Source organism: Hemiscyllium ocellatum, chromosome 44, assembly GCF_020745735.1.
Source record: "Hemiscyllium ocellatum isolate sHemOce1 chromosome 44, sHemOce1.pat.X.cur, whole genome shotgun sequence".
Lineage (NCBI taxonomy): Eukaryota > Metazoa > Chordata > Chondrichthyes > Orectolobiformes > Hemiscylliidae > Hemiscyllium > Hemiscyllium ocellatum.
In genome coordinates, this window is record NC_083444.1 from 32,352,558 (window position 1) to 32,424,646 (window position 72,089).

General features: G+C 46.0%; 1 pseudogene; it reads right to left on the reverse strand.

Annotated features, from left to right (window-relative positions):
- Positions 1-31,936: 31,936 nt before the first annotated feature.
- On the reverse strand, positions 31,937-47,212 carry LOC132835330 (beta-1,3-galactosyl-O-glycosyl-glycoprotein beta-1,6-N-acetylglucosaminyltransferase 3-like; annotated as a pseudogene).
- Positions 47,213-72,089: the final 24,877 nt, after the last annotated feature.

Here is a 72,089-nt window from a genome sequence, read left to right on the forward strand (position 1 = left end):
TTCCCACACTGCAGACCATGTATTACTGTAGACCATACAAATGTGCACTCTGCTATCTGTCCACATGCTATTGTCACACACTGTAGACAGCATATCGCTGTTGGAAGTTCACACTTTGCACACTACAGAGTGTCCGTATATTAGTTATCAAATATTATAGATGTTGCATTACTATAGATATTGTATTACTGTAGACAGTACATACATTGCACACTGTGGACTGTCCATACATCAGTTATCTCACACTGTAGACATTATATTCCACACCAGCACTGTAGCAGTACAGGCACACCTTTATTAGATACGTGACAATTTTTAGAGACTGATGTTGTCAGGATGCACAACCTTTGCAGTATCCAGTACGACCAGTCAGGTGATGGCAGCTTAGTTGAACAGGGAGGGTTGAACCTAGACTAAGTGTGGCATATCCAATGATCAGGACCCAGCCTGTGCCATCCCCACATCCACACACCAACGTCTCTCTCTGTCAGACTGGCTTGTTAGAAGCAGCCGAGATTGCTGCAGATCTGTTCCAGGCCCAGAGTTACAGCTTCTTGATGCTGTTCAGACTGAGCTGGAGGGAAAGGAATTGCTGGACCCTTCCCTATTCCAGCAATTATTTCACACAATTCCCACGGGATCAACACAAGGTATGAATGAGACTGACATGAACCTGTAAAGTCAGCAAGTTTTTTTTAATTGAGTTTCCGAGGGTAAACATCAATCCTTTTCAGATTTGTCGGACAAGTTTGTTAATTGTACAAATGACCAGGAGATTCAGCTCTTCCTTTACCTCAGTGTCCCTTAGCTTGGTGTCATGCCAATGGTTCTGCAACATTATACAATATTAGGGTGAAGATATAGCCACAACTACTCCTCTGTTTTCATTGATTTGGTTCCAGTTTCTTCCATCTGTGGGAGAGTTGGCATGGTGGCTCAGTGGTTAGCATGACTGCTTCACAGTGTCAGGGACCTGGGTTCTATTCCACTCCGGGCTGTGTAGAGTTTGCATGTTCTCCCTGTGTCCATATGGGTTTCCTCGTTCAGTCCAAAGGTGTAGAAGTAAGGTGGATTCACTATGCTGTAGTGTCCAGTGGTGTGCAATGCTAGGTGAATTGACCATGTTAAACTGGGATTACAGTGGTAGGGGGATGCACTGAGTTTAGGTGGTATGCTGTTTGAAGGGTTAAGGCAGACCCAATGGTCCAAATCACCACCTTCTACATTGTACGGATTCTATGATTTAGACAGATTGGGCAAAGAGAATGAATGAGCAATTGACTTCCGAAATAGGCTACATGAGGATAATAACAGAACACAATTTCACACAAAATTACCACCATCATCTGAAACAGTTTAAGAGAAAAGAAAAAAAATAGAAAATTCAGTCTCATCACTTCAGGGACTGATTCTGAGCTGGCTCCCAACAGCCAGTGTACTGTGCAAATATAGATAAAAGGTGACCTGATAATGGGATACCAGCTCTGTGCAGTTTTTTCCGAATCACAATTATTTTACCCTCTACAACACAACCTGCATCCCCCTACACACCATTCCCCAGCAGCATCTCATTCATCCACTCACAAAATCAGCCACTAGAGATATGTAAATGTCAAGTTAAGATATTAATAAACCTTCCATGCTTTGGAAACACTAGGATCTGCATTTGGACACTCAATGCTGTTCTATTTGTTGATTACAATGCTGATTTATGTAAAAGAACATTTCACTGCTTTCTTTATCTAGTGCCTGAATTTGGACTGTGTTGCCCCACAAATAAATGCATTTGTGCAACCACTTAAATTCACCAAAATAACTCCGAGTTGTTCAAATAAGTGTAAAGAATGATTTCCATCGATGGGATCAGTTCAAGGAATAGTATTGTAAATGAAATTTATCGCATATGTGGAACACAAAGTAACAAAGCTACCAGAAATGGTAGAGAGTAAAATTGTAGACCTCCTTCTGCTCTCCATCTCTGGAGCACCGTGATTCTCTTCTTTGTTCTGACCCGTCAGTCCCTTACGGACTCGACTGGCTACTATAATGTGTCTGACTGTCAGAGCGTTGAGCAGCAGAATTAGATCAAATGGCAACAATGGATTAAGAACTGTAAGGAACCATTTAAATCCCACCCAGCTGGGATTCACTATAATAGCTCAGCTTTGAAATACAAAACTCTGGTGGATTGTTGTTAGAATTACAACAGCATTTCTCATTGTGCAATATTTAGTTTTTCATTTTCTGGAAGCAAATAGTGACAAATCGATCAAAGCTGAAAGTGACAATGAACCAAACAGAGCAAGAAGTGGCTGTTATTGACAGGACATGTTTCACACAGGAGTTTTATCCAAGAAAGATAAAGGGAAATAATAAACATTGATCTGCCTCGGTATGACCTCAGTGATAACAACCATCAGGTCAGATGCTGCCATGGCCACCAGGTAGCAAGTGGTGCAGGAAGACAGGCCACACTTTCCAGAGACAAAATATTAAGTGCCACTAAATTAACTGTTGTTAGGGAGTTAAGGAAAATAGACTAAAATAGTTTGAATCAAACATACTACTCGAGTCCAGGCTATCATATCTGTATTTTGACACAAAAAGACATGGACTTTGAATTAAGCAAATGGTTAAACATCACAACTGTGATCTCATTTAATCTCAGATATGCCTATTCCAATGTTTAATACACAGAGTTTATGGGATAAACCTTAGTCCACTTCCTGAAAGCTGATTTACACCTTTGTAAGTTTCAATGAGATTTTTGAACCTTGATTTAACTGACTTTGCAGTTTGAGCATTTCCCAGCCTGGTGTGGGAAATCAGGAAGCTGAAGTGAGGCAAACCCAGAATCAGTGAAAATGTAAGAACACTTCTTATCAGGCTGGACAAATGGGAATGGTTTTCTTTGACTTAGCTCACCTATTTTAGAGTCACGAGAAGCTAAAGTTCCACAATGTTGAAGATAGGATCCAATTACGGTTGTATCTTCAGATCGTACTGGGATTTGGTCAATTTAAGTTTGGTCAGACATTCCTAATTTTAGACATTACCTCGACCAGAATTCCACTCCAGATTCCACCACGTTACCCCGTTTCCTATCACACATCTGGATGATGAGTTGAGTGGCCTCTTGCAGAGGAGTAACAGAAGGTCCAAATACGAGGATGAAGCCCTGTATGGAAGAGTTGTCTTCTGACCAAAGTTTAGACAGGTTGCCAAAAATTCATATCATGAGCAGTGACCTCAGTCACCAAAGTGGATCAAATGCAGCTGGACCTCAGTTTGTTCTGGATTCCCCATTTGGGTTGGGGTGGGAGCAGCAGAGCAAGATGAGCTGGAACGATGAAGCAAATAGAAACAAAACCAAAGCTTTCTGAACAGATTCAATTCTGTATAAGGGTCACCAGGCTCAAAACTTTGACTTTGCTTTCTCTCCACTGATGCTGCAAGACCTGCAGAGTTTCTCAAGAAATTTCTGTTTCTGATTCGATAATATTAATTTTTCTTTTGCAGGCATCGCTGGTTTAGATATCATTGTACTAAACAGTCATGCCAACTACAATCAGAACCTCACTTGGATCCGAGGCAGTGAATCAAAACTCCAGAGTTAATTGATACCAACCGACCAGTTTGAAAATATATGATAAAAGTGACCTGGTATCTGCAGAAAGACAGTCAGCAGTGCCAGTCCCACAGTAAAACAAGCACATTTACACAGTTTGTGCACAAACCCACTTACCCGGAATACCAGTGATGGCCAGGATCATGTCATATATTTTGTTGACATTGCGAATAATTCTGTGCATTTTCTGACTGCATTACTCTGCCTCAAACAACCCGACTGAATTAAACTTGGAGTCAATGAAGCCAAACATCTATATTCTCTGCAAATCTCCACAGGGGCATTCAGATTGCAGCATTTTCAAAGATTTTGTGTACAGTTTGGGTAAACAAATTCTGGCATAACCTGAAGATCATGACACCTCAGACAAAGGGAAAGGTTGAGAAGGAGAGTCCTTCTTGGCAACCTCAGCCAGGGTGCCATTTGAACTTCTTTTATTAGTATTACAAGCCAGTTGCCCTGCCAACTGAGCTAAACCAATGGCTCATAGTGTTCAGGGCTGTGCAGGTTAGGTGCATTAGACTGGGGTAAATGTAGAGTAGTAGGGTAGGGGAATGGGTCTGGGTGGGTTACTGTTCAGAGGCTCAGTGTGGAATTGTTGGGCCGAAGGGCCAGTTTCCAAATTGTTAGAATTCTGGAAAAAAAGGCAATTTGTGATTGTTGGGCCTTATTTCAAGGAGCTTGGAGTATAAGAGTAGGGAAGTCTTCCTGTAACTGTACAAGGTGCTGGTGAGACTACATCTGGAGTACGGTGAACAGTTTCAGCCCCTTTATTTAAGGAAAGGCATCATTCCACTGCAGGCAGTTCAGTGAAGAATAACTCGGATGGTCCCGAGAATGGATGGATTGTCTTATGAACAAACATTAAATAGTGTGGGACTATACTCACTGGGATTCAGAAGAATGAGCCGTGATCTCATTGAAACATAGGCTTTGACAGGGAAAATGCAGGGAGGATGTTTCCTCTCATGTGAGGCTTGGTCAGTTCACAGAACCTGCACATCTTTGGAATGTGGGAGGAAACTGGAGCATCCTGAAGAAACCCACACAGACACAAGGAGAACGTGCAAATTCCACACAAACAGTTACCAGTTTGTTGATAGCATTTGGAGGTGGCAGAAATGGGGCTTATGCAGTGTAGAGATACCTAACTCAATTCTGGTTTTCTTCCATTGACCAGTCCCTTCCTACTTACATCTATAATTTCTCTGACACTTTACGTCAGTTTCAGAAATTCCAGTTTGCAGGTTGCAGCCACCTCCCCTTTACTGTGGACAAGCAATCCTTTCCCCATCCATCCCATCAGGGTGGTCTGAGGGCTGTCTGCGTCTTCCTGGAAAAATGGTCTGATGGGCCCTACCACCACCACCCTCGTCCACCTGGCTGAGCTTATCCTCACCTGAACAGCTTCTCTTAATGGCGCTCACCTTCTTCAAGTCAGAGAGGTGGCCATGGATACCCACATAGAGCCCAGTCATGTTGTCTCTTTGTGGAGTATGTGGACAAGGGAAGAAAAGCAGAATTGAGTTAGGTCTCTCTACACTCCATAAGCCCCATTTCTGCCACCTCCAAATGTCATCAACAAATATGTCGTCCCATCTCCTCTCCTCCCGTGTCAGCCTTCTGCAAGGACCATTCCCTCTGGGAGACTCTGGTGCATTCTTCCTTCATTCTGCAATCCCAGCAGGTGGAATATCTGTCCATTTACTTCCTCCATCATCAATATCTCAGCGGCTAAGCACACCTTCTAGATGAAATCATGCTTAATCTATACTTAACTCTATTTAGTTTACTACAATCCCTGCTCAAAATGTGGTCTCTACTACACTGGGGAAACAAAGCATAGACTGGGTGACTGCTTTACAGAACATCCATGTTCTGTGTGCAAACAAATGTCCCTGAGCTTCCAGTTGCTTGAAACTTCAGCATCCCATCTTGCCCTCTGGCCTACATCACTGTATCAGGCTTGCGGCATTGTTCCAGAACAGTGCATCATTTTCTATTTGAGAGCTCTAGAGCCTTCTAAGACTCTGAGTTCAACAATTTTAGAACTTGAAACACCTTCTTCCATTCCTTACCCCAACCTCAAGCCTTGTCCTTGCATGGTCTGCTATTACATACAACCCACTATTAGCCATTTATTTATCTCCCTATTAGCTATTTGATTTCCCAGGCTGCTCCACTTCTCTGTCTGCCCAACTGTTTATCTCTCTCTCTGGGCTCCATCTCCACCTTACTCCTTCCCTCCCTCACCCCAACCCACTCTACCTTCTGCATAAAAAAAACAATGCTTTCCGAATGACGAGCAGCTCTGTGGAAGAGTCACTGGACCCAAAATGTTAAATCTTGATTTCTCTCCACAGCCACTGCCAGACTTGTTAAAGTCTTCCAGCAAATTCTGTTTTTGTTGGTGATATTAGACTAGATTACTTACCGTGTGGGAACAGGCCCTTCAGCCCAACAAGTCCACACTGACCCACAACCCACCCGGACCCATTCCCCCCCTACACCTAACACTACAGGCAATTTAGCATGGCCAGTTCACCTAACCTGCATATTTTTGGACTGTGGGAGGAAACCAGAGCACCCGGAGGAAACCCACGCAGACACAGGGAGAATGTGCAAACTCCACAGACAGTCACCTGAGGCGGGAATTGAACCTGGGTCTCAGGCACTGTGATGCAACAATGCTAACCACTGTGCCACCGTGCCACCCAGATTTGTTAAAGTCTTCCAGCAAATTCTGGTTTCGTTGGTGATATGTTGTGATTTGTTTAATTAAATATTGATTGGTCTGGAACAGCAGCAGCTTCAAATCATGTGATGCTGAGTGACCGTGGGGCATCGCGATTTGCTGAAACGCTGGGGTTTCCCGAAGTCCCAATGGAAGCTTTGATTACAGAACGTTTAGGGGATCGATGGCAGCGAAAGCTCCAAACAGTTTTCACCCCAGTGGATTCGCAAATGGAAGTGTATTTAATTCTATCTTATTTTGTTCATTAAACTATACCTCTTACAGAACCTCGTACAATGATTTTTATTGACCTCAGTATCATTATAGTTATGGGGTTTTAGTGTGGGCTCATTTGATATAATTAGCATTTCTTTCAATATAGTACTTGTTTGAATCAAGTTGCCTGTTACCTTCCCTGTTTTACTGTAGTGTTAGATGTGGAGCTGGAGTTGAGCAGGATTTTCTGAATTCTAATTCTGATATCTGCAGAATCTGAGCCAAAATGTAAAATGAAGCACGACCCTGGGTTATGGCCAGAGCTACTTTTACACTTGGATGTTGTTCATTCACCCTCCATTTGCCTAAAATAGTCACATTCGCAATAGTGTTTATCACATTGTACACAGATCCTCAGAACACGGTCACCGGGCATGTGATATCAGAATTAATCACTTATACTTGCAGTAACCAGCATTTCCTTCTGCTATGTTAACGTTTTAGGTGAAAGTGAGGACTGCAGCTGCTGGAGATCAGAGTCAAGATTAGAGTGGTGCTGGAAAAGCACAGCAGGTCATGCAGCATCTGAGGAGCAGAAAAATCGTTGTTTCAGGTAGGACCCATTCATGAGGAATGAGGCTGGGAGCCTCCGGGATGGAGAGATAAATGGGAGGGGTGTGGGGATGGGGAGAAGGTGGCTAAGTGTGCAATAGGTCAGAGAGGAGGGTGGAGTGGAAAGGCGGGAAGGAAGATTGGCAGATGGGACAGGTCATGAGGAAGGTGCTGAGCTGGAAGGTCGGAACTGGGGTCAGGTGGGGGGAGGGGAAATAAGGAAATGGTGAAGCCTGCATTGATGCCCTGGGATTGAAGTGTTCCGAGACGGAAGATGAGGCATTCTTCCTCCAGGCGTCGGGGGGTGAGGGAGTGGCAGTGGAGGAGGCCCAGGACCTGCATGACCTTGTCAGAGTGGGAGGGGAGTTCAATTTCTGCTGTCACTCATACTAGATTTTATCTTTGTGACTAAAGCTGTGCAGGAACGTGAGCATAACTTCAGCACACCATGCACTAACTTCATATCCCGAGGTTTGACTATCTGCGAACAAAATTATGTCATTGTTGGAGCATTATTACTTGCTTCAGTTCAAGTGGACATGTAGACGTCATTTAAACCTAATTGCTGTGCTTAATTGGTTAAAGCAATTTAATACTGAAGGGCTGTACACTGATATATATAAAGTATTATTTCCAATTTTTTAAGCTTCATTTTTGGCTAGCATAGTGACCATGTGCTATTGCATTAGACAGTTTTGGAAATGTGGCCTGTGCCACTTCCACTGTAGGCCTAACTAACACCTTGGTCGGTCGGACTGGTGATAGCCCCTGCATAAGTAAGCTATTCCTCTTGTTGCTTGCATGGTATTCCTAACTTACCTGTTTTTGCATGCTCTATCCATGCAGTCACAGAGCAAGAGAAACCAACTTCCATTCACTGAGAGTGGAGTAAAGGGGAAGATGGAGGGCTTGAGGGAGACTGGGGGAGATGTGGAGGTCAAGGAACTATAGGAAACTGGGGAAATGGAAGGATTGGTGAATGGGGCTGAATTCTGCCTGGAGAAAAGATAAATGGAGATGGAGAAGAGGAATACTTGGAGGGAATCCCATGATGAACCAAACCACCTTTTGTCAACTATCATTCCTCAATCAAATATATCCACTGGCCACTCATCCTGCTGTCAGTGGAGCCTGTTTCTTTTTCTATAAATCGTTTCAAGCAAATCTTCCCTTCACCTACTCTGCTGTCAGAAGAATATTCCTAGCTTCTCTTGGTTCCAACTATTCTTGCTATCATTATTTATCCTCAATACCATTTCAGTGAATCCCCTTTTTGTGCATTGCCATTCATCCTATATTATGTTACCCAGTATTGAGCACTCTGATTGGGACTTAACCAATGATTTTTCAAAATTGGAGGAAAATCTTTTGTTTTATCTTTGCATCTATTTGCTCCTTCATAACGTCAGAGGTGAGAATATTTGCTGATGACTGTGCAATGTTAAGCACCATGTTCAGCTCCTGTCCTTACTGTATCCTGGAGCCACTTGTCAAGCGGTTGCTTCCAATTCTAGAATCTCCATCATTGAAAAAGATTAACTTGGCAGATGCATTCACATTCGTGTCATACCTTAATTTGGAACTAGATTGGTATTCCTGCATTGTCACTGAATCAAAGTCATGGAATTCCCAGCCGAACATCAGTATAGATGCATTTTCACCGGATAGACCAGTTGTTCAAGTCGGCAACTCACCAGCACTGTCTCAGTGGAAGTGAATGACAAGCCTTGCTAGTGTTGGCCCTGTTACTAAACTGTAAGTTAGAAACAAGATTGGTGGAAAATCATGTATCCATAACCTCTCAACACAAATGGAGCTCCATTTCAGGTGCATTGTTTGTAGATATGTTCTATGTTCCAAGTTATTATACATCTCTGGAGCAGGTGGGATTTGATCCCAGGCCTCCTTGACAAGACACATGGACTTTACCATAAGAGACCTTCAAATTATGGATTTATCAGGTGCAATTTTGGATTGATTGTCTAATCTATGTTATAACTCGGTCTGTAGATGTGCTATTTAGTTCCTGTAGAGGGAAGTAAACGTTTTGCCTTGGGAGCAGAGCATGATAATTGGAGCGGTTCTGGGAACGTCCTTGAAACAGGTAAACATCTTACAGCTCCGACAACCTTTCATAACACACAACAGGTTTTAAAGATAAATTGGTTGGTCAGCTTGTCTGAAACATCCTACGAAAGCAATAAAAATCATACTAATATGAAACCTTTCTGCCTTCTCCCCATGCTCAATAATTGGACTGCATTTTGCAGCTGAGGATGATGTAAAAATGCCGAAAATGTGTTGCTGGAAAAGCGCAGCAGGTCAGGCAGCATCCAAGGAGCAGGAGAATTGACATTTTGGGCATGAGCCCTTCTTCATTCCTGACGAAGAGCTCATGCCCGAAACGACTATTCTCGTGCTCTTTGGATGCTGCCTGACCTGCTGCGCTTTTCCAGCTCTGATCTCCAGCATCTGCAGTACTCACTTTCTCCTAGATGATGTAAAATGTCCTGTACTAAAAACTTTTAAAATTGATTAATGGTTTTGCTGCTTTTAGTTTCGAATTCTCCAGACACCTCAACGTCAGCAGCGCTTCCACTGACTGCCTGATTTTACAATATCATCTCAAAGGTCTCTTCTGTTTTGAGCAACTGACTATGCAAACATTGGGGAAAAAATAATGTTTTGCAGTGCCCTTCCTGAGTGACTTCTGGATTCTCACCAGAAATGAAATTCACTTTGAGTATATTCTGTCTTCATTTAGATTTCCATCTAACGTGCATCTTTATGTCCAAGGCCTTTTCAAATGCTCGTTCCTTTCAAAAAACTTTGAGTAAGGAGAATTTTAACTACTTCAAGTTAAAGTACCAGTAGTGAAATATGGTTTATATTTTGAAATACTTCCATTGGAAGCTTTGACGAAAGGAAGAGTAACAGGGATTTTAATGCTTGGCTTTTGTTTTTAAAACTGAAGACAATTCTTTGAGAAATCGAATCTAATCTAAAAATAAAGTGAAAGTTGATTGATGAGGGAAGGGCTGTAGATGTCATACTCATGGACTTCAGTAAGGCATTTGATAAGGTTCCCCATGGTAGGCTGATGGAGAAAGTGAAGTTGCTGGGGCTCCAGGGTGTATTAGTTAGATGGATGGAGATCTGGCTGGGCAACAGGAAACAGAGAGTAGCAGTGAAGGGAGTTTCTCAAAATGTAGAACTGTGACCAGTGGTGTTCCACAGGAATCCGTGTTGAGACCACTGTTGTTTGTTGTATACATCAATGATCTGGAGTGATGTATAGGTGGTCTGATTTGCAGATGACATTGAGATTGGTGGGTAAGCAGATGATGAAGGAGACTGTCAGAGAATGCAGCAGAATATAAATAGATTGGAGAGTCGGGGAAAGAAATGGCAGATATAGTTCAATCCGGGCAAATGTGAGATGATGCATTTTGGAAGATCCAATTTGAGAGCGAACTACACAGTAAATGGAAATGCTCTTGGGAAAGTTTGCCTAGAGTGTTCAGGCCCTGAAGGTGGCAATGCAGGTCGACCGAGTGATCAAGAAGGTGTACGGCACGCTTTCCTTCATTGGACGTTGTTGAAGAAAATCTCAGATGCAGACCTTGGGAATTGATCAAGCTTATTACATCTCATAATATGTCATGGGTAGCAGCCAGACCATAAAACAAATGGATCACGACTGCGTCGAAAAGCTTCAGTTCAGTGGGGATTTATAAATGGCCCAAAGGCAATTTGCTTAAATAGACTCAGTGACACAAATTAGCCACTAGATGGGTGACTTGCACTTGCATGCAGCAGAGTTGAGACCTTGCCAAGTGTGGGGTATTAATGGTACATTGTTCTCAGGGCTTGTGTCAATACTCTGTATTCAAATGCTGATTAGAGACAGTCTCCAGATAAGTTCATGAGTCATGCGAGAAAGCACACTATCTCATAGATAAGGCAAGTCTATTTCTAGAGCGAATTATACAATGATGGAAGAGAAAGTTAAAAATCAGACAGCACCAGGTTATATTCGAAGAGGTTTATTTGGAAGTACTAGCTTTCGGAGCACTGCTCCTTCATCAGATGGTTGTGGAGTATAAGATTATAAGACATCGGTCTTTTTCACTTTATCATTTCAGTTACATCACACTGTAAACTTTTGCTATAAATTCTGTGTCTTACGATCTTATATTCCATAACCATCTAAAGCACTGCGAAGGCTCGTGCTTATAAATAAACCTGTTGGACTATAACCTGGTGCTGTGTGATTTTTAACTTGGAAACGAATACAATATTCTAAGTATGGCTGAACCAACACAATATGAAGTGCAAAATAACATCCTGACTCTTGAATTCAATGTCCTGACCAATACTGGAAATACAACACACACCTTCTTAACACCTTACCTACATGCGTGGCCACTTTCAGGGAGCTACAAACTTGAACCCTAATATCCCGCTGTACATCGATATGTTCAGGGTTCTGCCCTTAACTGTATACTTTTCCTTAACATTTGATCTCCTAAAGAGTAGCATCTCACACTGAGACAGTTTAAACACTATCTGCTATTTTTCTGCCCATATCTGCAACTTATCTATGCATTCTCTCAGAACCTTCGACAATATCCACAACTTTACTGATCTTTGCATCATCTTCAAACTTACTAACCCACCCATCTACAACTTCATCCAAGTCATTTATGTCTGTTACAAACAGTAGAGGTCCCAGTATGATTCCCTGCAGAACACCACTAGTCACCATTCTCCAGCCAGAAAAAACACCCTACCACAACTACTATGGGCCTTCTATGGGCAAACCAATTCTGAATCTATGCGGCCAAGTTACTGTGGATCCCATGCATTATACTCTTCTGGATGAGCCTACCATGAGGGACCTGTCAAAAACCTTACTAAAATCCATGCAGATAATATCCACCCGCTCTGCCCTCATCGATAAACCAAGTTAGTATGACACGACCTACCCTACACAAAGCCATGCTCACTGCCCCTAATTAGGCAGTGCTTTACCAAATGTGCTTTAATCCGATCCCAGAGAATTCTGTCAATAGATTCCCAACGACTGATGAAGGACTCACCAGTTTATCATTTCCTGGATTATCCCTAATTGCAGTATTGAACAGAGGAACAACATTAGCTGCTTGCCAGTCTTCCAGTACCTCTCCAGTGGCTAGTGTTGTGGTCAAGGTCCCAGTAATCTCCTCTTTTACCTCACTCAAAAACGTGGCGTAGGTAGCATCAAGCCCTTATGACTTATCAACCTTAGTGCTCTTCAAAAAAAAACCCAATAACACTTCTTTCTCGATCTCAAAATGCCTCTGCATATTAGTGTGCTGCACACTAATCTCGCTATCCTCTAAATCCTTCCTCTGGATCAATACTGACACAAAGTACTCGTTTAGGATTTCGCAAGCCCCCAAGCACAAGTTCCTCCTTTATTCTCAAATGGTCCGACCTTCTCCCTCGTTATCCTCTTGTTTTTTTTTTAAATGTATGCCTAGAATGTCTTGGAATTCTCTTTAAACCTATTTGTCAAGTTGATGGTCCCTTATTGCTCTACTAATTCCTTGCTTAAATGCTTTCCTGCTTTCTTTATATTCTTCACATTCCTTGCCCAATTTTAGCTTCCTAAACCTTCCATTTGTTTTTTTCCTTTTTGAGTAAATTCACAACCTCCCTCTTTATCCAAGGTGCCCTTACCTTGTTATCCTTATCCTTTCTCCTCACTGGAACATGCCAGTCCCAATATTGACCCATTGGGAACTCCACTCCAAATCTTCCTCTAGCCAGAAAAATATCCACTAACCATTGACCCTCTTTCCTATCACTCAGTTAATGTTGTATCCATGTTACTCATGCCTCTTGTATCATCACTTATAATCTTCCGCACAATCTGTTGAATGCTATCTTTTGGAAATCCATGTTAAACACATCAGTAACAATGCCCTCATCGTCCCTTTCTGTTAAGTCATCAGAACACTTCAGCATGATAGTTTTACACAATTTCCCCTTGATATTTTTTAAACAACCCAACTTTATCCATGTGATTATCAGTTTTATCACAGTAGTTGCTTCCAGAATCTATCCCAACACCAGTGTTAAACTGACAAGGCTGTCAATTCCAGATTAATTTACAAATCTTCACAGAACAAGGTCATAATGTTGATAACCCTCCAGTCTCCTGACACTTCCTCTCAGTCCAGAGGAGACTGTAATGTTATGACTTGTGTCCCTCTCACTTCAATCAGAATCCTTGGATGTATCTCATCCTGATCTGGTGTCCTGTTCACCCCGAGTGCCAACATCATTCGGACAGGTAATTGGATAGGAAAAGTTTACTCCTCAGCGTACCCGCACATTAACAGTTTACTGATTAGTATCATAGCTGTTTTCTTACCCTTACTGAAAAGACTTAAAAATAAACTCTTATTTCTCTCCAGCACGAGGCCCCAGTCCGCGAGCTCGCGCAGACTCGGTTAAACTGCCGCGGCCTCGAGACCCCGCGTGACAACTCAGGGCGGGCCTTTACTCTCATTCAGCTCTGATTGGTCAGAACATCTGTCAATCCCGTGCGTATAGCCAATAGAAGTGCGGTCCCGCGTTGGGAACGTCATCTGGAAGTGAATGTGGATGAAAAGAGAAATTGCTGGAGAAACTCGGCAGGTTTGGCAGCTTCTGTGGAGTTAAAACAAAGGTAACGTTTCAGATTCAGTGACCCTTCATCAGTACTGAAAGTAGCTCGGAAAAAAGTGCAGTTAGTGGCTCTCACTCCTGCAATAGGTGGAGATGGAGCCCAGAAAGAGAGAGAAGAGACGCAGATAAAGGGGATGGATAATTGTGAGGCAGGGAGAAATAAAAGCTGATACAGGGGAAAACGTAGGAGCAGATTACTGCAGATGCTGGAATATATAGAAAACAAGTCACATTACTGATGAAAGGCTTATTTCCGAAATGTGGACGGCACAGCATTTCTGCGTTTTGGGGGTTTCGCTTGAGGGAAGGATAGGATTGATAAATCAATGGCTGAAAAGGTGGTTCAATGAGCAGGGATTCCGTTTCTTGGATCGTTGCGATCTCTTCTGGGACATAAAAGATCTGTCAAAAAGGATGGGTTTCACCTGAACTGGAAAGGGACCAATATCCGACTGGGCAGATTTGCTAGTTCTAGTTTCAGATCCTCGGGTAAAAAAAATGAGGTCTGCAGATGCTGGAGATCACAGTTGAAGATGCGTTGCTGGTTAAAGCACAGCAGGTCAGGCAGCATCCAAGGAACAGGAAATTCGATGCACGAAACGTCGAATTTCCTATTCCTTGGATGCTGCCTGACCTGCTGTGCTTTAACCAGCAACACATTTTCAACTAGTTTCAGACCCTGTCAACATTTTTAGAGTGGTGATGTGGGAGCTTCTAAGTAACAGCGTATAGACAGAAATATGACGATGGTTCTGAATCAGAAAAGAGCAAGTTAATTCGAAAAGACAGACATGAGCGGTCAGAGAAGGATTTAACTCTCACGTAAGGCTGATAAGCTCAGCACATGTATGGGAATGTGGGTTTGGGATGACAAAGTTACTACAGGAGCTTGGCTGAGGAATTGACAAGAGAGGCAGCTCAACATTTCAGGCTTTAGGTGTTATAGGAGGGATAGTAAGAGAGGAGAGGGAATGGCATATTTAATTAAGGAATACATGACTACTGCAATCAGAATAGGTATTTCTGAGGGACTGTCGTAATGTTAAAGTTTTGGTTGGTGAAGAATTTGTTAAATGTGTTCAAGAAAATTTTATTTATCAATATATAAATGTTCCTGTAGAGAATGAGCAAAACTTGAATATCTTTTGCAAAATAAGACTGAGCAAGTGACTGGAACTAGTGATTGTAATGCTTTTAGTTTTAAAGTAGCTATGGAAAAGGATAAATCTTCCAAAAAAGTTAAAGCTCTTAATTGGAATAAGGCAAAATTTAGGGGAATGATGCAATAACTTTCAAAAGTTGATTAGAGCAGAATATTTACAGGTAAAATATGACTGACAAGTGGGAGTCTTTAAAAGTGTGATAATGAGAGTTCAGAAGCATATGGCCCTGTTGGTTGAAGGGTATAAAGAGGGTAGAAACATGATTAAAAAGCAAATCAGAAAGGCAAAAATGGAAAATTAGATAGCCTTGGCAAGTATGGTTTAAGATAACTCAAAAAAGATTCTATAAATACTTCAAGAACAGGAGAGCAATGAGAGAGAGAGAGAGTAGAACCCTTTAAAGATCAACAATGTTGCCTTTGTATTGAACCTCAGGAGGTGGGAGAGATGCTAACTGAATATTTCACATCAATTTTTACTGTTGAATAAAATGCGGGCTAGAAAACTCAGGGAAATAAATATTGATATTTTGAAAACAGTTCACATGACAGAAGAGGAAGAACTGGAGGTCTTAGAAAAGATAAAGATAGATAACCCTCCAGTACCTGATTATATGTGTCCCAGGATGTTGTGGGAAGTTGGATAGGAAATTGTGGGGCACCTAGTAGAAATATTTGTTGGGGAAATGTTAACATTATTTGCCCAGAAGCCATTTTCCTGGTTCGGTTGAGGGTTCCGTTTTATGTCCCCAGCCAGAACTTTGCTGGCTATGCATTCCTTACTTTGAGGTAATGTGAAAGGTTGTCCTTATGTTCCTTCTCAAGATAGTGTCTCCTCCCTTTGCTGAAGGATCGGCGCAGGCTGTAGAACCAGTCAAGTTGACATAGACTTTCCAATTCGTCCCCCTTCCTTCTCTAGTTATTGCTTCTTCATGGCCATTCAGCCAATTAGGGGGATCTCTGCTTAGTGTTATCTGAAGCATGTGGTGATATCATTTCATGTGTCCACTTGTAAAATGCATCATATTGCTTTAGTTTTGAACTTAATGACTAACCTCTAATTTAGTACCAACTTGTAAGCATGCCAAATTGTGTAATTAACGATCAGCTCCTTTCTCTCTATTATCCTGATGTACTTCGGAATAACACAGAGCCACAGTTAGAATGGTGAATTCCCATGATATGTCGTGTAATAAACTAATTAGTTTGCAAGGTCCGAATCTCGAGAGTTTTCTTCAACACTATGAGCATGGGTGAAGAACCAAAGAACTAGAATTTGGCTAATGTTGTGCTATTGTTTAAGAAAGGATGTGAGGAGAAGCCTGGGAACTATAGACCTCTGGGTCTAACTTCAGTGGTGGGTAAATTGTTGGCAATGATTCTGAAAGATAGGCTTTAGATCTTTTAGAGAGGGAAGGATTGAGTAGAGATAGCATGGATTTTTTGCAAGGGACATCGTACCTCACAGACCTGCTTGAGTTTTTTGAGGAAGTAAACAAAAACATTGAGGGCAGAAGAAGTAGTTTACTTGGATTTTAGTGCAGCCAGTGACAAGGTTCTGCATGGTTGACTCGTTAGTAAAGTTAGATCACACGGAGGATTCAGGGTGAGTTTGCCAATTTGTTACAAAATTGGCTTTGGAATAGAAGACAGGATGGTGGTGGAGGTTTGTTTATCGGACTGGAGGCCTCTGACCAGCGGTGCTCCACAGAATTTGGTGCTAGGTCCACTACCTTTTATCATTTTACATAAATGATTTGGATGTAAATATAGAAGGTATGATTAGTAAGTTTGCAATAAATTTGCTTAAGATGGCAGCACCATATGGCAGAACGGCTCTTGTGCCAGAACTCATTTGCTCCGATCCTTTTCTTTTTCTTTCTTTTGCTTCTCTGTTTTTTATTTCTTTTCTTGACTTTGTCCTGAGCTTGGACAGTATCATGGCAGCAAGCGTCCAACACAGGGAAGAGTGGGTCCTGGGCTCACCTCGAGTGAGCTGCTACTTACTTTTCCAGAGCATGCACAGGAACTAAAATCAGTGTCTGTCATATCGGTGGAGACGACATCAGCAAGATCAACCCAGAGGCAAAAGATCGTGCCTGAGGTTTGGCAACTTTATTGTTGGTTGGGTCCAGAACTAGCGCCAGTCAAGCAGTGGTGGAAAGGCACGATGACAGCATCGATGAGGTGGGTCTACCAGTGAGAAATACAGCTCTGATGTTGGTTGGTTTGCCACATAATTGGCTCGCAATAGTCGAGCAGTACATGTCTATGGATCAGCAACTTCAATGTTGGTTGGGTCCACTGCATACGGTGGTGAAGTGGCGATGGAAAAAGGATTATGGCATAGGCATTGATTACCGTGTTTCGCTGGCTCATCTTCAGCCATCTCTTTCCATTTTTCCTTATTCTTAAATTATTCAAAATAGTGCTGTATCATGGTGACAAATGAAATGTTTTCACTGTATTTTATTGTATGTTTTATGTAAATGCATGTGACAATAAAATAATAATCAAATCACACCAAAATTGGTGGTGTATTGGACAGTACAGATGGTTATGTCAGAGTACAATGGAATCGTCATCATATGAGCCAATGTGCCAAGGAGTGGCAGATGGAGTTTAATTCAGATAAGTATGTGGTGTTGCATTTTGATAAGGCAAATCAGGAAAGGACCAATACACTTAATGGGAAGTGCTGTCAAATAAAGAGACCTTGGTGTGCAGGTTCATTGTTCCATGAAAGTGAAGTCGCAGTTGGACAGGGTAGTGAAGTAGGCTTTTGGTGTGCTTGCCTTTATTGTTCAGTGTGTTGAGTATGACAGTAAGAAAGTCCTTTTGCAGATATACAGGACTTTGGTTAGAACTTTTGGAATGCTGTGCGCAATTCTGGTCTCCATGTTGTAGGAAAGACGTTGTTAAACTCGAAAGGTTTCAGGAAAGATTTACGAGGTTGTTGCCAGGGTTGGAAGGTTTGAGCTGTATGGGGAAATTGAATAGGATGAGGCTATTTTTTCTGGAGTGTTGGAGGCCGAGGGGTGACCTTCTAGAGGTTAATAAAATCATGAGGGGCATGGATAGGGTGAATCACCAAGGTCTTTTTCCAAGGGGAGAGGAGTGCAAAACTAGGTGGTATAGGTTTAGGAGACAGAGTTGGAGAATCAGAAGGACTTTGAGAAGGAATTCAGAAGTTTAGACAACGCAGCGACTCAGGATTGTTCACAATTGTCAAAGTTACTGTTGTTTCTGGCATTCTTACCTGCATTTCATTTCACTTAATTCTATAAAATTTGTCGTTTCTTTCATGATCACACCAGTTGGTAACATTTATATCACAACAGAACAGCTAGCACTTTCATAGAGATTTTGTAAAATGTAATTCACACCTCTCCAAGAAAGCAAATAAATTAATGATGAAAATGGAACATTTTGAATACAGGTAAACAGGTGAGAATGTAAATTCGAGAATTTAGAGGACAACATCCTCCATTATTAAGATTAAATCACATACTTTTTAAAAATCTGTCTTTTGACTGCAAATGTATTTTCAGCAATACTTTACTTGATCTGTTTCCATTCAGTTCATCCTGGCCTGATGCTGATGTACCCACTTTTATCATGACAAATTAAATGAAGTTAATTTTGACCCATCAAGCATGCAGGTACAGCAGGCAGTGAAGAAAGCTATTAGCTTTCTGGCCTCCATAACAAGAGGAATTGAGTATAGAAGCAAAGAGGTTCTTCTGCAGCTGTACAGGGCCCTGGTGAGACCGCACCTGGAATATTGTGTGCTGTTTTGGTCTCCAAATTTGTGGAAGGACATTCTGGCTATTGAGGGAGTGCTGCGTATGTTCACGAAGTCAATTCCTGGAATGGCGGGACTATCTTACGTTAAAAGATTGGAGCGGCTGGGCTTGTATACCCTTGAGTTTAGAAAGCTGAGAGAGGATCTGATTGAAATGTATAAGATTATCAAAGGATTGGACACTCTGAAGTCAGGATGCATGTTTCCATTGATGGGTGAGTCCCGAACCAGAGGACACAGTTTAAAAATAAGGGGAAGGTCATTTAGAACAGAGTTGAGGAGAAAAGTCTTCACCCAGAGAGTGGTAGGTGTGTGGAATGCTCTGCCCCAGAAGGCTCTGGGGGCCAAGTCTCTGGAAACCTTCAAGAAAGAGTTGGATAGAGCTCTTAAGGATAGTGGAATCAAAGGTTTTGGGGATAAGGTAGGAACAGGATGCTGATTGAGGATAATCAGCCATGATCATAATGAATGGTGGTGCTGGCTCGAAGGGCAGAATGGCCTCCTCCTGCACCTATTGTCTATACTATGTCAGATGACAATAACTTATTCAAAGACATGAATTTTAAATGGTATCTTAAACAGGAGAAGAACCTGTTTACTCGGAATTATGATACTGGCCGATGGAAAGTGCAGCCTCTCAACCTGCACCAGCCGTTACCTCATGGCTGTGGTGACAGCAGACCTATTTATTACAATCACAGAGGTTATTCTGTGGCAGATTAAATGTTATCAATTTCCCCTGTCTTTCCTGGATCTCACCACTATGTGTAGTGTTCACAATGTTCCGATTCATTCAGCCAAGCACTGTTCTGTCTGGTTGATAGTTACCTCCTCCTTTGATCGATGTAATTGTCATCTATTTCCAGAACGTGAATACACAGTATTGCACCAAGAAAAATGCAGCTGTTGTCCTCTAAATACCATGCATTCTGGTCTATTTTTAAAAACATCCCCTTCTACTATAGATATGAACCGACAGAGGTAATTACCAATTGTTTCTGTTCTCCAAAGCAGAATTATTTTTCTGGGCCGGTTGGGTGGGATTTGACTGTTTTGATTGGGTTTTAATGCCCTTGGTTCCATACACTTTCATTCTGTCGCTCAGTACTGAGACATATATTTTTATGACAATTGGGCCCATCAGAGACTGAGGGGCCATAGCAAAGGAGAGAATCCAAGTGACCCAGAGATGGAAAGCAGAAGAAAGACTGTGATTTTACTTTTGCCGTTATCCGACACTTTCATCTTTCTGTGGTCGGTACAAGAATTATAGAATTCATTTATTATAACATTTGAGGTACATACCTGAGACATTACAACAGTTCAGAATTTATATTTGAAATGATTGGCGTTTCACTGGTGAATTTAAATTGCTGCATAAACACTCAGTTCAAATTCAGTCTGAAGTCAAAGAAATGATGAAGTATCCTGTCATATTAATTATCCAATTAATAAATAAGCAAAATATCTGACAGTAGTCTAGATAACCCAATATATACACCGCATGAATGAAAGAAAAAATCACGAAGGCTATTACGAATAACTAGAACCCAACCATTGATCCTTATACTACCCAGTGTCATTACCTTCCATTCCAAACATTACACGTTCTGTTTGCTATGAATTCTCAATTCAAGTCAGTCTATTATCTTGATCCCATTTGCTTTGATGTTGCAAACTAACTTTTTATGTGTGACTTTGTCAAAAGATTTCTGAAAATCCAAATACCCACATCCACTAGATCTCCCTTATCTATTCTCTGAGATAATACCAACTTAACAGAATTATTTGAGGAAGTGACAAAGTTGATTGATGAGAGAAAGGCTGTAGATGTCATATACGTTGACTTCAATAAGGTGTTTGATAAGGCTCCCCAAGGCAGGCTGATGGAGAAAGTGAAGTTGCATTGGATCCAGGGTTTATTAGCTAGATGGATAGAGAATTGGCTGAACAACAGAAGGCTGTGAGTACTAGTGAAACGGAGTTTCTCAAAATGAAGAACTGTGGCCAGTGATGGAGTAGCAGTTAGTGATGGGGACTGTCAGAGGATGCAGCAGAATATGGATAGATTGGAGAGTTGGGCAGAGAAATGGCAGATGGAGTTCAGTCCAGGCAAATGCAAGGTGATGTATTTTGGAAGACCCAGTTCTCAAGCAAACTATACAGTAAATTAGAATCCCTACAGTGTGGAAACAGGCTATTTCGCCCAACAAGTCCACACCAACCCAGTCCCCTACACCAATTACCCTAGACTTGCCCTATCTAATGCACCTTGCTTACATATTCCCGAACACGATGGGCAATTTAGCAAGGTCAATTCACCTAATCTGCACATCATTGGACTTCAGCTCTGGGAAATTTGACATACAGAGAGATCTGCGTGTTCAAGCCCCATATTTCCCTGAAGGTGGCAATGCCACCTCCAAAAAGAACTCACCACCAGGGATATATTTCCCTCCCCAACCCTTTGCGCCTTCTGCAAAGACCGTTCCCTCCGTACCTGGTCAGGTCCACGCCCCCCTACGACCCACCCTCCCATCCTGGCACTTGCCCCTGCCACCGCATGAACTGTAAAACCTGTGCCCACACCTCCTCCCTCACCTCTATCCAAGGCCCTAAAGGAGCCTTCCACATCCATCAAAGTTTTACCTGCACATCCACTAATATCATTTATTGTATCTGTTGCTCCCGATGTGGTCCCCTCTACATTGGGGAGACTGGGCGCCTCCTAGCAGATCATTTTAGGGAACATCTACGAGACACCCGCACCAATTAACCACACCGCCCCGTGGCCCATCATTTCAACTCCCCCTCCCACTCTGCCGAGGACATGGGGGTCCTGGGCCTCCCTCACCGCCGCTCCCTCACCACCAGACGCCTGGAGGAAGAACACCTCATTTTCCACCTCGGAACACTTCAACGCCAGGGCATCAATGTGGACTTCAACAGTTTCCTCATTTCCCCTTCCCCCACCTCATCCTAGTTTCAAACTTCCAGTTCAGCACTGTCCCCATGACTTGTCCGGACTTGTCCGACCTGCCTAGCTCCTTTTCCACCTATCCACTCCACTCTCTCCTCCCTGACCTATCACCTTCATCTCCTCCCCCACTCGCCCATTATACTCTATGCTACTCTCTCTCCAGCCCCACCTTCCTCCAGCTTATCTCTCCATGCTTCCAGCTCACTGCCTTTATTCCTGATGAAGGGCTTTTGCCCAAAACGTCGATTACGCTGCTCATTGGATGCTGCCTGAACTGCTGTGCTCTTCCAGCACCACTGATCCAGAATCTGGTTTCCAGCATCTGCAGTCATTGTTTTTACCAGAGTGGTCAAGAAAGCATACAGCATGCTGTCCGACATCGGATGGGGTATTTAGTACAGGATTTGCCAGGTCATGTTACAGTTGTATAGGGCTTTGGTTCGGCCACATTTGGAATACAGCATACAATTTTGGTTACTACATTACCAGATGGATGTGGATGCTTTGGAGACGGTGCAGAGGATATTCACCAGGATGTTGCCTGGTATGGAGGGTGCTAGCTCTTTCGAGAGGTTGAGTAGAATAAGATTATTTTCATTAAAAAGATGGAGTTTGAGGGGGCGATCCTGACTGGGGTCGACAAAATCATGAGAGGTATAGACAGGGTGGATAGCAAGAAGCTTTTTTTTCGGGGTGGGGGACTTGATTACTAGGGGTCACAAGCTCAAGGTGACATGGGAAAGGGTTAAGATATATATGCGTGGAAAGTTCTTTATGCAGAGAAGAGGTAGAGATGGACGTGATAGCGTCGTTTAAGATGTATCTAGACAGCTACATGAATGGCCAGGGGACAGAGGGATACAGATACCTGGAAAATAGGCGAAGTGTTTTAATCGAGGATCCGGATCAGCAGAGGCTTGGAGGGCTGAGGATCTGTTCCTGTGCTGTAATTTTCTTTGTTCTTTTCTGTTAGCGTGGTTTTGTCAGAGGGACAAAATTCATCACAAATGTGGTGACATTTTTCGAGGAAGTGACCAGGTCTTCAGATGAGAGTAGGGCAATTGATGCAGTTTATATGGATTTTAGCAAAGCCTTTGACAATATTATATTCAATTCCCTACAGTATGGAAACAGGCCATGCAGGCCAACAAGTCCACATTAATCTTCCAAAGGTTAACCCACCCAGACCCATTCCCCTACCTTTACCTCTACCTAATGCATCTACCTCTATGGGCAATTTAGTATGGCCAATTCACCTAACGTGCATACCTTTGGACTGTGGGAGGAAAACAAGCACCCAGAGGAGACCTGCACAGACACTGGGAGAATGTGTAAACTCCACACAGACAGTCACCCAAGTCTGGAAGTGAACCCAGGGCCCTGGTGCTGTGAGGCAGCAGACCTAAGCACTGAGTCACTGAACTGTCCCAAAGCCACCCATAGGCGATTGACAACTAAAGTAAAAACACATGGAATCCAGAATAAATTAGCAAATCGACTCAGACAGAGGAAGCTGAGGCAAAGCTGAAAGAAGGCTGTTAGTGTAATTGGAGACTGGTATCCAGTGGGATTAATTTTGGATCTTTTATTGTTTGTGATATTCTTAAATGATGATAAAGAGTGTGTGTGTGTGTGTACTGTATTTGAGTGAGTGTGTGTATGTCCAGCTCCGCAGGCCTTGCCCCGAATGGCATTTTTACTCCCCTACCTGGGGAGACCGCTCTTCCACCCTGTCTCATACTCTGCCTCTTTGTCTTTTCACTCCTCCGTCTCTCTCTCTCTCTCCTACAACAGTCCCTTCCCCCCTCAAGCCCCATGAAACACTCCCCCTCTCCCTGGCTCTCTCTCACCAACTCCTTGCTTCCCATTCCTCCGCTCAAGAATTCAGGGGCATGGCTACTCCGCCTCCTCTCACAGACTCACAACCCCTGGGCTGATGGACCTGGTGAGTATGTTCAGAGACTAAATGGTCTTTTGACTGACTGCCGTAATGCACAGCAAGATTCCAATCTGCAGCCAACCGATCATACACTCAATGAGGAAGGTACTTTATGCCCCTTCCACTCATCCCTCCACCCCCTGGCCCGGTTTGGACAACATGAGGGTAAAACCCAGGAGAGACAGGGGAAATGTGTATCCTACTGCATTAACTGTACAGCAACTTGTGGCACTAAGCCCTAATCTTCCCAAACTCTCTTCTCTGCCACTGAGACAGTGCAGAGGGGCCAGGGAGAAAGAGGGAAAGAAAATGCATTGAGAGAAAAAGAGAAGAACCAACAGACAGAGAATGAGATAGTGACAGTCAGAGGGAGGGAATGAGAGAAAGAGAGTTCAAGGGAGGAGGAGATCGGAAGTGAAAATCCCAAGGACAGAAACAAGATGTCAGGCTAATAAAAGCAAGTATATTATCTCCATTCTTTATCTACCTTCAGAGACTGGATGCACATTCACCCCAAATCAATTGTCAATGCTTCCCAGGGTCCTGTTGTTCATCGTGTATTTCCTTGCCTTGTTTGTCCTGCCCATGTGCATCACATCTCCTTACCTCACCTCATTACTGCTGTTTCCTCAACATCAAGGATTACTTTGTGTTTCGAGACTTATTGTTAAGTTTCACTATTTTAACATGAAATTCAGTGGCATTGCTATTACTGAGTCCCCTTTATCCATATTCTCTGGGAGTGAGGGACAACTGGGGAGGCGGAAGGGGGGGGGGGGGAGGCGAGGCGGGGGTATATGGGCCAACACAGGCAAATGGGACTATTTAACAGTGAAAACTGAGTGGCATCGGCAAAGTGGGCCGAAAAGCCTGATGCCATGCTGTAGACCTCTAGGACTCTATAAAATCTTCACAATCACAGCTCCATCTCCCTCTGCTTGACAGTGACTATCACCCACACCCCAACGCTCACCAGCTGCTACTGAAATTTTCCACTGAATCTTGTTGAAACAAGGAAGACTCCACATCACTCCCATTTTATTTCAGAATTCCAGGAATTGCTTTTCTTGAGTCAACGTAATGTCTCATGTGTTTTGCTTTATCCTTTATAGAGGTGAGAGAAATACACCACACTGTAATATCGAGTCCAAATAGTTGGCAACTTCTTGATCCTTTTATCACACAAATACTCAGACACCAGCCCTGCATTGTCTCAGTGATCAGAGCTACCTCTTTCCATCTGAAATGAACCGATTAATCCATAATCGAAGAATGAAATAAATGATTAATAACCAACCAATTAATAAAGTTAATGTTACAGAATCATTTGTCATTTTCCAACTGAAATGCACACATTTTGAAATCAAACTGTAGCAGCTACACAGTAACACATGGGTGTAAGTGGTGGGGGAGAGAGAATCAAATGAGCTGCTGCACGCACAGACAGTGCTGTAGGAAACTAAGGTGTTGATAGTTGGGGAATAATGAAAATTGTGATGTAGTTGGACTGGGGGAACCTCACTGGACTTGTAATGCAGTGACCCAGGATACAAATACCAGCAATTGGCAGAATTCAATCTCAAATAATTAATCCATCTGGAATTGAAAGTTAGTTTCATAGTCCCATTGCAGAACCTAACACCAATTGGTGTAAATACACATTTGCTTCACTCATGTCCTTCACCAAAGGGAATCTGGGAATCTTACCTGGTCTGGCCCAGAAGTGGTTTCAGAAGACATTAAATAGTTCTGACTGATATATAATGCATGGTTAAAAATGTACGTTTCAGACATGAGTGAGGAACGAAAACAGGAATGCTATTCGGTTTCAGCTTCGACATTGAAATTGGCAACACACACAATGAACACAGTAAAGTACTTCTTCCTAACAATTGGTAGCAAGACAGACATGGTCAAGGTTGTTTTTGCTGATTATTACATCACTTCACTTCTAAGTGTTGATTGCCCTTTAAACACCATCTCAAAGATGTGCTTCAAATGGCAAGGACGGAGAACAGATTCTGACTGGGGAGCATCAGATTCGCAGTAGCAGCACGAGGGACCAAATTCGTCAATTCATGAGGAGATGGTCAACCAAACTAGACCTGAAACTCGCATGAAAGGAACCAGTAAGAGAGACCAGCTTACTTGGGTCCCACCCCTCCAATAGATGGAGCCCAGAAAGAGAGAGAGAAGAGCAGTCTGGCAGACAACAGGATGAATAATGGTGAGGCAGGGAGAAAGACAAGCTGATCATGGAGCTACAGGTGAAAATGGAGTTGGCTGTGCCTGAAGCAGCCCATGTCATCACCAGGGCCTGGGTTGTGGAGGGTCAATGCAAACTCAATGGGCCAAATGGTCTCTTTCTGCAGTGTTAAGGATTCTGTGATCTTTGACAAGTTGAGATGATGATCACGGATAAGTACCTAATGCTATTAATCATTAAAGCAAACATTAAAAATTAGAGCTACATAAACCCTGTCAATTGAGATAAACGTTGAACTGGGAACCGAACTGAACTGCATTGCCAAAGAATTCATCAATCTTGGAGAATTGGCACCGGAAGATTACCAGGAGAGCACCAGAGCTGGAGAACTTTATTTAAATTTGTTCACAAATGGGAACATCATTGTTTGGGCCGACATTATTTTCCATCCCCAACTGCCTAGAGGGTAGTTAAAGGTCAAGCACATTGCTGTGGGTCTGGAGTCATATGTAAGCCAGACCAGGTCAAATGGCAAATTTCCTTACCTAAAGCTCATGAGTGTATCAGACGGGTTTTCACAACAATGTTTTAATGGGGAAGACTCCTTCCTTTTCCCTTGAAATTGAATTCAATTCCCACCATCTGCCACGGTAGGATTCAAACTCATGTCCCCAGAACATTGACTCGATTTTTTTTCTGCCCTTGCCCAGTCCCTTCCCACTTCCATCTGTGATTCCTCTGACGTCTTACTTGGGTTCTGGATGCTGCCAGGTTTATAGTGTTATCAATCACAGCGAGTCTGTTTCCTAAACACATTCAACTTCCACGACAGAATAATCATCTCAATCCTTGTGCTCCTCATGTTGTGTCTCAGACTGGGAACACTTCACAATTCCCATCTTCATATCTCGCAGTTCGACCTACACTGCTGTCCCACAGGGACAAATCACCTTTGGGTGTAGAAGGATGGACTGGGCAAGGAATGGGAATTTTAATCAGTCACTAAGTTAGCTTGGAAATATCTGCTGCACATTATATTCCATCTGCTAATTCCTTTCTCACTCAGTGAAGTTGCCCATATCTTCGGTCGTCCTCAGAGCTTTCTCTCCCACCCACTTTTCAGCGCACCTGGAAACATTTAATTTGTTCCCTTCAGCTACTCATTGCTATCAATTGTAAGTGCCTGCGTCTTCATGCAGCCCCACTTGGTACTAACTCGGAGAAAGTGAGGACTGCAGATGCTGGAGACCAGTGTTGAGAAGTGTGGCACTGGAAAAACGCAGCAGGCCAGGCAGCATCTGAGGAGCAGAAGAACCGAAGTTTCGGGGATAAGCCCTTGCTCAGGAATGAGGCTGGTGTGCCAAGTGGGCTCAGATAAAAGGTGGGATGGAATTTGGGGGAGGGGCGCTGGGAATACGATAGGTGGAAGGAGGTGAGGGTGAGGGTGATAGGCCGGATAGGGGGGTCGGATCGAGAGGTCGGGAAGAAGATTGCAGGTCAAGAGGGCGGTGCTGAATCCGGGGGTTGGGACTGAGATAAGGTGCGGGGAAGGAAATGAAGCTGGAGAAATCTACATTCATTCCGTGTGGTTGGAGGTTTCCTAGGCGGAAGATGAGGCGCTCTTCCTCCAGGCGTCGCCAAGGTCTGGCGATGGAGGAGGCCAAGGACCTGCATGTCCTTCGCGGAGTGGGAGGGGGAGTTAAAGTGTTCAGACACGTGGTGGTTGGGTTGTTTGTTGCAGGTGTCCCAGAGGTGTTTCATGAAACATTCTGCAAGTCGGCGGCCTGTCTACCAAATGTAGAGGAGACCACATTGGGTGCAGCAGATACAGTAAATGATGTGTGTGGAGATGCAGGTGAATTTGCAACGGATATGGAAGGATCCATTGGGGCCTTAGAGGGAGGTGAGGGGGGAAGAGTGGGCACAAGGTTTGCACTTCTTTTGGTTGCAGGGGAAGGTCCGGGAGTGGAGGTTGGCCTGGTGGGGGGTGTGGACCTGACGAGGGAGTCGCTGAAGGAGTGGTCTCTGCGGAACGCTGATAGGGGTCGGGAGGGAAATACATCCCTGGTGGTGGGGTCTGTTTGGAGGTGGCGGAAATAATGAAGGATGATACGATGTATCCCGAGGTTGGTAAGGTGGAAGGTGAGGACCAATGGGGTTCTGTCCTGGTGGCAATTGGAGGGGCAGGATTCAAGGGCGGAGGTGCAGGAAATGGAGGAGATGCGGTGGAGAGCATCATCGACCACGTCGGAGGGGAAATTGCGGTCTTTGAAGAAGGAGGCCATTTGAGCTGTTCGATAGTGGAATTGGTCCTCCTGGGATCCGATGCAGCAGAGACAAAGGAATTGGGAATATGGGATGGGGTTTTTACAGGAGGCAGGGTGGGAGGAGGTGTAATCTAGGTAGCTGTGGGAGTTGGTTGGTTTGTAGTAAATGTCTGTGTTGAGTCGGTCGCCTGACATAGAAATAGAGAAGTCGAGGAAGGGGAGGGCGGAGTCGGAGATGGTCCAGGTAAATTTGAGGCTGGGGTGGTACTAGCTCACCAAGCTGGAAATGACCGTGTTTACTGCCCACCAGCTAGTCCTCCAACCGCCAGGGCACATCAAACACCTTGACATTCATGGTATACTCTCTCTTAACATTGCAATGGTGTCACAAACCCACAGAAAACCCACAGAAAGCAGAGATGAGGGAGGGTGGCAGAAAACTGAAAGGCAAAGAGAGAAAGAGAGAGCGAGAGAGAGAGAGAGAGACAGGGAGAGAAATAAGTAGACAGAAGAGGAGAGACAGACACAATGTCGATGCCAATGAGGGAGAGAGAGCTGTGAGGGCGCACTGGGCTGAATACATCCCAAAATGATGAAACAAAATTCAGAGACAGATCTATAGTCAATGACAGTGTGGGGAGGGCATTTCAAATCCATGGCCAAAGGAACAATGATGGGAAAAATGTCGAGGTGAGTTCTTCCTCTGTACCTAACACCATTCTGTCCCTGTCCTGGGAGTATTTGATGAGAGTGGAGTGGAGGGAGATTTACTCTTATCAATCCCAGGATTGTTAGTGCCCTGGATGTATACAGATGGCATTACATGTGGCGTTACAGAGGCAACATTTTTCTTTGTACAGCTTCTGCTGTCGTTGCCCTGTCAGTTTTGGTGGGAGACGGATAAAATGAAGATGTCTGAGTCCTTGAAGTATGAAGCAAGCTCCATTAAACGATCCCTGGATGTTAGACTAACACGGGACATTCACACACATAGGTCAGCTTCCATCATTTGTACAGAAACTACCCTGAACTCCTCGATTAGATTCCAGTCTGAAACTCACTACTGCATATCTGTTATTCTTTTATACAAACCACCCCAAGACCCTCAATTAGAAGTGGACATCATTGCAGTGTTCTGATTTCTGTTCATTAAACAGCCATAATCATTCTCACTCAGTCCCATTTAGTTCCCATTTCTACAAGTAGATTCTATCTCATTTGTTTTCTTTTTGACTGCTTTCATTTCTATCTGCATCCAAATGATATCCAGCGTCACTATTTCCGGTGTTAGTGTCTACAGTTAAAACGTATGACATCGCAATGTCCAGCATTACACTGTCCAGTGTCACAATCTGATCTCACAATATCTCGTGATAGTGTCCAGAGGGACAGTGTTGTAACCGGAGTGACAGTGTCAAGCGTTGGAGTGTCCGGACTGACAGTGTCATACATGGAGTGAGAGTGTCCAGAGTTATTGTGCCCGGAGGTAAGGTGTGTCCGGAGTGACAGTATCATACAGGGACTGACAATGTCCAGCCTTATTGTGCCTGGAGGTATGGTGTCCGGAGTGACAGTATCATACAGGGACTGACAATGTCCAGAGTTATTGTGCCTGGAGGTACGATGTCCGGAGTGACATAGGAAAATGAAGCTCAACCAAAACCAGCCTTCCGATCACTGCATTTGCAACACAGTGACGTTCAACCATTCAATGACCCTCAAAATCGTACAATTGTTCCTAACCGGAATTTACAAATAACAGATCTTGGATATCAAGTTTATAACTTAATAAATTGTTAATTTCTGTTTATGTCACTTTAGCAGAACACAAATGATCATAAACCCATGCACCCCCCTCCCCCAATTCGCACACTAGCAGACAGTTACGAGATAAACTTGTTTAAAATTTTAATTTGCCAGTTGATAACAGTTTTAATGATAAATATTAGGTCATCATGAAATCCTTTGATGCTGGGTTGTATTACAGGCACAAGAACTGTACACCATGTTTGAACCTAAAGTCACCAGTCAATGCGAACAAATTCTGAAGACCTGTGGAGACTAATACTCATTTCTGAAGACTCACATTCTCATCTCAGACCTTTTAACAAGTTAACAACTGGGGAAATAACTAGACAAAGTCAAACCAAAAAAGAAGACCAGACCAGTCCAACAACTTCCAAAGAAGAACTTCCTCCAAGCCCAAAGTCCAGTCAGAGCGAGGTCACTCATGGTTTTCACTTTCTTTCTCACCATTCTCTGTGGTTACCTGCTTGGCAGCATTCCTCTTACTGACTGACCCATTCGATATCCATCCAGCTGTCAGTCCCTGAGCAGAACTACATCTCGGTGCTGAAACGTGTGCTGTGTTCAGAGAGCAGTAATTCACTTGCATTATCTTTCCTGGCTAGATTCTAACAGCAAACATCAGTCTTTTGTCTCTCCATTTTTTTTAAAGAAGAACTAGCCACTGTTCAAAGTTCAATTCTCAATTTGGACTCATATTTTTCTCATTTTGGTTTGGAACTAAAAAAAAAAGTGATGGTCAAAACAGTGGTCTTGCAGTGTCCAGCTGTACAGTGCCCACTCGGGCAGTGTTCCAGTAATGCAGTGCCCACTAGTGCAGTGTTCCTGTAATGCAGTGTTTACTCGTGCACTGTTCCAGTAATTTAGTGCTCACGAGTGCAGTATTCCAGTAATGGAGTGTTCCAGTAATGCAGTGACCACTAGTGCAGTGTTCCAGTAATGCAGTGTTCCAGTAATGTAGTGCCCACTAGTGCAATGTTCCAGTAATGCAGTGCCCACTAGTGCAGTGTTCCAGTCATGCAGTGTCCACTCGTGCAGTGTTCCAGTAATGCAGTGCCCACTTGTGCAGTGTTGAGTATTATTGGTGAATGTGTCCCTGTGAGAGTGGGCACAAATAACCCCATTGACCTGTGGCTAACCACTTCAACTCCCTTTCCCACTCCACAATGACACTTCCTACCTCACCAAATCCAAGCTATCTGACAACTGGAGGAAGAACACCTCATCTTCTGCCTTGGGACCCTCAACCATTTGACATCAACATTGACGTCACTAGTTTCCAAATCTCTCCTCTACCCCCACCTCATCAAAGATACAACCCTCCAAGTCGGCTCTCCCCTCTTGACCTGTCCATCTTCCTTCCTAACTATATGTCCGACCTTCCCCACCGACCAATCACAATCACTCATCCAGCTGGATTTTCCGAGCACCTTCCCAGCTACCATCCCCAAAAGCCCCACCCTCACTCTATTTATCTCTCAACACCCTTATTCCCCCACATTCCTGATGAAGGTCTTATACCTGAAACATTGATTCACCCGTTCCTTGGATGCTGCCGTGCTTTTCCAGCACCACACATTTTTACTCTCACAGTAACTAATGTTACAGTGCTCAGTCTCACAGTGCCCAGTGTTACAGTGGATAGTATTAAGGTATCCAATCTCCACAGTGCCCAACACTATAGTGCCTAGCCTCACATTGCCTCGTGCTACAGTAGCCATGTTACAGCATGCAGTTTCACAGTGCCTGGCCTCCACAACAGCCAATGTTATAGTATACGGTCTCATTTTGCCCAGTTTCACAGTGCCCAGTCTCTCAGCGTTTCTGATGTCTCACCCACCACCCCTACCACCATCACCAAGGTTTACTCTGTCCCAACCTTCAACCCAGCCCCAGTTTTAACAAGTGTCCTGTTTCGGAGATATTCCTCCATGCACTGTACTGCCGTGTTGTCATTGTTGGGGTCAAACTTATTTGCAAAGTAACATCTCTGACGAACCAACCACTGTAGATCTCCTGCCCCATACACACAAACCAAGTGGCGATACCTTCCCGTGCAGGGAGGTTATAGGGCACCCCTTGCAACGTCACCAGCCTCGAAGGACCACTTTACTGCCCGGCCAAGTGTCCTGATGGCTCCTTGGGTGTACGGGATAGAGGCGGGAACATTGGGCATTCTGTGCAGAGTAGCCCACACATGCTCGTCCGGGCTGTAGGTGTCCGCCGACCACTTGAGAAAGACTGGATCTCGGCACTGTCAAACACATGGCCGACAAACTCTCTGGTGGCCATGAAGTAGGCACTGCCCACGAAGATGGAGGTGCTGATGTTCGGCTGGTCTTTCTGTTGCGCCGTCAAGATTATTTGGTAGATGGTATCGTGGTGGTATTGTTAATGTTTCTAAAAGGCAAGCGCAAGTCAGAGAGACGAGAAAGTAGAAATGATAGCTTTCCAACTTTGCCTATGGCTTTTCCCCTCCCCAGCTCCTCTGCAATCTCCTTGTCCCCAGCACCAGCAAGATCCATGCACACTCCTTCTCTCACCTTACAGTGGAGAACAAGGCCATTCAGCCCCTCAGTCCTTTCTCACTCCTATTGCCCAGTGCCAGTCACCTGCCTAATTCCCCATATCCCTGCCTCCCAAACCATCTCCCAATGCTCATTCGCTGAGCAAATATAAAACTCATCCACAAACTCTCCCAGTGGATATGGCTCCAAAAATACACTTCAACCTGTGCTCTCTGGTCTTAAAGGTTGAGAGCACCAGAAAGATAGATCCTTCAGCCCATCGTGTCTGCGCTGGTAAAACAGGCTCCTTGCTACTCCACTCTCATTTTCCAGCACTGGGAACATCGCCTTCCATGCCTCACCAGTGCAATGGAGATACTTTCCTGTGGTCATCAACTCCTGGAGTGGGACTTGAACACAGAGCTTTTGCCTTAGAGAGAAGGACATGGTGTGCAGGGATCTAGTTCTTTGAAAGTTGCATTGCAGATAGACAGGGTGGTGAAGTATGTGTTTGATACCTTTACCTTCATTGGTCATTGCATTGAGCATAGGAGTTGGGATGTAATGTTGCAGCTGTAACAGGGATGGATAGAGCTCTGAAAGTTAGTGGAATCAAGGGGTATGGGGATAAGGCAGGAACAGGATACTGATTGTGGATGATCAGCCATGATTATAATGAATGGTGGTGCTGGCTCGAAGGGCCGAATGGCCTACTCCTGCACCTATTGTCCATAAGAAGGAGTGTCTTTGACTATCTCTGATATGCCTTTGCCATTACCAAGTGTGATCTATTGTCTGTAGAGGACATTGGTGAGACTACTTTTAAAATACTGCATACAATTCTGGTCGCCCTTCGAAAGAAAGGATATTGTTAAACTTGAGAGAGTGCAGAAAAGATTCACCAGGATGTTGTCGAGGTTGGAGAGTTTGAGCTACAGTAAGAGGTCGAATAGGTTGGGGCTACTTTCCCTGGAGTGTCGGATACTGAGGGGTATTCTTACAGAAGTTCAAAAAATCAGGAGGAGCATGGATAGATGTTGAAATAATCAGCCAGATGATAGTATACACCTCACACAGCCTCCTGTATCACATACATGCAAGAAGACTCAACCAGCCGGGTCAAAGCCCACCCTTGCCTGGAGAGTCTGCAAGAGGCAGTTGCAATCACACTTTTACACACAAATCAGCGTTCCCTTTTCATGAATTACATTTTGATTTCAAGCCTTAGCAACACAACTGATCAATCAGATCCTGATCTAGGTACATGACGTTTAGCATTAGATCATTGACCTTAAACTTCTACAAAAGCTGTTGAGTGTTGTTTCGGTATTCTTGCCTTCACACTTAGCTGGAGCCAGTTTCAGTACGCTCGCTAGATTACATACATGCTTGGCTGCACTTTTCTGTTGCTGCTCAGAAGTGTTTAGCTGATCTCCTTTTCTGTTCTTGCCCCATTTTGATTCCTTCCACGTCGGCTGAGTATAGCTAACGGTCTTTTCCCAAGAGTGGGGGAGTCCAAAACTAGAACCATAGGTTTCAGGTGAGAGGGGAAAGACCTAAGGGGTTAGTTTTTCACGCAGTGGGTGATGTGTGCCTGGAATGAGCAACCAAGAGGTGGTGGAGGCGGCTGGTACAATGACAATATTTAAAAGGCATCTAGATGTGGACATGAATAGGAATAGGTTAGAGAGATATGTGCCAAAGGCTGGCAAATGGGACAAGTTCAGCGCAGACAGGTTGAACTGAAGGGTCTGTTCCATACTGTATGATGCTATAACTTCGTGCTCTCTGGTTATTGAGGTTTAGAGCACCAAAAGAAGAAGTTGCTCTTCAGCCCATCGTGTTTGCACTGGTGAAAAAGACAAGCTCCGAGCTATTCTCATCCCATTTTGCAGCACTTGGCCCATACCCTTGAGTGTGTCACAACAGCAATGAAGGCACATTCCTATGGCCATCAGCTCCTGCAGTAAGACTTGAATCCAAAGCTCCTCCCTCAGAGTGAAGGACACCACACATTAGATTCTCTACAGTATGGAAACAGGCCATTTGGCCCAACAAGTCCACACCAATCCTCTGAAGAGCAACCCCATCCACACTCATTACCCTACCCAATATTTGCCCCTGACTAATGCACCCGAATACTATGGGCAATTTAGCACGACAAATCTACCTGGCCTGCACATCTTTGTGGATTGTGGCAAGAAATCAGAGCACCTGGAGGAAATCCTTGCAGACATGGGGAGAACGTGCAAACTCTACACAGACAGTCACCCAAGACTGGAATCGAGCCCAGGTCCTTGGCACTATGAGGCAACAGTGCTAACCACTGAGACACCGTACCACCCCTTCCGCAAGACACAAGACGCTTTATTCACATTGTGTCAAAGAGTATCTTTTATCCTTGGTCCTTGTGGCATCATGCATAGGAGATATGGATCCTTGGTTACCAAGGGGAGGATAGATTATCGATGGTATGCAGGAATGTGGACGGTGGAACAGAATCAAAAGGGCCAATGGCCTACTCTTGTTCCTTGTATGTATGGGAGGAGATCTCTTTTTTTCTCTAACTTACATCGGAACTCGTCATCATCTCATACCAATGTAGATAGGCTTCATTTACGTTTCAATTCCTCAGATCCCCCCCACCATGCCTCTAACCCAAAATCTTACATCTGCATTCCAATGCACTTGTACAATCGGTGAACAACGAAGTATATTTCCTTGACTTCATTACCGAGTGCTAACCCTGTACATATTCAATAAACCTCACCTCACTCTCCTTTGTTCCAATGGGAGCATCGTTGACCTTTCCAACTGAGCCATCCAACTTAATCCCTAGCACCATTCTGCGAAATCTCCTCTTCTTCCTGTACTGAGGGCCCTCACATCATTTTATAGTCACCGGAAATGTCCACAACAATCCAACTGGGGCTAAAACAATTCGACATGCAGCATAACTCAAGCATTTTTTGGCATCAATGCCTCTATTTATGAATCCTTCTGCTTTTCTACCCTCTTATGGCCTTCTCCATCTTCTAATGTTGATGAATGTTTATCACCAGGTCCCTCTAATCCTGTGCACTCTTTATGATTGTGCCATTACATTTCTATTAGCTCTCCACATCCTTCTCCCAAAACATATCACCTTACACTCTTCTGTATTCACCTCTGACTGGATGCTGTCTGTTCATTGTGGTGACTCTGGACAATTTACATCGTCCTCACCATTTGCTAATCCTCCAGGTTTATCATTGCCCCAATATGGGCATTTTGCCACATACTCCAAATTGATATCACTGACGTATTGAATAAAAGCAGTTGTCTATTTAGGGCTGAGATGCGGAAACATTTCTTAACTTACAGGATAGTGAAGTTATGGAATTCTGTACCACAGAAAGCTTTGGAGTTTGAATCATAGAATATATCCAAGAATGTGACTAACAAATGTTTAGGTTTCAAAAGCATCAAAGGCACGGGGAGAAAGTGGTAGTATGGCATTGGGATAGAGGATTAGCCATGATCATATAATATGGTGGGCCACATGTAAGGCCAAATCATCTTCTCCTGCTCCGGGTCGTGATGTTTATATGTCCCAGCTGTGTGGATCATTCCCACCTACCAACCTACCAACCTGTCCTCCAAAACAAGATCCATGAATCAGGGATTGTATTGTCAATTTTGTTGTCCAGCCATTTTTATCTAGTGCCGAGTGAAACACTTAATTGAATCCAGTTCAGACAACATTCTCTGCATTCAAATTCGCAGCTGCTTCATCAATGCATGATGCGAGGTTGGAGATTTACCTTTTGAAAACCTGCAGTGGCTTCACTTCATTAATTTGATCTAAGGCAGGTTGGTGCGAATTGCAGCCATACCTATCAGCATCAAGTGCATGATATAAAGTAAACTAGGATCCATGCGGTGTGAGCCTCGGAGACCCGGGTTCAAGTCGCTTCTGCTCCAGAGTTGTGCGATAACATCTTTGAACAGTTTCATCAGTAAATGTAAGACCATTAACAAGTCGGGACAGGAGTCAGCCATTTGATCACTCAAGCCAGCTCCACTCGGATCATGGCTGATTCAACATTCCTCATATCCATGTTCTTGCCCTCTCCCCGTAATCTTTAATTCCCCACTGACCAAGAATCTATCCATCTAAGCCGTAAATATATACAAGGACAGCTCTATGTGGAAAGGAATTCCAAAGATTCACAACCTTCAGAGAGAGGAAATTCCATCTCGTCTCAGTCATAAACTGGTGTCCCTTTATTCTGAGTCAATACCACCCCCCCCCCCCCCCCCCCCCCCCCCCCGCTTCTGGACTCTCCCATGAGGAGAAACATCCTATCAGCATTTATCCTGTCAAGCCCCTTAATCCTGTCACCTCTCATTCTTCTAAACTCCAGTGAGTAGAATCCTGTTTAGCCTTTTGTTTTTAAGACAATCTCTCCATAATGGGGCCATCCCACTGAACATTCTCTTAACTTCTTACACTGAAACAACATGTATTCTTAAATAAGGTGACCAGAAGTGCTCACAGTACTCCGGTTGTGCTCTCACAAGCACCTTGCACAGTTGTAGTAAGACTTCCTGGCTTTTATACTCCTACCCCCTTCAAATAAGGGCAAACATTCCACTTCAGTTCTGGAGAAAGGTCACCAGACTCAAAACATTGACTCTGTTTTCTCTCCACGAATGCTACCCGTCCTGCTGAGTCTCTCCAGAAATTTCTGTTTTCATCCAATATTCCATTAGTCTTGCCAATTACCTGCTGCCCCCGTGTGCAATTTTTCCATGTTTCATTCACTAGTTCCCCCAAGTCCCTTTGTTGCACCTTTCTGAAGCTTTCTCCATATAAATAATATTCTATTCTTTTGATTTCCCTTCGAAATGAACAACTTCACATTTTCTCACATTGTATTCCATTTGCCAACATTTTTGCCTATTTAATCTATCAATATCTGTCTGTAAAGCAACATTTTTTACTGTAACTCGACATACATGACAGTAATATATCAGCAAGGTTTGAGAAGGTTTGTAGTTCAGGTTGAGGCTCGAGATGTAGGTTTGCTCGCTGAGTTGGAAGGTCCACTGAAGATGTTGCCTAGTATGGTGATGAAACATCTGAAAATGAACCTTCCAGCTCAACGAGCAAACCTACATCCAGAGTAATGTTTCCAGTCAACCTTAGAGTACAACGGGGTCTTGAGCAGATGGGCTAATAGGCCAAGGAGTGCCAGATGGAGTTTAATGTTGATAAATGTGAGGTGCTCCATTTTGGAAAGGCAAATCAGGGCAGGAATAATACACGTCATGGTAATATCTGGGGAGTGATGATGAAACAAGAGATCTTGGAGTGCAGATTCATAGTTTCTTGAAAATGGAGTCGCAGATAGACAGGGTGGTAAAGAAGATGTTTGCTACGCTTGCCGTTATTGGTCAGTGCATTGTGTGTAGGAGTTGGGAGGTCATGCTGTGGCTCAACAGGACATTGGTTTGGCAATTTCTGGAATACAGCATGCAATTCTGGTCTCTCTGCTATAGGAAGGATGTTGTGAAACTTGAAAAGGTTCAGAAAAGTTTTACAAGGATGTTGCCAGAGTTGAGTGTGGAAATGCAGGAGATTGGTACTAGATGTGGAAAAATTACAGACACGATGGGCTGAATAACATCCTTCCACAAGAATTATTTAATTCTGTGACTGGCACAGAGGAAGATTAACTTCAAGGTTCATGTTATCAGGAGGGACACTAAAGCCCTTTCCTCAGCTGAGTGGTCAGAAAACTCCCTACTCTTTACTTGAACTAAGGCATAACCTGACTCCACCAGTATCATAGCAAAAATCAGCCCTTCAAGTATGCTCCACCATTCAAGAAGGTCACTGCTCTTCTGGTTGCAATTTCAATTCCACATTTCTATCGGTTGCCCTGGGGTCCTTATCTTCTTTTTAAAAAAAGGTCAGCTTGCTCACCCTTTCATAACTTCATCAACGCAGCCTTCACAACTTCGTACAGAAGAGATTTAAACAGTGCACCAGCCCTCTCAGGGGAAAATAATTCTGCAAGGCATTGGTGGGGCCACTTTTGGAGTACTGGGTAAATTTGTGATCGCTCTGCTATTGGAAGGGTGTTGTTAAACTGCAAAGGATGCAGGATAGATTTACAAAGATGTTGCCAGGACTGCAGGGTTTTAGTTATAAGGACAGGCGAGATAGGCGAGGACTTTTCTCACTGGAGTATTGGAGGTTTATAAAATTGTGTGGGAAATCAATAAAAGTGAATAGCCCCAGGATGGGGGAGTCCAATACCAGAGGGCATAGGTTTAAGGTGAGATCTGAGGGTGGAGCAAATACGGAGCAAGTTGCCAAAAAGAATTGTTGTAGTGTGTACAATTACAAGATTTAACAGACGACATAAATAGGACAAGTTTAGAGGGATATGGACCAAACACAGGATAATGGGATTAGTTCCAATTAGGATACCTGGTTGGCATGGATGAGTTGGACGAAAGGGTATGTTTCAGTGCTGTAGGACTCTGACGATATCTTATTCTACAGAACATCTTGTCAAACCTACAAGAGAAAGCAATGTCCCATCAACCATCTTATCATGTTACCTCAGAAAAAATTATACATTTCAAAAATATTTCTCAGATTTTCAAACTTAAATGTGTTAAGGCCAATTTGTTCAACCTTCCTTCACAAGATAAAACCTTCATCCCAGGGAAAAGGCAGGTGAAACTTGCTGTCAACGTAATTATTTTATGTTTTAAATGAGAGAAAAATGTACAGACTGATTCTGATGTGATCTCATCAAGGCCTTGTATGGCACTCTCTCCACCCCTCAGACCTGGAAATGGACTCTATATTTTGAAGAGAAATGTCTGTACTAATGGACTCTGGACTAGAAAGGACTCTGTTTGTTGGTAATTAACTGTCATATGGTTTGTTGGGCTTATCACCTGCACTGTCTTGCAAGTCCTTGGGCCTGGCAGGTCTTACTGTGAGCTGGGAGGCTCATGGGTCATCCTGAAAGCTGTCACCCCGAGAGCCGGAGGGTGGGTACGCCATCCTGATGCCAGTTGCCCCTAGAGCTAGTAAGTGGGTATGCCCCTCTGAGTGCTGTCATCCTGAGAAGGGGTAATCTGGATGGGCTGCCCTAGAGTTGGTCGGAAGGTGTCTCAGACCAGCCAAAAAACAGAAGGCGCATTGGGGCAGGCTGAGATCCAGAAGGCTTGTGGGTTACCCTGCACGCTGTCGTCCCTGGGAAGGGGACGCCTGTCCTAGAGGCGCGGGAAGGTGTGTCGGGGTAGTCCACTGGTCGGACGGTGCATTGGGGTGATGAGAGCCCAATGGTAAGTAAGGGCAGACAGAGAGCCAGAAGCCGTCCACAACGCTGTCGCCCCGGGCGCGTAATGGGGCAGGCTGTCCTAGAGGTTGTCGAGCGGTGTGTCAGAGCAGACCAAGAGCCGGAAGGTGCATAGGGGGAGGCTGCCTTAGAGCGACCAGAAGGTGGGAGGGATTGGGGTGGGTGGGGGAGAGGCTTGCTGTTTTTTTTTGGGAGCTTGTATTGAATGCGCTCTTTCTCACACAAGCGGACTGTCTTATATGTATGAATGTCATTGTTACTGTTTGTAATGATTGAAACTGGTATTTTAGGTTTGTCCTCATTTCCCTGAACACCAGTTGATTATCAGGGTTTGGGGCTTGGCTTTGTCATTCCCCTCCCTTGTAAAATTGCTGTTTCTCTGTATACAGCTGTAAATGTAATTGTTTGTATAAACTGTGAATTGTTTAATAAAATATAAATAAACAGGACTATCTATTTCCTTTCTTCCTGGTGATGGAATATAAATTGTGAGGAGCAATTAGAAATGTTGTCTGCGAAAATCACAAAGCTGAATCACGAAAGAGGAAGGGGAGTGTAGGTTAAGCTAGATATGCTTGTATAAACAGTTATAAGCATCTGTTTCCCGCTTCTGCAAAAAGCAAAAACACAATCGAGGTCATAAGGCTCAATGTGGACGAAGAATGAGAGGAAATGTTGCTTTAGCAAGCGAGGAAGCAGATGGCAGTGAAGGAGGATATGTGCTAACAATAGTACACAGAGGGATGTGGAAATGGCCAAGCAAAACCAGTACTGATACGCACAAGACCAGATAAGGCAAGAGATAAACAATAGGAATGGATGCTGGGTTTAGAGTAGTGGGAGGAGGGAAAGAGAAATGATTTGTACTCGGTGTGCTTATCTTATAGACACCACTCTTGCAAGAGTATATCAGACGATACTGCTGCTTCAGATCTTGTCTTGGACTGAAATTATTGAAGTGAGTGGGTTCTATTTCCCACATAAATTAAGATTTACACACTTGTTGTTTTTCATGCATCTGAGACCTGCACACATGACCTGGGTACAAGGGATAAATAAGCATGACTGCTGTTGGATGGTAGTGGAAGAAAAATAAACAGGCAAGTCAAGGGATCATCTCACTCAGAGCGGGCTCTAGGGGAGCTGGACCTGCATATGAAGGATTCTTCAATCCTCTTGAGTAGAGGAGACTGACTTCGAAACAGCCTCAGTATGTATCATGTGCTGCTGTTGGCGTCTTCCTACTGAGGAGGAGTTTATTTTTAACTTTTATTTTCATAGTTTATTGTGATTGCATTCTGGGGTTTCTTTCTGCTTATTTCTGTTAATTTGAAGCTGTGTTCAGCTGCACAGGCAGCTACTACCACCAGTGCTGCTATAGTCTGGGCCTGCTCCTGCTACTGAAGCCTGGACCTCGCCTGCACCCCTGCTGCTGCTGCCTGACCTTCCTAAGCCTGGGGACGATTTCGACTGCTACTCCTGAGGCTGCTTCCGGAAAAAAATAAACAAGACGATCAGATGTTCTGTTCACTTTCAGCTGGCTCTGAGGAAGCTGGATCCATGTCAAGGACTCTCCATGTGTAAACAAAAGGGTGAGTTGGTGACTGGATAATGACCTCTGTGAAGTTATTCCTGATGTTGGGGTTTCCTGCTCCTAGGATGCTGCCTGACCTGCTGTGTGTTTCCAACACTACTCTAATCTTGACTATAATCGCCAGCATCTGCAGTACCCAATTAAGTCATAGAGATGTACAGCATGGAAACAGATCCTTCGGTTTAACCTGTCCATGCCGACCAGATATCCCGATTCAATCTAGTTCCACCTGTCAGCACCCGGCCCATATCTCTCTAAACCCTTCCTATTCATACACCCATCCAAATGCCTCTTAAATGTTGTAATTATACCAGCCTCCACCACATCCTCTGGCAGCTCATTCCATACACGTACCACACTCTCCATGAAAATGTTGCCCCTCAGGTCTCTTTTATATCTTTTCCCTCTCACCCGAAACCTATGCCCTCTCGTTCTGGACTCCCTGACTCCAGGGAAAAGACTTTGTCTACTTATTCTATCCATGCCCCTCATAATTTTGTAAACCTCTATGAGGTCACCCCTCAGACTCCAACGCTCCAGGGAAAACTGCCTCAGCTTGTTCAGCATCTCCCAAAAGCTCAAATCCTCCAACCCTGGCAACATCCTTGTAAATCATTTTGGAATCCTTTCAAGATTCACAACATCTTTCCAATAGGAAGGAGACCAGAATTGCACGCAATATTACAACAGTGGCCTAACCAATGTCCCGTACAGCCGCAACATAACCTCCCAACTCCTGTACTCAATACTCTGATCAATAAAGGAGCATATACCAAATGCTGCCTTCACTGTCCTATCTACCTGCGACTCCGCTTTCAAGGAGCTATGAACCTGCACTCCAAGGTCTCTTTGTTCAGCAACACTCCCGAGGACCTTATCATTAAGCGTATAAGTGCTGCTAAGATTTGCTTTCCCAAAATGCAGCACCTCGCATTTACCTGAATCAAACTACATCTGCCACTTTTCAGCCCATTGCCCCATCTGGTCCAGATCCTGTTGTAATCTGAGGAAACCCTCTTCGCTGTCCAATTTTGGTGTCATCAAAAAACTTAGTAACTGTACCTCTTATGCTCACATTCAAATCATTTATGTAGATGACAAAAAGTAGAGGACCCAGCACTGATCCTTGTGACACTCCAGTGGTCACAGGCCTCCAGTCTGAAAAGCAACCCTCCACCACCACTCTCTGCTTTCTAACTTTTGAGCCAGTTCTGTATCCAAATGGTTAGGTCTCCCTGTATTCCATGAGATCTAACCTTGCGAATCAGTCTCCCATGGGGAAGCTTGTTGAATTCCTTACTGAAGTCCATATAGATCACATCTACCGCTCTGCCCTCTGCAATCTCAGACCCATAGTATCACTACCAGGGACACCAGCATACAAACTGGCCAAAGAACTACAACAAAAACTGAAGCACCTAGTCAGCGGATCCAAACACTCCATACAATCAACACAGGAATTCTTGGACATCATCAGGAATACACACATAGACAAAGAAGAAACCATGGTATCATTCCACGTGACGGCACTGTTCACATCGATTGACAAAATCCTAACCAGAGAAACAATAGCCAACCTACTGGGCATACATAACAGAACACAGGAGGCCGAACCTATCAACAAGGACGGCATACTTAAACTACTAGACCTGTGCCTCACCACACACTTTACATTCAACAATCAGATATACGAACAAATCAACGGAACACCCATGGGATCACCAATCTCGGGACTCATAGCAGAGGCAGTTATGCAAAGGTTAGAACATACAGCCCTACAACAAATCCAACCCAAACTCTGGATCAGATACGTCGATGACACCTTTGTAATCATCAAAAACACAGAAATAGAAAAAACACACCGAATCATCAACGCCACACTCACAGGAATACGATTCACGAGAGAAGAGGAAAAGGATAGCCAACTCCCATTCCTAGACGTGTGAGTAGAGAGAACACCCAACGGAGAATTCACCACAAGGGTACACAGGAAACCAACACACAGACCAAGTCCTAAACTATGAAAGTAACCACCCCAACACACACAAACGAAGCTGCATCAGGACACTATTCAAAAGAGCCACAACACACTGTAGTACACCAGAACTGCGAAAAGAGGAAGAGAAACACCTATACAAGGTATTCGCCAAAAACGGATACCCACGCAACTTTATCACCAGATGCCTAAGAGATAGACCACAGAACGAGGACATGCCACAACCAAAAGGACTAGCCACACTACCATACGTCAGGAGTGTCTCAGAACTGACAGCCAGACTACTGTGACTCTTAGGACTCATAACAGCACACAAACCAACTTCCACACTCAGACAACAACTCACTAGAACAAAGGACCCAATAGCCAGCACGAGCCAAACTAACGTAGTTTACAAAATACCATGCAAGGACTGCACAACACACTATATAGGACAAACAGGAAGACAGCTAACAATCCGCATCCATGAACATCAGCTAGCCACAAAACGACACGACCAGCTATCCCTAGTAGCCATACACTCAGACAACCAGCAACATGAATTTGACTGGGAAAACACTACCATCATAGGACAAGCCAGACAGAGAACAGCCAGGGAATTCCTAGAGGCATGGCATTCATCCACAAACTCCATTAACAGACACATGGACCTGGACCCCATATACAAACCACTACAGCTGAAACTGACACCCGGAAGCGGCAAGAACATCCATCAACAGACACATCGACCTGGACCCCACGTACAAACTACTACAGCTGAAACTGACACCCGGAAGCGGCAAGAACAAACCACTATAAATACCGGAAGAAACATCAAAGCAGCGCTTCACAGGAGGCTCCAATAGCACTGATGATGTTCCCTAGCCAGGGAACGAAACGTTTGCAGCAAAAACTTCCAGCTCGGCGAACAGAACCACAACAACGGACACCCGATCTACAAATATTCAACCAGACTTTAAACTCTTTGTTACTTCTTCAAAAACTCAATCAAGTTTGTGAGACTATTTCACTATCAACCAACGAACAATCCTTTACATGCTCTGAACCGAACTTACATTCTTTTGTTCACTCTCAACTCTTAATGGGTAGCTATGAGCACCATATGGGCCCCAACTATGCCTGCCTCTTCATTCATCGGCACCATTCCCCACCTTTTCCTCCATTACATTGATGACTGGATTGGCATGACCTCATATTTACATGAGGTGGTTGAAAAGTTAATTAATTCTACCAACACCTCCCAACCTGACCTCAAATTCACCCGGACAATCTCGGACACCTCCTTCCCCTTCCTGGACCTCTCCATCTCCATCTCTGGCAACCGACTAACTGCGGACATCTACTACAAACCCACCAACTCCCACAGCTACCTGGAATACACCTCCTCCCACCCTTCCCCTGTTAAAACATCATCCCTTATTCCCAATTTCTCTGCCTCTGCTACATTTGTTCCCAGGAGGACCAATTCCACCACAGAACATCTCAGATGGTGTCCTAACTCAAAAACTACAATTTCCTCTCCCACATGGTTGACAATGCCCTCCAGTGCATCTGCTCCATTTCCTGTACCTTCACCCTTGAAGCACACCCCTCCCAATGAAACAGGGACAGAACCCCTCGGTCCTCACCTTCTACCCCACCAACATTCGGATACATTGCATTATCCTCCACCACTTCTGCCACTTACAAACAGACCGCACCATTAGGGAAATATTTCCGTCTGCACTCCATCTGCATTCGATGAGATCATTCCCCCTACAACTCCCTTGTCAGATCCACACACCCCAACAACCCACCCTCCCTTCCTGGCACCTTCCCTGGCCTCTGAAAAGTGCAAAACCTGCACCCACACCTCTCCCCTCACCTCCGTCCAAAGCTCCAAAGGATCCTTCCACATCTGACAGAAATATACTTGTTCCGCCACCAATGTCATCTACTGCATCCATTGCACCCAATGTGGTCTCCTCTACATCGGGGAGACAGAGCTCTTACTTGTGGATGGTTTCAGAGAACATCTCTGGAACACCCGCACCAACCAACCCCACCGCCCCGTGGCTGAACACTTTAACTCCCCCTCCCACCAAGGGCATGCAGGTCCTGGGCCTCCTCCATCACCAAACCCTTACTAGCTGATGCCTGGATATTCCACCTTGGAACCGTGCAACCAGACGGATCAATGTCGATTTCACGAGTTTCCTCATTTCCCCACCCCAACTTATCGCAGTCCCAAGGCTCCAACTCAGCCACACCCTCCTGACCGGTCCATCTTCCTTCCCACCTGTCCACTTGACCTTCCACAACACCCCCTCCCTCCCCCTCCCCCCGCATAACATCATCTATCTATCACATTCCCAGCTACCTTCCACACCTATCCCACTTATCTCTCGCCCCCTGGTCCACAAGCCTTATTCCTGATGAAGGGCCTATGTCCGAAACATTGATTCTTCTGCTCTTCAGATGCTGCCTGACCCGCTGTGCTTTTCCAGTGCCACACTCTTGACTCTGATCCCCAGCATCTGTAGTCCTCACTTTCTCCTACACTCTTAACCTACCTACATGCCTGTATACTCTCGTAATCTGTCTATATCCCTCCCATCTGAGGCTGTATCCATCCCATCCCTTTCACTTGACCATCTTCCTTTCCACCCATCTGCTCCACCCCACCCACTGTCCAATCACAGCCACCTCCTCCCTGCATCCACCAATTGCCATCCCACCCACCTTTCCCCAGCCCCACACCCCCATTTATTCTGCAGCCCCTTCCTCTCCCCGGGTTCTGATGAAAGTTTCCGACCAGAAACATCAATTGCCCTTCTACTCTGTTTGCAGCTCAACTCTCCAACTCCTCTATATTCCTTGGTACATTCTGAACCTTCGTCCATGCAACTGAACAGTTTTAACAACCCTGTCTCTCTTTGTACAGACAGGAGTGTAGGACTGGAGGGGAGAGAGAAATGATGGCGGGCGGGAGGATGGAAAACACTTGGAGGAAGAGAGGCCCAGCAGACAGGAAGGCGGTTACCTTTTTGAACCCTGGTGCAGGATCCGACTCAATCACGCTGGAGCCGTTCAGAGCTCTGAGGCTGCGGACTATCTCCCAGTTGGTCTTCAGGGGGACGTCTTGGCCACACACATTGATGAAGTACCTCCAGGGGACAGGGCTCTCCAGCAGCTCGTTCATGCAGTTGAGATCCGCCTGAACTCTGCTCCAGCCAGCATAGGTGACCCACTCCAGCTTGGCTGCGACAAAGACATTGTGGAAACACGAAGCGATGGCCCGAACGGCCGCATGAAATTGACTCGGGGATTTGCGGACCACTTGGATACAGTAGACATTCTATGGGGCGTAAATGCTCCATAGAAGCCTCTCGAACATCTCAATGCTCTGGTGGATGACCATGGAGTATGCCAAGGGGAAGTGTTTCTCCTCAGGGCTCAGGGGGACAGTGATATACTTGCGGGCCCTCACAAACGATCTGCAATTTCGGGTCATGTTCAGATATTCTCCCTCAGTAATACAGTTGAGGAGGGCCCTTTCCACCTCGTGCCTGTCCCCCGCATGATCTGCCAGCAGGTGGAGTTCTCGACCAGCAGGAGGTGTTCCTGCATTGGACTGGCGCCTGGTTTCACCAGCCTGAGGGTCAGCCGCCCCCCTCCTCTCTGGACCAGCAGCCATTGGCACAACAAGGCCACACTGAGCACACACAGCACTGATTTGAGGCATGACCAGTTGGCACAACGCTGGCTCAGCTTGAGCATGGCACTTTCCAGAGGGCAGTGTCCCCAGTCTATAGGCGATAGGTAAATGCAGAATGGATGATCTCTGTGCTGGGCAGCACTGCCTCCACGAGGCCTTGGGGAAGTAATAATTGCAATTTGCTGGAGAGGTCGCCCCAGCCAGTCCCCTCTCCTTGTTAGACTCTGGTCCTCCCTTTCCCCCAAGATTCAACGAATGACTCCGACTTTCACTCCCTCTCCCCCCGGAATTGCTCTCCCTCTGGAATTCCTCTCCCACTTTAACAGCTCCCCCTCTCTCCGTTACCCCTTTGTAACCCCGCTCCCTTTGTAACTCCTCTCCCTTTGTAATCCCTCTTCTCCACTAACTCATCCCTCTCCCTCAGTAATTCCACTCCTCCCTCTCCCTCAGTAACTCCTCTCCTCTCTCTCTCCCTCTCTAACTCCTCTCTCTCTCTCTCTCACTGACTTCTCTCTCTCTTTCTCTGTCCCTAAGTCACTCCTCTCCTCCCTCTCTCGGTAACTCTCTCTCTCTCAGTAACTCCTCCCGCCCTCCTCTGGATGAAACCTAGCCAATGTTCCGTTGTTTCTCTGTCGGAGTCCAGGCTCCTCTCACTCCTGTCTGCCTGGCTACAGGCGTTTCCTTGCCCAGTCTCTGCTTCTCTCCGGCAGTTCCTAGACCGGTGTTGCCTGGGTGAAGTAAACAAGATGATCGCGATGGTGTGCAGTCTGGATCGGACAACCTACTACCAGAGAGAACGCAGAGCCAGACAAGCCCAATAAACCACGCCCCAGCCTGGGCTGAGATGCTCTTTCAGGAAGGAACCTGCCATTGAGCCCACAACAATGTGTGAGGGGTAACCCTTGGATGAAGAGAGGGCCAGGAGACGTGAAGGTGGTTACCTGTTTGTACTGCCCTCTGGGCAATTAGGGATGGCCAATAAATACTAGCCCGGCCAACGATGCACCCAGCCCATGAATTTATTTGAAAAAAAGTGACAATAGTAAATCAAATTAAATCAAACTTCACCACCATCTCTCTCTCTCTCTGATACGAAATTGGAATTATGGTGATTTGACCGTTTATAATAAAGCTGGGAATCTGAGCACAGCAAGTTGCTATGAATCCAAAAAAACAATTCCCCCGGTCGAGAGTGGCTCAGGTTAGCATTGCTAGAGCACAGTGCCAGGGACCAGAGTTTGATTCCAGCCTTGGGTGGCTGTGCAGAGTTTTGCACGTTGTCTGCTTGGGTACCCTTCGGGTGCTCTGATTTCCTTCCACAGTTCAAAGATATTCAAGTTAGGTGGATTGGCCATGCTGAATTGCCCATAATGTCCAGGGATGTGCAGGCTAGATGGGTTACCATAGCTACACACACACACACACACACACACACACACACACACACACACACACACACACACACACACACACACACACACACACACACACACACACACACACCAAACACTCCTGCAGGTTTAGGCAATGCTCAATGTGATGCAACATCCTGGTGGATCTCCTTTGCCCCCCCCCCCAGTACAATCACATCCTTCCTATAATGCGGTGACCAGAACCGCACACAGTACTCCAGCTGAGGTCTCACCAAAATCCTGGAAAGCTCCAACGTGACACCTCCCTGCTCATGTATTCAGTGGCTTTGACCCTTCTTAATTCCCTTACCTGCCTATCCTGCTGCCTTCACGGATGGCTGGACACACAAACCAGGATCCGTCTAATCTTCTGTGCTTGCCAGGGTCCTCCTATTTGAAATGTACTCCCTTGCCATGTTAGTCCTCCGGAAATGCATGTCACAGAAATTTGGGCATTCAGTAACACAGAATAGAGAAAAAAAAAACGACTGGCATCAAGAGCTGGCATCTTTTAAACATTATAACTTTGCTCACATACATTACTTTGTCTGGAAGTTCATTCCATCACAAACCACTATGGGGAAAAGAGTTGCTCCTCAATCTTTAAATCTTTTTCCTCTGACCTTACAAACATGGCCCTGAGTCTGAACACCACTCACACTAGGGAAAAGAACCTTGTCATTCACCTTATCAATCACTGTCATTATTTTATAAACCTCAACAAGGTCACCCCTCAATTTCCTATGCTGCAGTGAAAAACATGTACAGTTCTGATGTGGATGCTTTAGAGAGGAGACAGAAAATGTTTACAAGGACGTTGCCTGGAATGGGGGATTTTACCTGTGAAGAAAGATTGGATAGACTGGGTTTGTTTTCACTAGAATGCAGGAGGTTGAGGGGTGACTTTATAGAAGTTTATAAGATTGTGAATGGCATGGATAGGGTGGAAAATATGAGGCCTTTTCTCAGGGTGGAAGAGTCAGTTACTCTGGGACACATGTTTAGGGTGCAGGAGGCAGGGGGGTGTTTCAAAGAGATATGTGAGGCATGTTTATCATGGAAAGGGTGGCGAGTTCATGGAACACACTGCCAGAACAGACAATGGAAGCAGACACAATTGTAGTTTTCAAGAAGCATCCAACAGCAGGCATGAATAGGAAGGGAACAGGGGAATACAGATCCTGTCAGTGAAGACAGTTTTAATATGGAAGGCAAAATGTGTCAGTGCAGGCTTGGAGGGTTGAAGGGCCTGTTCCTGTGTTGTAATGCTCTTTGTAAAATGTCCCTAGCCTCTCCAGTCTATTTTTATATTTCAAACACTGCACTCCTGGCAACATCCCGGTAAATCTTTTCTGAACCATCTCCAGCTTAATAATATCCTTCCTACAGCAGCGTGAGGAGAACAGGACACAGTCTTCCAGAACTGGCCTCAGCAACATCCTGCCCAACCTCAGCACGCCATCCCAACTCCAATATTCAAGAGCTGAACAATGAAGGTCATCACACTCCAGCAGGTATTGTTTCACCCTGACTCCCCTTGTAACTGTCCACATCTCGCTGGGATACTGATGTGAAACATCTTGGCTCTTTGACTGATTCAACCAAGTCTCATTTCCTACTGTTTCTGTGTATCCCTCAGAACAGGAATGTAATGTGCATTCGAATGGCAACATCACAATGACAGACATGTTTGTGGATTCACATGAAGTGGGCATCACTGACTGGGACAGCCTTGTTACCCATCCCCCTAATCTCTCCGGCATAAACGATAAGGAACTCTCCTCTTTAGCTCCATTGTCCTTGTGTTTTTAGAATACCCTGACCACAAATGTAAATTCACATGGGAGAGAGTTCCAGGATTCTGTCCCAGAAAAACTGAAGGAAGGATGATTAATTTCAAAGTTGGGATTAAGGGTGAATTGGAGATAACTGCAGAAGGAGTATTGTTGCGTCATATTGCTGGCCTTGTCTTCAAGGTTATATTGATATTGGGTTTACAAGGTGCTGTTGAGGGACCCTTCCTGAATTACTCTAGTTAATTCACAATAGGTATAACATTGTTTCCAGGAAAAAATGGACAGGATTCATCAGAGAAGGGAAATGCAAATTGCTCAAAGTCTTATGAGATGATAACATGGAGGGCCCAAGAAACTGAAGGCTGGTGGAGTGATGGAATTAGGGGATGGTCAAAAGGCTGGAATCGTAGGAGGGCTGACATCATGGAGTTATAATGAGCATTGATGTAACAACTAAGAGAGCGTTATTTGGACTGGAGGAGGTTTCAGAGATAGTGGGGGGTGTAGGGGGTGGAGGAGGTTCTGGAGATAGGGAAAGTGTCAAGGCTGGATGAGGTTACAGAGATAGGGAGGAGTGTACTGGGTGGAGGGGGCTACAGAGTCATAGAGATGTACAACGCAGAAACAGTCCCATCAATCCAATCCGTCCATGCCGACCAGTTCTCCTAACCTAATCTTGACTCAATTGCCCGCACATGGCCCATATCCCTCTGCATCTTTCCTTGTCATATACCAATCCAGATGCCCTTTAAATGCTGTAATTGTACCAGCCTCCACCACTTCCTCTGGCAGCTCATTCCATACACGCATCACTCCTCAGCCCATTGGCCCATCTCATCAAGATCCTGTTGTTCTCTGAGGTAACCTTCTTTACCATCCACTGCACCTCTAGTTTTGGTGTCATCTGCAAACTTACTAACTGTATCCCCTATGTTCACATCCAAATCATTATATAAATGATGAAAAGCAGTGGATCCAGCTCCGATCCTTGTGGCACACCACTGTCACAGGCCTCGAGTCTGAAAAGCAACTCTCTGCCACCGCCCTCTGTCTTTTACCTTCAAAGTCAGTTCTGTATCCAAATGGCTAGTTCTGTTTGTACTCCATGAGATCTAACCTTGCTAACCAGTCTACAATGGGGATCCTTGTCGAACGCCTTCCTGACGACCACATAGATTGCGTCTACCGCACTGCCCTCATCAATCCTCTTTGTTACTTCTCTGAAAAAACTCTGTCAAGTTAGTGAGACATGATTTCCCGCACACAAAGCAATGTTGACAATTCCTAATCAGTCCTTGCCTTTCCAAATACATGCAAATCCTGTCCGTCAGGATTCCCACTAACAACTTGACCGCCACCAATGTCAGGCTTACCGTTCTATAGCTTCTCTCAGCTTTAAAGCATCACCTTTTCATTATGAGGCTATGTCCTCTGGTTCTAGTCTCTCCTACTCGTGGAAATACCTTTCCATATCCAGTCTACCACAGGGTCTCAGTATTTGTCCAGGTATTCCCTTGAATGCTGCTAATGTGTCTGCTTCTATCACCTCCTCTGGCAGTACATTCCAGGCACTCACCAACCTTTGTGTGAAAAACGGGCCTTGCACATCTCATTTAAACTTCCCTCCTTGTGATTCAAACCAGTGTCCCTCATAATTGACACCCCCAATCTGTGAAATAGCCACATATTTCCACGTAATCCTATGCCATTCACAATCTTATAAACTTCTACATTCCAATATAAACAAATCCAGACTATCCAAACTTTCTTCATAGCTAAAACCACTTATACTAAGGCAACACCCTGGCAAACCTTTTCTGTACCCTGTCTAAAGCATCAACGTCCTTCTAGTAGTGTGGCGATCAGATCTAGACACAATATTCCAAGTGCAGCCAAACTAAAGTTCTACAAAGGTGAAGCATAACTTGCCTATCATTGAAATCATAGAATCCCTACAGTGTGGAAACAGGCCATTTGGCCCAACAAGTCCACACCAACCCTCTGAAGAAGTCCCACGCAGACCCATTACACCCTATTATTCACAATATCCCCTGAATAATGCACCTACCTTACACATCCCTAAACATTATCGGCAATCTAACTTGGACAGTTCACCTAACCCACACATCTTTGGACCACTGTTATCCTCAATGCCCATTCCAATGAAGGCAAGAAGGCCAAAGGCCTTTTTGCTCCCCTATCCATCAGCAAGAAAGGAAGCAGATGTCACGAATAGACAGGATAGATTGAGTGCACATGTCAGGTATAGACAGGATAGATCGAGTGAATTCTAAGAAGAGTAAACATAAGAGAGAAATCAGGAGGGCAAAAAGGGGACATGAGATAGCTTTGGCAAATAGAGTTAATGAGAATCCAAAGGGTTTTTACAAATACATTAAGGACAAAACGGTAACTGGAGAGAGAATAGTGCCCCTCAAAGATCAGCAAGGCGGCCTTTGTGTGGAGCTGCAGGAGATGAGGCAGATACTAAACGAGTATTTTTCATTGGTATTTACTATGGAAAAGGACATGGAAGATATAGAATGTAGGGAAATAAATGGTGACATCTTGAAATATTACAGAGAAGGAAGTTCCAGATGTATTTAAATGCATAAAAGTGGATAAATCCCCGGGACCTGATCAGATGTACCCGAGAACTCTGTGGGAAGCTAGAGAAGCGATTGCTGAGCCTCTTGCTGAGATGTTTGTATCAGTGATAGTCACATGTGAGGTGCCGGAAGACTGGAGATTGGCTAATGTGGTGCCACTGTTAAAGAAGGGTGGTAAGGACAAGCCAGTGAACTATAGACCAATGAGCCTGATGTCGGTGGTGGGCAAGTTGTTGGAGGGAATCCTAAGGGACAGGATGTACATGTATTTGGAAAGGCAAGGACTGATTAAGGTTAGTCAATATGGCTTTGTGCGTGTCTTACAAACTTGATAGACATTTTTGAAGAAGTAACAGAGGATTGATGAGGGCAGAGAAGTAGATGTGATCTATATGGACTTCAGTAAGGCGTTCGACAAGGGTCCCCATGGGAGATTGGTGAGCAAGGTTAGATCTCATGGATTACAGGGGGAACTAGCCATTTCGATATAGAACTGGCTCAAAGGTAGAAGTCAGAGGGTGGTGATGGAGGGTTGTTTTTCAGACTGGAGGCCTATGACCAGTGGAGTACCACAAGGACCTCAGCTGGGTCCACTGCTTTTCAAGAAGGCATTTGTTATGCTTTCCTTTATTAGTCAGAGTATTGAGCATAGGAGTTGGGAGGTCATGTTTTGGCAGTACAGGACATTGGTTAAGGCACTGCTGGAATATTGCGTGCAATTCCAGTCTCCTTCCCATTAGAAAGATGTTGTGAAACTTGAAAGGGTTAAGTAAAGATTTGAAGGGATGTTGCCAGGGTTGGAGAATTTGAGCTACAGGGAATAGGCTGGGACTTCTTTCCCTGGAGCATCGGAGGGTGAGGAGTGATCCTATGGAGGTTTATAAAATCATGAGGGGCATGGATAGGATAAATAAACAAAGTCTTTTCCCTGGGGAGTGGGAGTACAAAACTGGAGGGCACAGGTTTAGGGTGAGAGGGGAAAGATATAAAAGAGACCTAGGGGCGAACTTTTTCATTCAGAGGGATTTACGTAAATGAAATGAGCTGCCAGAGGAAGTGGTGGTGGCTATTACAATTGAAACATTGAAAAGGCATCTGGATGGGTATGTGACTAGGAAGGGTTTGGAGGGATATGGGCCAGGTGCTGGCAGGTGGGACTAGGTTGTGTTGGGATGGCATGGAAGAGTTGGATGGAAGGGTCTATTTCCATGCTGCATATCTCTATGACTCTCTGACACTACCACCTGTAGTGATCTGTGGATGTGTACACCCAGATCCCTCTGCATATTAATGCTCCGAAGGATTCTGCCATTCGCTATATAATTGACAGCTGTATTTGACCTTTCAAAATGCATCACCTCACATTTTGATTAGATTAGATTACTTACAGTGTGGAAACAGGCCCTTCGGCCCAACAAGTCCACACCGACCCGCCGAAGCGCAACCCACCCATACCCCTACGTTTACCCCTTACCTAACACTACGGGCAATTTAGCGTGGCCAATTCACCTGACCCGCACATCTTTGGACTGTGGGAGGAAACCGGAGCACCCGGAGGAAACCCACGCAGACACAAGGAGAATGTGCAAACTCCACACAGTCTGTCGCCTGAGTCGGGAACTGAACCCGGGTCTCAGGCGCTGTGAGGCAGCAGTGCTAACCTCTGTGCCACCGTGCCGCCCGATTTGTTGAGATTAAACTCAATCTGCCATTTTTCTGCCCATGCCTCCAACTGATCTATGTTCTGTTGTATCCTCCGACAATCCTCCTCATTATCCCCAACTCCACCATTCTTTGTATCGTCCCAGTCTTTGTATCATCCACAAACGTACTAATTAGACTTGTCACATTTTCCTCCAAATTATTTATAAAGGCCATGAACAGTAGAGGTCCCAGCTCTGATCCCTGTGAACACCACTAGTCACAGCACTCTATTCTGAAAAGCATCCTCCACCACTCCCCTCTGTCCCCTATGATTGAGTCAGATTGAAGTAGGAAAACCCATCTTGCCAGCTCACCCCCAATACCATGTGACTTCACCTTTTGTACCAGTCTGCCATGAGGAACATTGTCAAAGGTTTTACTGAAGTCCATGTGGACAACATCAACTGGTTTTCCCTCATTAATCATCTTCATCATCTCCTTAAAAAACGTGGTCAAGTTAGTAAGGCATGCCTTCTCCCGCACAAAACCATGCTGTCTGTCACTAATAAATCCATTTTCTTCAAAATGCGAATAGATCTTGTTCATGTGAATATTTTCCAATCATTTCCCAAACACTGGCATAAGGCTCACAGCTTTGTAATTCCCAGGATTATCCCTGCTTCCCTTCTTAAACAATGGGACAACATCAGCTATTCTCCAATCCTCACCTGTGGCCAGAGAGAATACAAAGATGTCTGTCAATGCTGCAGCAATTTGTTCTCTTGTCTCCCTCAATATTCTAGGATAAATGCCATCAGGACCCAGGGACTTACTTACCTTAATACTTTTTAAGACGCACATAATGTTTCTGTGTCCGTGTTTAACCTGATGTCATGAGGCTTCATGGGGTCTGGCATCAAATCTGGGAAATGACAATTTCCCTCATGGCAGACTGGTACAAAAGGTGAAGTCACATGGTATCGGGGGTGAGCTGGCAAGATGAGTTTTCCTATTTCAAACTGACTCAATCATAGGAGACAGAGGGTAGTGGTGGAGGATGCTTTTCAGAATAGAGTGCTGTGATTAGTGGGTTCACAGGGATCAGAGCTGGGACCTCTACTGTTCATGACCTTTATAAATAATTTGGAGGAAAATGTGGCGAGTCTAATTAGTACGTTTGTGGATGATACAAAGATTGGGACAATTCAGAGATTGGTGGAGTTGCGGATAATGAGGAGGATTGTCAGAGGATACAACAGAACAGAGATCAGTTGGAGGCATGGGCAGAAAAATGGCAGATGGAGTTTAATCTCAACAAATGTGAGGTGATGCATTTTGAAAGGTCAAATACAGCTGTCAATTATATAGTGAATAGCAGAACCCTTCGGAGCATTAATATGCAGAGGGATCTGGGTGTGCACATCAAGAGATCACTAAAGGTGGCAGTGTCACAGTGTCATAGAGTCATAGAGATATGTAGCATGGAAATAGACCCTTCCATCCAACTCTTCCATGCCCCTCATCATTTTATAAACCTCCCTAGGATCACCCCTCTGCCTCCGATGCTCCAGGGAAAGAAGTCCTAGCCTATTCAACCTCTCTCTATAGCTCAAATTCTCTAAGCCACCAACATCTCTTTAAATCTTTATTTAACCCTTTCAAGTTTCACAACATCATTTCGATAGGAAGGAGACTGGAATTGCACGCAATATTCCAGCAGTGTCTTAACCAATGTCCTGTACTGCCACAACATGACCTCCCAACTCCTGTACTCGATAATCTGACCAATAAAGAAAAAAATAACAAATGCCTTCTTTACTAACCTATCTACTTGAGATTACGCTTTCATAGAACTATGAACCTGCACTCCAAGGTCTCTTTGTTCAGCAACACTCCCTATGACCTTACCATGAATGTGTATGTCCTGCTAAGATTTGTTTTCCCAAAATGCAGCACCTCACCTTTATCTAAATTAAACTCCATCTGCCACTCCTCTGACCATTAGCCTATCTGAACAAGATCCTGTTGTAATCTTTGCTGTCCACTACACCTCTAATTTTGGTATCTTCAGCAAACTTACTGACTATACCTCTTATGATCACATCCAAATCATTTATATAAATGTTGAAAAGTAGTGGACCCAGCACCGATCCTTGTGGTACTCCACTGGTCACAGGCCTCCAGTCTGAAAAACAACCCTCCATCACCATCCTCTGTCTTCTACCTTTGAGCCAGTTCTATATCCAAATGGCTAGTTCTCCCTGCTTTCCATGAGATCTAATCTTGCTCACCAATCTCCCATGGGGAACCTTGTCGAACGCCTTACTGAAGTCCAAATAGATCACATCTACTTCTCTGCCCTCATCAATCCTCTGTTACTTCTTCAAAAATGTCTATCAAGTTTGTAAGACATGATTTCCCATGCACAAAGCCGTATTGACTATCCTTAATCAGTCCTTGCCTTTCCAAATACATGTACATCCTGTCCCTCAGGATTCCCTCCAACAACTTGCCCACCACCGATGTCAGGCTCACTGGTCTATAGTTCCCTGGCTTGTCCTTACTACCCTTCTTAAACAGTGGCACCACGTTAGCCAAACTCCAGTCGTCCGGCACCTCACATGTGACTATCTGTGATACAAGAGGCCCAGAAATCACTTCCCACAGATTTCTCGGATATACCTGATCAGGTACTGGGGATTTATCCACTTTTATCCATTTCTAGACATCCAGCACTTCCTCCTCTGTAAATTTTCAAGATGTCACCATTTATTTCCCTACATTCTATATATATCCTCCAAGCCCTTTGTGGGTGGCATGGTGGCACATTGGTTAGCATTGCTACCTCAGAGTGCCAGAGACCTCGGTTCAATTCCCGACTCAGGCGACTGACTGTGTGGAGCTTGCACATTCTTCCCGTGTCTGCGTGGGTTTTCCCGGGTGCTCCGGTTTTCTCCCACAGTCCCAAGATGTGCAGATCAGGTGAATTGGACGTGGTAAATTGCCCGTAGTGTTAGGTATAGGGGTATGGATGGGTTGTGCTTCAGCGGGTCGGTGTGGAGTTGTTGGGCCGAAGGGCCTGTTTCCACACAGTAAGTAATCTAATCTTTTCCATAGTAAATACCGATGCAAAATACTCGTTTAGTATCTGCCTCATCTCCTGCAGCTCCACGCAAAGGCCGCCTTGCTGATCTTTTTAAGGGGACCTATTCTCTCTCCAGTTACCCTTTTGTCATTAATGTATTTGTAAAAACACTTTGGATTTTCCTTAATTCTATTTGCCAAAGCTATCTCATGTCCCCTTTCTACCCTCCTGATTTCTCTCTTATGTTTACACTTCTTAGAATTCACTCGCTCTAACCTGTCTATACCTGACATGTGCCCTCAATCTATCCTGTCTATTCGTGACATGTGCTTCTTTTCTTGCTGGTGGGTAGGGGAGTAAAAAGGCCTATGGCATTCTTCATTGGAATGGGCATTGAGGATAACAGTAGTCCAAAGATGTGTGGGTTAGGTGAACTGTCCAAGTTAGATTGCCGATAATGTTTAGGGATGTGTAAGGTAGGTGCATTATTCAGGGGATATTGTGAATAATAGGGGAGGGGAATGGGTCTGCGTGGGATATCTTCAGAGGGTCGGTGTGGACTTGTTGGGCCAAATGGCCTGTTTCCACACTGTAGGGATTCTATGATTTCAATGATAGACAAGTTATGCTTCAGCTTTATAGAACTTTAGTTAGACTGCACTTGGAATATTGTGTCTAATTCTGATCACCACTCTACTAGAAGGACGTTGATGCTTTAGACAGGGTACAGAAAAGGTTTGCCAGGGTGTTGCCTTAGTATAAGTGGTTTTAGCTATTAAGAAAGTTTGGATAGACTGGATTTGTTTACATTGGAATGTAGAAGTTTATAAGAATGTGAATGGCATAGGATTAAGTGGAAATATGAGGCTATTTCACAGATTGGGGGTGTCAATTATGAGGGACACAGGTTTAAATCAAAAGGAGTGAAGTTTAAAAGAGATGTGCAAGGCCCGTTTTCACACAAATTGTGGTGAGTGCATGGTATGTACTGCCAGAGGTGATAGAAGCAGACACATTAGCAGCATTCAAGGGAATACCTGGACAAATACACAAATAGGAAGGGAATAGAGGGATACGGATCCTGGAAATGAAGACGGTTTTAGTATGGAAGGGTAACATGTGTCAGCGCAGGCTTGGAGGGCCGAAGGGCCTGTTCCTGTGCTGCATTATTCTTTGTTCTTCTCGTTTCAGTGAGCTCATCCTGCATTTCAAACACTGCAACAGGGATGCTATGAAACAACTCCAGGTCACTGAGATACAGATGTGGCTTTTCCAGACCCGTGCACGTGGAAGTTTGAATATTGAGTTTTACTTTTAAAAAGACGCCTCCGCTGGATACTATTGAGACAAAAAATCTCAGTGCAATCACATTTTCAGAATTCCAGTGGCTTTCCAGTCAGATCACTTCTTCGAATCCCTTGATTAGATTCCAGTCTGTAACTCACTCCGGGATATTGATTATTTTAATATAAATCTCTTGGGACACGCCAAAAAGAAATCACTGGAGAACCGCAGCAGGTCTGGCAGCATCTATGGAGGGATAAGAGAGTAAATGTTTCTAATCCGGGGTAATTGTATTTTTGAAACAAGGAACTGAGACTTCTCTGAACGGCTTCCAATGTCAGTATATCATTTTCAGAAAGGAAACCAAAACTGAACGCAATACTCGATGTGTGGTCTAAACAGTGACCATGCAGTTGTAACAAGCCCTCCCTCCTCTTATACATTACTCCCTAACGTTAAAGGTCAATATTCCACCTAACTAGTTACTTCTTTGATGCATCTGTATGTTATTCTTTTGTGATTCCTTTCCAAGAACAGGCAGATCTTCCTCCTTCAGAATTCTGTCATCTCTCTCCTTTTAAATAATGTTCTGCTCTCTGTTATTCCTGTCAATCAAACAACCTCATGCCACAGCCACATTATACACCAGGTTCCTTTTCCTTCCATTTACTCAACCGAACCCAGTAGTTTAATGAGATTATAAATAGTTGAGGTTACAGCATTGATCCCTGTGACACTCCATTAGTCACCAGTTTGAAACTGGAGCCTTTATTCTGATTCTGTGTTTCCTGGCATTCAGACTTCCATCTTCTACCTGCTTATATATCATCACTGGCAAAATTTATAAAATCATGAGGGGCCAGAGACAAGATGAATAGCCAACACCTTTTCCCCAGGGCAGGAGAGTCCAAAACCAGATGGCACAGGTTTAAGGTGAGAGGGGAAAGATTTAAAAGGGACCTGAGGCGTAACATTTTCATGCAGAGGGGGTGTGTGTATAGAATGGGCTGCCAGAGAAAGTGGTCCAGGCGAGTACAATTACAACATTTCGGAGACATTTGGACAGGGACATGAATAGGAAAGATTTAAAGGGATAAATAAATATTGTACTGTTTCCAGAACACTGAAAGTAAATGTAATCTTGAACAAATGTGGGCGGCACGGTGGCACATTGTGGGCGGCACGGTGGCACAGTGGTTAGCACTGCTGCCTCACAGCGCCTGTAGACCCGGGTTCAATTCCCGACTCAGGCGACTGACTGTGTGGAGTTTGCACGTTCTCCCCGTGTCTGCGTGGGTTTCCTCCGGGTGCTCCGGTTTCCTCCCACAGTCACAAGATGTGCGGGTCAGGTGAATTGGCCAAGCTAAATTGCCCGTAGTGTTAGGTAAGGGGTAAATGTAGGGGTATGGGTGGGTTGCGCTTCGGCGGGTCGGTGTGGACTTGTTGGGCCGAAGGGCCTGTTTCCACACTGTAAGTCTAATCTAATCTAAAAACTCTATTACAATCCTTGTCCAGAATTGCATGTGAGACAATCTATTTTACTGAATTTGCCTGCGCCAAGGATGTGTTTATGGGATGTTACTCTGTTGGAGCAGTTGCTGTTTATGAGATAAATAACCCATTATCCTGCTAAGTTTTCAAATAATTATTTCAACTCTTTTTTTTGTCTATAATTTGATTTTGATTTTATTGTCACGTGTGCTCAGTACAAAGGTACAGGAATACAGTGAGAAGTGTTTTATGTCACCACACAATGCACCATTTTAGGGACAAATACCTTGGCACAGAATCTTAACAAGAAGGTATGAAGAAAGAAAAATATTAAAAATTCAACACGTCTTATTTTTAAAGTAAATGTAGTATAACATAAAACATACGATGTAAGGTTAAAAGTTACACGTTGCAGACATCATTCCTTTTAAGTGGAAAATAAAGGAATAAAGAGGCAGGTTCAAACATTACAGTCTTTCTTAAGTGCTTAATCTCAGTTGGACCGCACTTCAAAGAATCACCTTGAGATCAGAGGTCCGTGCTAAGGTGACAGCTGGCCAAGAGACTGCACATGCCGGGCCGGGAGATCCCCACGCCGGGCCAAGAGATCACCATTCCCCCAGCTGAGAGTTGACCATGCCGGACCAAGGGATCACCAAACTGGGCTGAGAGATTACCATGGCGGGCTGCGAGATCACCAAGTCAGGCAGAGAGAACAACACACCTGGCCAAGAGACTGCACATGCTCAGCCATTGAGAGAGCGGCACCTTGGGTCACTGAGAGATTGCTCGGTGGGCCGAGAGACTGTCAGGCTGAGTTTGTACACAGTCTGAGGCCAGGAGTCCCATGGCCAGGAGAAGAAAAAACAGGAGAAAGATCAAAAAAGCAAAAGTGAAGAAGGAAAAGAGAAAAATGTAAAGGAAAGGTACTTGTGTATGCACTGGGCTGCCGGGGGAGGTGGTGGAGGCTGGTACAATTGCATCATTTCAGGGGCATCTGGATGGGTATTTGACTGGGAGAGGTTTGAAGGGGTGTGGGCCAGGTGCTGGCGAATGGGACTTGATTGATTTCATCTAATACAATTATTCTCTCTCATTTAGTTTGAAAATCCCCTTTTCAAATGAAGGAATACTCACAGAGCTCCCATCTGCAGCATATGAGACAATGCTGAAGCAAACCAATATTCTGTTCCTTCTTCATTGAGCTTGAATAGTATGTACTTCTTCGATATTCAAGTATTTCTCCTCTTTTGAACAAGGCTGAACTAATCCCACTAATTATCCCTCTAATCTGCAAGGTCACATGGCAATGCTGCAGTTGGGAATTTGCCACACAGGGATTGACATTCTTAAGAGACCATAAAGTGCATTAGGCCTGTATTCTATAGGCCAAGAACTCATGGGAAAGCTACGTAAAAATAAATTTTCAGGGAGTTTGTGCAAAAGTTTATCAACTGTAAAGTAGTGATGGTAGGAGCCATTTTGAGAAAGCAAATATTAACAGGAATTATACTCTTAATGGTAAGATCCTAGGGAGTGTTGCTGAACAAAGAGACCTTGGAGTGCAGGTTCTTGCAACTTGAAAGTAGAGATGCAGGTCGGATGTGATAGTGAATAAGATGTTTGATATGTGTTCCTTTATTCGTAATAAGTTGCAGCTGTCCAGGATATTGGTTAGGCCACTTTTGGAATATTGTGTGCAATTCTGCTCTCCTTCCTTTTAAAAGAATGTTGTGAGACTTGAAAGGGTTCAGAAAAGATTCACAAGAATGTTGCCAGGGTTGGAGGATTTGAGCTGTAGGGAGAGGTTGAACAGGCTGGGGCTGTTTTCCCTGGAGCGTCGTAGGCTGTGGGGTGGCTGTATAGAGGTGTATAAAGTCATGAGGGGCATGGATAGGATAAATAGACAAATGGGGTGGAGGAGTTCAGTATTAGAGGGCAAAGACTAAGAGGGGAAAGATATAAAAGAGACCGAAGTGGCAACTTTTTCACACAGGGGTAGTACATGCATGGAATGAGCTGCCACAGGGTATGTTGGAGGTTGATACAATTGTAGCATTGAAAAGACATCTGAATGGGTATATGAATAGGAAGGATTTGGAGGAAGCTGGGCTGGGTGCTGGCAGATGGGGCTAGATTGGGTTGGGATATCCGGATGAGTTGGACCGAAGGGTCTGTTTCTGTGCTGTACATCTCTATGACCCAATGACTCTAAGTGAGTGGAGTGGACAAGCTCGATCTCGTGTCCTACTCCACCTCCATCTTGGAATTGTCGCTATTTTAAAAGCACTATTATAACTGCAGTGTAAGAATAAAGTGCACTTTGCTTCAAGCCTATCAATTTGTCCAATTGAATTGCGTCTGGAACACAATGACTAACACTTGCCTTTAGAAAATAAGAAATAAATATTCTTTCGCTAATTATTTTAACTCATTTTTACTTAAAGAACCTCTTTGGATGCATCCTAACCTTTTCAGCCAAGGCCATCCCATGCCCCCTTTTTGCTTTCCTGATTTCTTCTTCAGTAAAACCCTGCATCCCCTGTATATATCCAGGGATTCCATGGGTCCCAGCTGCCGGTACCTCAGCCATACCTCATTTGTTTTCTCTCTCCGTTCCCCTCTCTCTGTTCCCCTCTCTCTGTCCTCCTCTCTCTGTCACCCCCTTCTCTGCCCCCCACCCCTCTCTCCGTCCCAACCTCGCTCTGTCCACCCTCACTCTGTCCACCCTGTCTGTCCCCCTCTCTCTGTCCCTCCTCTCTCTCTGTCACCCTCTCTGTCTGCCCTCTCTCTGTCCCCTTCTGTCTGTTCCTCTCACTCTATCCCTGTATCTCTGTCCCGCTCTCTCTGTTCCCCCGTCTCCGTCTCCTTCTCTCTGTTCCCCTCTCTCTGTTCCCCTGTCTCTGTCCCCCTCTCTCTGTCCCCCTCCCTCTGTCCCCTTTCTCTGTCCCCCTATCTCTGTTCCCCTCTCTCTGACCAACTCTCTCTGTCCCACTCTCTCGATTCCCCTCTCTCTATTCCCCTCTCTCTGTTCCCCTGTCTCTGACCCCACTCCCTCTGTCCCCCCACTCTCTGTCCTCCACCTCTCTGTCCCCTCCTCTGTCCCCACGTCTCTATGTCCACCTAAGACTGTCTTGCTTTCTCTGTCACCCCTCTCACTGCCCTCTCTCTGTCTGCCCCCTCCCTCTATCCAACCCTTGCTCTGTCCACCCTCCCTGTCCCCCTGTCTTCTGTCCCCCAAGGGTCTGTCCCCCCTGTCTGTCACCCCTCTCTCTGTCATCCTCTCTCTATTCCTCCTTTCTCTCTGTCCGCCCTCTCTCTGTGCACTTCACTCTGTTCCACTTACTCTGTCCCTGTATCTCTGTCCCACGCTCTCTGTTCCCCTCTCTCAGTCCTCCACTCTCTGTTCCCCTTTTTGTCACTCTCTCTCTGTCCCCTCTTTTTCTGTCGCCCTCTCTCTGTCCACCCTTTCTCTGTCGCACTCCCTCTGTCCCCCCTTTCTCTGTCCCCCTCCCTCTGTCCCCCTCTCTCTGTCCCCCCTCTCCATCCTTCTCCCTCTGACCCCTATCTCTGCCCCCATCTCTGTCCCCTATCTCTGTCCCCTTATCTCTGACCCCCTCTCTCTGTCCCCCTCACTCTGTCCCCATCTCTCTGTCCCCATCTCTGTCCCCATCTCTCTGTCCCCTTCTCTCTGACCCTTCTCTCTGTTCCCTTCTCACTGTTCCCTTCTCTCAGTTCCCCTGTCTCAGTCCCCACTTTCTCTGTTCCCCTCTCTCTGTCCCCTTTTCTGTACCCCTCTCTCTGTCCCCTCTCTTTGTCCACATGACTCTATCCCCCATCTTTATCCTCCTCTCTCTGTCCCCAAACACTAATTTCCCCTCTCCCTATCCCCCTCTCTGTTCCCTCTCTCTCTGTACCTCACTCTCTGTCCCCTCTCTCTGCCCCATCTCTCTTTTTTATCTTCTCTCTTCCCCTCTCTCTGTACCCTCTCTTTGTCGCCCTCTCTCTGTCCCCATCTCTTTATCCCCCTCTCTCTATCCCCAAACTCCCTGTTCCCCTCTCTCTGTCCCTCTCTCTATTCCCCCCTCTCTCTCTGTCCCCATCTCTCCGTCTCGCTCCCTCTGACCCCTATCTCTGTCCCCCTCTCCACGTCCACCCTCTCTCTGTTTCCCTCTCCCTGTTTCCCTCTGTCTGTCCCCTTCTCTCTCTTCCCCTCGCTCTATCCCCATCTCTTTGTCCCCATCTCTTTGTCCCCCTCTCTCCGTCCTCATCTCTCTGTCCTCATCTCTCTATCCCCTTCTCTCTGTTCCCTTCTCTCTGCTCCCTTCTCTTTGTTCACTTCTCTCTGTTCCCTGGTCTCTGTCCCCCACTCTCTGTCCCCCTCTCTGTACCCCTCTCTCTGTCCCTTCACTTTGTCCACCTGTCTCTGTCCCCCCCTCTCTTTATCCCCCTCTCTCTATCCCCAAACACTCATTTCCCCTCTCTCGATCCCCCCTCTCGGCCCCCGTCTCTGTCCATCCTCTCTCTGTCCCCCTCTCTCTGACCCCCCTCTACATATCCCCCTCTCCCTGTCTGCCCTCTCTCTGTCCCCCTTTCTCTTTCTGCCCCTCTCTCTGTTCCCCTCTCTCTGTCCACTCTCTTTGTCCCCCTCTCTCTGTCGCCCTCTCTCTATCCCCTTCTCTCTGTTCCATTCTCTGAGTCCCCATCTCTCTGTCACCCTCTCTGTGTCCCTTCTCTCTCTATTCCCCTCTCTCTGCCCCATCTCTCTGTCCCCCCTCTCTCTTTATCCCCCTCTCTCTGTCCCCAATCTCTCTGTTCCCCTCTCTCTGTACCCCCGCCCTCTTTTCCCCTCTCTCTGTCCCCCCCTTTATACCCCTCTCTCTGTCCCCACTCTCTCTGTTCCCGTCTCTCTGTCCCCTCTCTTTGTCCCTCTCTCTGTCTATCCTCTCTCTGTCCCCCACTCTCAGTCCCCCCTCTTTATCCCCCACTCTCTGTTCCCCTCTCTCTGTCCCTCTGTCACTGTCCCCAAGTCTCTGTTCCCCTAACTCTGTCCTCCTGTCTCTATCACCCCCTCTCTGTCCCCCCTCTCTCTACCCCTCTCTCTGTCCCACCCTCGCTCTGTCCATCCTCCCTGTCCCCTATCTTCTGTCCGCCCTCTCTCTGTCCCCTTCTCTCTGTTCCTCTCACTCTATCCCAGTATCTCTGTCCCATTCTCTCTGTACCTCTCTCGCTGTTTCCTTCTCTCTGTTCCCCTCTCTCTGTCCCCCTTTTTTGTCCCTCCTCTGTCTGTCACCCCTCTCTCTGTCCCCGCTCTCTCTGTGCGCACTATCTCTGTCACTGTCTCTCTGTCCCCACTCTCTCTGTCCCCTCTCTCTCTGTCCCACCTCTCTCTGTTCCCCTCTCTCTGCACCACTCTTTCTGTCCCTCTCTCTCTGTCCCCCTTTATCAGTTCCCCAATCTCTGCCCCCTCCCTCTGTCTCCCTTACTCTGTCCACCTCTCTCTGTTGCCCCTCACCCGTCCCCCTCTCTCTTTGCCCCTCTCTCTGTCCCCCTCTCTTTACCCCTCTCTCTGTCCCCTCTCTTTGTCCACCTGTCTCTGTCACCCATTTCTCTCTCCCCTTCTTCACAGCCCCCAACTCTCTGTCACCCTCTCTCTGTTTCCCTCTGTCTGTCCCTTCTCTCTGTTCCCCTCACTCTTTCCCGTTCTCTTTGTCCCCTTCTCTCTGTACCCTTCTCTCTGCTCCCTTCTCTCTGTTCCCTTCTCTCTGTTCCCCTCCCTCTGTCCCTGCTTTCTCTGTTTCCCTCTCTCTGTCCCCCACTCTCTGTCCCCCACTCTCTGTCCCCCTCTCTCTTTCCCCCTCTCTGTCCCCCTCTGTCCGTCCCCCTCACTCTGTGCCCCCTCTCTCTGTCCCCCTAGCCACATCTCCCCTCTCTCTGTCCACCCTCTCTCTGTCCCCTTCACTCTATCCCCGTATCTCTGTCCCGCTCTCTCTGTTCCCCTCTCTATGTCTCCTTCTCTCTGTTCCCTTCTTATTGTCCCCCTCTCTCTGTCCCCACTCTGTCTGTCCCCGTGCTCTCTGTTCCCCTCTCTCTGTCCCACCTATCTGTCCCGCGTTCTCTGTCTCCCCTCTCTCTGTCCCCTTCTCTCTGTTCCTCTCACTCTATCCCCGTATCTCTGTCGCGCTCTCTCTGTTCCCATCTCTCTGTTTCATTCTCTCTGTTCCCCTCTCTCTGTCCCCCTCTTTCTGTCCCTCCTCTCTCTGTCACCCCTCTGTCTGTCCCTCCTCTCTCTGTCCCCACTCTCTCTGTCCCCCTTTCCATATCCCCCTCTCTCTGTCCCCTGCTCTCTGTCCCCCTCTCTCTGTCCCCCTCTCTCTGTCCGCTTCTCTCTGTTCCGTTCTCTGAGTCCCCCTCTCTCTGTCACCCTCTCTCCGTCCCTTCTCTCTCTATTCCCCTCTCTTTGCCCCCATCTCTCTGCCCCCCTCTCTCTTTATCCCCCTATCTCTGTACAACTTTCTCTGTACCCCTCTCTCTGTACCCCCGCTCTCTTTTCCCATCCCTCTGTTTCCGCTCTCTTTGTGCCCCTCTATCTGTCCACCCTCTCTCTGTTACCCTCTCTCTGTCCCCTCTCTTTGTCCCCCTCTCTCTGTCCCCGCTCTCTCTATCCCCATTCTCTGTCCCCCTCTCTCTGTTCCCTCTCTCTGTACACCCCTCTCTCTGTTTCCCCCCTCTCTCTCTCCCCAAGTCTCTGTTCCCCTAAGTTTGTCCTCCTCTCTCTGTCACCTCCCCTCTCTGTCCACCCCCCACGCTTCTCTCTGTCCCACCCTCGCACTGTCAATCCTCCCTGTCCCCCTGTCTTCTGTCCACCATCGCCCTGTCCCCGCGTCTGTCCCCCTCTCTCTGTCTGCCCTCTCTCTGTCCCCTTCTCAATGTTCCTCTCACTCTATCCCCGTATCTCTGTCCCGCGCTCTCTGTTCCCATCTCTCTGTTTCCTTCTCTCTGTTCTCCTCTCTTTGTCCCCCTCTTTCTGTCCCTCCTCTGTCTGTCACCCCTCTCTCTGTCCCCTCTCACTCTGGCCCCCTCTCTCTGTTCGCCTCTCTCTTTTCCCCTCTGTCAGTCCCCCCTTCCTGTACCCCTATATCTGTTCTCCACTCTCTTACCCTCTCCCTCTCTCCCCCTTTCTCAGTCCCCAAATCTGTGTGCTTGTCCCTCTGTCTCACTTTCTCTCTTCCCATCTCTCTGTCCCCCCTCCGTCTGTCCCCCCTTTCTCTGTCCCCCTCTCTCCGTCCCCTCTCTCTTTCCCCCTCTCTGTACCCCTCTATCTGTCCCCTCTCTTTGTCCACCTGTCTCTGTCCACCTGTCTCTGTCCCCCCTCTCTCTGTCCCCCACTTTCTGTTTCCCTCTGGCTGTCCCCTTCTCTCTGTTCCCCTCACTCTATCCCCTTCTCACTGTCCCCTTCTCTCTGCTCCCTTCTTTCTGTGCGTTTCTCTCTGTACCCCTCTCTCGGTCCCCTCTCTCTCTGACCAACTCTCTCTGTACCACTCTATCTGATCCCCTTACTCTATCCCCGTATCTCTGTTCCCCTCTGAGTCCCCCTCTCTCTGTCACCCTCTCTCTGTCCCTTCTCTCTCTATTCCCCTCTCTCTGCCCCATCTCTCTGTACCCCCTCTCTTTCTCCCCCTCTCTCTGTCCCCAGTTTCTCTTTTCCCCTCTCTCTGTCCCACTTCTATGTGTACCCCTCTCTCTGTCTATCCTCTCTCTGACACCCTCTCTCTGTCCCCCCATCTATCCTCATCTCTATGTCCCCCTCTCTCTCTTTCCCCACACTCTCTGTCCCCCTCTCTCTGTTCCCCCCTCTCTTCCCTCCATCCCCCACTCTCTGTCGCCCCTCTCTCTGTCCCCCATCTCTCTGTTCCCCCTCTCTCTGTCCCCAAGTCTCTGGCCCCTTAAGTCTGTCTCCTCTCTCTGTCACCCCCCTCTCAGTCCCACCCTCTCTCTACCCCTCTCTCTGTCCCACCCTCGCACTGTCCACCCTCCCTGACACCTGTCTTCTCTCCACCATCGCTCTGTACCCCCTGTCTGTCCCCCGCTCTCTGTCTGCCGTCTCTCTGTTCCCTTCTCTCTGTTCCTCTCACTCTATCTCCGTATCTCTGTCCCTCTCTCTCTGTTGCCATCTCTCTGTTTCCTTCTCTTTTTTCCCTTCTCTCTGTCCGCCTCTTTCTGTCCCTCCTCTCTCTGTCACCCCTCTCTCTGTCCCGCTCTCTCTCTGTCTCCACTATCTCTGTCCCCATCTCTCTGTCCCCTTCTCTCTGTTCCCTTCTCTCTGCTCCCTTCTCTTTGATCACTTCTCTCTGTTCCCCTGTCTCTGTACCCCTCTCTCTCTGTCCCCCTCTCTGTAACCCTCTATCTGTCCCCTCACTTTGACAACCAGTCTCTGTCCCCCCTCTCTTTATCCCCCTCTCTCTATCCCCAAACACTCATTTCCCCTTTCTCGATACCAACTCTCTGCCCCCCGTCTCTGTCCATCCGCTCTCTGTTCCCCTCTCTCTGTCCCCTTCTCTCTATTCCGTTCTCTGAGGCCCCCTCTCTCTGTCACCCTCTCTCTGTCCCTTCTCTCTCTATTCCCCTCTCTCTAACCCCATCTCTCTGCCCCCTCTCTCTTTATCCCCTACCTCTGTCCCCACTTTCTCTGTTCCCCTCTCTCTATACCACTGCTCTCTTTTCCCCTCCCTCTGCCCCCCTCTCTCTGTTCCCCTCTCTATGTCCCCTCACTCTTTGTCCACCTCACTCTGTCTATCCTCTCTCTGTCCTGTCTCTCTGTCCCCTCTCTCTGTTCCCAAGTCTCTGTTCCCTTAAGTCTGTCCTCCTCTCTCTGTCACCCCGTCTCTGTCCCACCCTACCCCTCTCTATGTCCCACCCTCGCTCTGTCCACCCCACCAGTCCCCCTGTCTTCTGTCCACCCTCGCCCTGTCCCCGCGTCTGTCCCCCTCTCTCTGTCTGCCCTCTCTCTGTCCCCTTCTCACTGTTCCTCTCACTCTATCCCCGTATCTCTGTCCCGCTCTCTCTGTTCCCATCTCTCTGTTTCCTTCTCTCTTTTCCCCTCTCTCTGTCCCCCTCTTTCTGTCCCTCCTCTCTCTGCCACCCCCTCTCTGTCCCCGCTCTCTTTCTGTCCTCCCTCTCACTGTCTCCACTATCTCTGTCCCCATCTCTCTGTCCCTTCTCTCTGTTCCTTTCTCTCTGCTCCCTTCTCTTTGATCACTTCTCTCTGTTCCCCTGTCTCTGTACCCCTCTCTCTCTGTCCCCCTCTCTGTGACCCGCTATCTGTCCCCTCACTTTGTCCACCTGTCTCTGTCCCCCCTCTCTTTATCCCCCTCTCTCTATCCCCAAACACTCGTTTCCCCTCTCTCGATACCAACTCTCTGCCCCCGTCTCTGTCCATCCGCTCTCTGTTCCCCTCTCTCTGTCCCCTTCTCTCTATTCCGTGCTCTGAGTCCCCCTCTCTCTGTCACCCTCTCTCTGTCCCTTCTCTCTCTATTCCCCTCTCTCTGACCCCATCTCTCTTCCCCCTCTCTTTATCCCCCATCTCTGTCCCCACTTTCTCTGTTCCCCTCTCTACGCCCCCTTTCTTTGTTCCCCTCACTCTGTCTATCCTCTCTCTGTCCCGTCTCTCTGTCCCCCACTCTCTGTCCCCCTCTCTCTGTCCCCTCTCTCTGTAACCCCTCTCTTTGTTCCCAAGTCTCTGTTCCCATAAGTCTGTCCTCCTATCTCTGTCACCAACCCTCTCTGTCCCACCCTACCCCTCTCTCTGTCCCATCCTCGCACTCTCCACCCTACCAGTCCCCCTGTCTCCTGTCCACCCTCGCCCTGTCCCCGCGTCTGTCCCCCTCTCTCTGTCTGCCCTCTCTCTGTCCCCTTCTCACTGTTCCTCTCACTCTATCCCGTATCTCTGCCCCGCTCTCTCTGTTCCCATCTCTCTGTTTCCTTCTCTCTGTTCCCCTCTTTCTGTCCCTCCTCTCTCTGTCACCCCTCTCTCTGTCCCCGCTCTCTCTCTGTCCTCCCACTCTCTGTCTCCTATCTCTCTGTCCCCCTCTCTCTGTTCCCCTTTCTCTGATCCCCTCTCTCTGTCCCCCTCCCTCTGTTCCCCTGTCTCTGTCCCCCTCTCTCTGTCCCCCTGCCTCTGTCCCCTTTCTCTGTCCCCCTCTCTCTGCCCACCTCTCTCTGTCCCCTCTCTCTGTTCACCTCTCTGTCCCCTCTCTGTTCCCCCTCTCTTTCGCCCCTCACTCTTTACCTCTCTCTGTCCCCCACTCTCTGTCCCACATTTCATGGCCCGCACTCTTTGTCCCCCTCTCGCTGTTTTCCTCTCTCTATCCCGTTCTGTTTGTCCTTTTCTCTCTGGTCCCTTCTCTCTGTTCCCTTCTCTCTGTTCCCCTCACTCTGTGCCACGCTCTCTCTGTCCCCCTCACCACGTTCCCCCCTCTCTCGGTCCCCCTCTTTCTGTTTCACTCTGGCTGTCCCCTTCTCTCTATTCCCCTCACTCTATCCCCTTCTCACTCTCCCCTTCACTCTGCTCCCTTCTTTCTGTTCCCTTCTCTCTGTACCCCTCTCTCGGTCCCCTCTCTCTCTGACCAACTCTCTGTACCACTCTCTCTGATCCCCTTACTTTATCCCCGTATCTCTGTTCCCCTCTCTCCGTTCTGTGAGTCCCCCTCTCTCTGTCACCATCTCGCTGTCCCTTCTCTCTCTATTCCCCTCTCTCTGCACCGATCTCTCTGTTCCCCTCTCTCTATACCCCCGCTCTCTTTTCCACTCTCTCTATCCCACCTCTCTTTGTTCCCCTCTCTCTGTCCCCTCTCTTTGTCCCCCTCTCACTGTCTATACTCTCTCTGTCCCCCTCTCTCTGTCCCCCATCCCCCTCTCTCTGTCTCCCCTCTCTCTGCCCCCCCTCTCTGTTCCCCCTCTCTCTGTCACCAAGTCTCTGTCCCCCTAAGTCTGTCATCCTCTCTCTGTCACCCCCTCTCTACCCGTCTCTCTGTCCCACCCTCGCACTGTCCACCCTCCCTGTCCCCCTGTCTTCTGTCCAGCCTCGCTCTGTCCTACCTATCTGCCCCACGTTCTCTGTCTGCCCTCTCTCTGTCCCCTTCTCTCTGTTCCTCGCACTCTATCCCCGTATCTCTGTTCCGCTCTCTCTGTTCCCATCTCTCTGCTTCCTTCTCTCTGTTCTCCTTTCTCTGTCCCCCTCTTTCTGTCCCTCCTCTGTCTGTCACCCCTCTCTCTGTCCCCTCTCTCTCTGTCCCCTCTCTCTCAGTTCCCCTTTCCCTGTTCCCGTCTGTCTCTCCCCCCACCTTCTGTCCCCCTCATTCTATTCTCCACTCTCTGTCCCCCTCCCTCTCTTCCCCTTTCTCAGTCCCCAAATCTCTGTTCCCCTCCCTCTGTCTCCCTTTTTCTCTCGACCTCTTTCTGTCCCCCCTCCGTCTGTCCCCCCTTTCTCTGTCCCCCTCTCTCCGTCCCCTCTCTCTTTCCCTCTCTCTCTGTCCC